General features: G+C 43.0%; 3 protein-coding genes and 3 long non-coding RNA genes across 7 annotated transcripts; 3 read left to right on the top strand and 3 right to left on the bottom strand.

Moving 5' to 3' along the window:
- Positions 1-29,820: 29,820 nt before the first annotated feature.
- Positions 29,821-30,195, bottom strand: LOC123484895 (histone H2B). The gene has a single exon (XM_045215619.1). The coding sequence runs from the start codon at positions 30,193-30,195 to the stop codon at positions 29,821-29,823; it is 375 nt and encodes a 124-aa protein (XP_045071554.1).
- Positions 30,196-30,848: 653 nt separating this feature from the next.
- Positions 30,849-31,160, bottom strand: LOC123484894 (histone H4-like). The gene has a single exon (XM_045215618.1). It carries the CDS (start codon positions 31,158-31,160, stop codon positions 30,849-30,851), a length of 312 nt encoding a protein of 103 aa, XP_045071553.1.
- Positions 31,161-33,760: 2,600 nt separating this feature from the next.
- Positions 33,761-35,596, top strand: LOC123484896. Its single transcript, XR_006658772.1, has 3 exons — positions 33,761-34,067; positions 34,514-34,615; positions 35,541-35,596. It is a non-coding gene; the product is annotated as an uncharacterized LOC123484896 (long non-coding RNA).
- Positions 35,597-38,221: 2,625 nt separating this feature from the next.
- Positions 38,222-38,655, bottom strand: LOC121563506 (histone H3-like). Its single transcript, XM_045215617.1, has one exon. It carries the CDS (start codon positions 38,653-38,655, stop codon positions 38,245-38,247), a length of 411 nt encoding a protein of 136 aa, XP_045071552.1. The 3' UTR covers positions 38,222-38,244.
- Positions 38,656-50,200: 11,545 nt separating this feature from the next.
- LOC121563507 lies at positions 50,201-50,689 on the top strand. Its single transcript, XR_005999894.1, has 3 exons — positions 50,201-50,234; positions 50,468-50,533; positions 50,650-50,689. It is a non-coding gene; the product is annotated as an uncharacterized LOC121563507 (long non-coding RNA).
- Positions 50,690-51,434: 745 nt separating this feature from the next.
- On the top strand, positions 51,435-54,371 carry LOC123484893. Of its 2 annotated transcripts, none has more exons than XR_006658771.1 (4): positions 51,435-52,372; positions 52,825-52,926; positions 53,852-54,045; positions 54,200-54,371. It is a non-coding gene; the product is annotated as an uncharacterized LOC123484893 (long non-coding RNA). The 2 variants fall into 2 exon arrangements; XR_006658770.1 differs by having other exon boundaries at positions 51,436-52,372; positions 53,855-54,045.
- Positions 54,372-72,089: the final 17,718 nt, after the last annotated feature.

Raw genomic sequence — 72,089 nt, 5'->3', positions numbered from 1 at the left:
TTTAATTACTTGTCCTAGGTGACCATTATGAATCTAATAGCAAACAAATGTTTCTAAACGTTTCAATGTAACATGCTACAGTCTGTCAATTACACTGTGGATATCACATTTCCATCTTTCTTATCCCCTGCCGCCATTGAAGACATGTCACAATCATTGACGAAAAGTCCATGTATTCCCAGATAATTACAACATAGATGTCCCAATTGGTCAATTTATACACGCACTCTGCTAATACCCACCATGTATATTGTTCACTCACGCCTAAAAAGCTACGCATTGTACCTTTAGTTGCTCGTAGTCTAGCTTCAATGTTTGTGTGTGTATATACAACCATCTGGCATCATCCACATCCTTTGACTATTGTAGCACAGTAAAATGCTTTACAAAGGAGGGGAAAGAAACGAGTGATAGTCAAACAATAGCAACAAGAATTGTGTTCAGATGAATAATTGACACTCATTACATGTGTGTAATAGCCTTGCATGCAGTCAAGAAAATATTTGCATGCCAACTGACTTTGAAAGTCCCATGTTGCAGTTCTGCTGTGAGACTCCATGCAGAGGCCAAAACTTACAGTGGAGCAGGAGGACATCTTGTGGTTCAACTCGTACTGCCCATATGTGCGCACATCATGGGGAGTCCTTTATATTAGTTTTAGTCCAGCGTTTCCAAACGCTGTCCTGGGGTCCCTGTTGGGTGTTGCTTGTTCTAGCAGACTCCACAGCTGATTCTAATACTCCTCAGCTTGATGATGAGAGTTGATTATTTGAAACAGCTGTGTAGTGCTAGGGCAAAACTCCCAAAACGTGGCCCGAGTTTGGGAACTTGCGTAGGGCTAATAGCCTATTAGGATGACTTGGTTCTATCTCTTTAATGCCAAACCGCTGAACTCTGGTTTTCACTAATTACTTGTCCTAGGTGACCATTATGAATCTAATAGCAAAACAAACAAGCCTTCTAAATTGCTCTTTGAATGTAACATGCTACAGTCTGTCAGACTGAGACTGTGGAAATCACATTTCCATCTTTTTACCTGTGTCATTGGCTGAAGACATGAACACAATCATTGACTGAAAAGTCCATGTATTCTCAGATAATTACAACATAGATGTCCTGTAATTGTTCCATGTACACGCACCCCACATTACCCACCATGTATGTTGTTCCACACACGTCAGTTTGGCCGTATTGTACCTTTTTAGTTGCCTGCATTCTAGCTTCAATGTTTGTGTGGTGTATATACAACCATCTGGCATCATCCACATCCTTTGGACTATAGTAGCACAGTAAAATGCTTACTAAATGAGGGAAAAGAATTGAGGATAACAGGCCGAATAGTGCAACAAGAATTGTGTTCAGATGAATAATTGACACTATTAGTTGTGTGTAATAGCCTTTGCATGGCAGTCAAGAAAACCTTGCATGCCAACTGACTTTGGAAAGTCCTTATGTTGCAGTGCTGTTGGAGAGACTCATGGCAGAGGCCAAATCTTTACAGGGAGCATTGAGACATCTTGTGGCTCAAATCAAAAAATGCCTATGTGTGCGCACATCATGGGGAGTCCCTTAGTATTAGTTTTAGTCCAGCTGCTTCTAAACGTCGGTCCTGGGGTCCCTACAGTGTGTTTTGTTTTGCTCTAGCACTCCAGCTGGGGATTCTAATACCCCAGCTTGATGATGAGTTGATTATTTGAAACAGCTGTAAAAAAGCTAGGGCAAAACCTCCTGAAACGTAAGGCCCGAGTTTGGGAAATCCCGCTTTAGGCTAATACTTAGCTTCATTAGGATGACTTGTCTCTATCGCTTTAATGCCAACCGCTGAACTCTGGTTTTCACTAATTACTTGTCCCAGGTGACCATTATGAATCTAATAGCAAAACAATACTTTGAATTGCTTTGAATGTAACATGCCACAGTCTGTCAATTACACTGTGGAAATCACATTTCATCTTCTTATCCCCTGTGTCACATTGAAGACATGTCAACAACCACTGACGAAAGTCCATAATTCCTTGATAATTACAACATAGAGGAACCTGGTAATTGGTCCAGTGATAACACTCTAAAATTACCCACCATGTATACCTACATTAACATGTCTAAAAGCTACGATTGCACTTTTAGTTGCCTGAAGTCTAGCTTCATTGTTTGTGTGTATATATACAACCATCTGGTATCATCCACACTTCCCTTGGACTATAGTAGCACAGTAAAATTATTTACAAAGGAGGGGGAAAGAAACACAATAGACAGAGTGTCAAGAGTAACAAGAATTGTGTTCAGACAGGTCAATTGACACTATTAGTTGTGTGTAAGCAGCCTGTGGCATGCAGTCAAGAAAAAACATTGCATGCCAACTGACTTGAGAAAGTCCCACAATAAAGGCTTGAGACTCCAGAGGCCAAAACTTTTACAGTGAAATACGGAGGACATCTTGTGGTTCAACTTCGGCACGCTCCATAAAAAGACACATCATATGAGTCCCTTAATTAGTTTTAGCCCAGTGCTTCAAACGCTAACTGGGGCCTCATGGTAATGTTGTTATTTGTATCACATTTGATTATTATACTTTATTGATGATGAGCGATTATTTGAATCAAATGTGGTGTATATGTGTATTAGGCAAAATCAAACGTGTTCTCGCAGTTTGAAACTCCTGCTTAAAGCCAATACTAGCCTATTAGGGATGACTTGGTTCTATCAGCTTAATGCCAAATCCACTCTGAACTCGGCTTCCACCAATTAATTTCTGTCCCCAGGTGACCATTATGGAATCATAGCAAAACAAATATTTCTAAATTGCTCTTTGAATGTAACATGCTACAAATATGTTAATTACCATAATTCGTGGAAATCATCACCTTCTTCCTTCCTTATCCCCCCTGTGTTGCCATTGAAGACATGTCACAATCATTGAATGAAAAAGTCCATGTATTCTCTAAGCATAGTCACAAACATATTTGTTCCCAATTGGTCCATGTATACACGCACTCTACATTACTCCACCATGTATGTTGTTCACTAAACATGTCTAAAAGCTACGTATTGCACCTTAGTTGCCTCCAGTTCTAGCTTCACTGTTTGTGTAAAATATACAACCATCTGGCATCCACATCCTTTTGACTATTGTAGCACAGTAAAAATGCTTTACAAAGGAGGAAAAAGAAACGAGTGATAATGTAGGCCAACAGTAACAAGAATTGGGTGTCTAGGATGAATAATTGACACTATTAGTTGTGTAATAGCCTTTGCATGCAGTCAAGAAAACATTGCATGCCAACTGACTTTGAAAGTCCTATGTTGCAGTTCTGCTGTGAAACCCATGCAGAGGCCAAAACTTACAGTGGAGCAGGAGGACATCTGCAGTGGTTCAACTCGTACTGTTCATGTGTGCGCACATCATGGGGGAGTCCCTTTAGTATTAGTTATTTAGTCCAGCTGCCAAACGCGGTCCTGGGGTCCCTAAGGGGTGCTGCTGGGCACCAGCACTCCACAGCTGATTCTAATACTCCCAGCTTGATGATGAGCTGATATTTTGAAACAGCTGTGTAGTGCTAGGCAAAAACTCTCAAACGTGGGCCCGAGTTTGGGAAACTCCTGCTTTAGGCTAATACTAGCCTATTAGGATGAATTTTATTCTATCTCTTTAATGCCAACCGCTTTCGAACTCTGGTTTTACCAATTACTTGTCCCAGGTGACCATTATGAATCTAATAGCAAAACAAAATGTTTGGAATTTGTTTGAATGTAACATGCTACAGTCTGTCAATTACACTGTATGCCCACATTTCCATCTTTCTTATCCCCTGTAGTTCACATTGAAGACATGTCACAATCATTGACTGTAAAAGTCCATGTATTCCTCAGATAATTACAACATAGATGTCCTGTACGTTCCATGTATACACTAATTTTACATTACCCACCATGTATGTTGTTCACTAACACGTCTAAAGCTACGTATTGCCTTCCTAGTTGCCTGCAGTCTCAGTTTCAATGTTTGTGTATGTATACACAATCATCTGGCATCATCTACATCCTTTTGACTATAGTAGCACAGAAAATGTTTACAAAGGAGGGGGAAAGAACGAGTGATAATGTAGGCCGAATAGCAACAAGAATTGTGTTCAGATGAATAATTGACATCAATTAGTTGCAGTGTAATAGTCTTGCATGCAGTCAAGAAAAAACCTTGCATGCCAACTGACTTTGAAAGTCCCATGCTGCAGTGCTGCTGAGAGACTCATGCAGAGGCCAAATCTTTACAGTGGAGCATTGAGGACATCTTGTGGTTCAACCCTGGGTACTGCCCATGTGTGCGCACACCATGGGGAGTCCCTTTTAGTATTAGCTTTTAGTCCAGCGCCGCTTCCAAACGCGGTCCTGGGGTCCCTATAAGCTGGGTGCTGTTTACCCTAGCACTCCACAGCTGATTCTAATACTCCCAGCTTGATGATGAGTTGATTATTTGAAACAGCTGTGTAGTGCTATGGCGGAAAAACTCCCAAAACGTGGCTCCGAGTTTGGGAAACCTGCTTTAGGCTAATACTAGCCTATTAGGATGACTTGGTTCTATCGTTTTAATGCCAAACCGCTGAACTCCTGGTTTTCACCAATTACTTGTCCCAGGTGAACATTACGTATCTAATAGCAAAAACAAATGTTTTTAAATGGCTATTTGAATGTAACATGCTACTGTTCTGTCAATTAACTGTGGATATCACATTTCATCTTTCTTTATCCCCTGTGTTTGCCATTGAAGAAATGTCACCACCATTGGACGGAAAAAGTCCATGTATTCTCTAGATACTCATAAATATAGATGTCCTGTTGTCCATGTATACACGCACCTCTACATTACCCACTATGTATGTTGTTCACTAACATGTCTAAAAGCTACGATGAACCTTTTTAGTTGCAATGAAGTCTAGCTTCAATGTTTGTGTGTGTATATACAACCATCTGGCATCATCCACTTTTGGACTATAGTAGCACAGTAAAATGCTTTACAAAGGAGGGGGAAAAAGAAACGAGTGATACTGCAGGACATAAGAGTAACAAGAATTGTGTTCAGATGAATAATTGACACTATTAGTCGTGTGTGTAATAGCCTTGCATGCAGTCAAGAAAAAACATTGTATGCCAACTGACTTTGAAAGTCCCATGTTGCATGGGCTTCTGAGAGACTCATGCAGAGGCCAAACTTACAGTGGAGCACGTGAGGACATCTTGTGTTCAACCCGGTACGCCCATGTGTAAGCGCCATCATGGGGGAGTCCTTTTAGTATTAGTTTAGGCCCAGCGCTTCCCAAACGCGTGTCCTGGGGTCCTAAGGGAACTGCTGTTGCCAGCACCAATGTATGATTATTATACTCCCAGCTTGATGATGAGTTGATTATTTGAATCAAATGTGTAGTATATGGGTAGTGCTAGGGCAAAACTCCAAAACGTAAGTTTGAGTTTGGGAAACTCCTGGCTTTAGGCTAATACTAGCCTATTAGGATGACTTGGTTCTATCGCTTTAATGCCAACCACTGAACTCGGGGTTTTCACTAATTACTTGTCCCAGGTGACCATTATGAATCTAATAGCAAAACAGTATTTCTAAATTGCTCTTTGAATGTAGCATGCTACAGTCTGTCACTTACACTGTGGAAATCACACTTCCATCTTTCTTTCTTATCCCCTGTGTCGCCATTGAAGATATGTCACAATTCATTGACGGAAAAAGTCCATGTATTCCCTCATATAATTACAACATAGATGTCCTGTAATTGGTCCATGTATACACGCACTCTACATTACCCACCATGTGAAGTGTTGTTCACTAACATGCCTAAAGAAAGCTACGTTTGCACCTTTTTAGTTGGCCTGAAGTCTAGCTTCAATGTTTGTGTGTGTATATACAACCATCTGGCATCATCCACATCCTTGTGGGACTATTGTGGCACAGTAAAAATGCTTTTACAAAGGAGGGGGAAAAAGAAACGAAAGTGATAATGTAGGCTCTAACAGTAACAAGAATTGTGTTCAGATGAATAATTGACACTATTATTGTGTGTAATAGCCTTGCAAGTGCAGTCAAGAAAAACATTGGGCATCCAACTGACTTTGAAAGTCCCATGTTGCAAAGTTCTGCTGTGAGACTCATGCAGAGGCCAAAACTTTTACAGTGGAGCAGGAGGACATCTTGTGGTTCAACTGGGTCACTGCCCATGTGCCACATCATGGGGGAGTCCCTTTTAGTATTAGCTTTAGTCCAGCGCTTTCCTAAACGCGGTCCTGGGGTCCCTAAGGGGTGCTTTTGTTCCTAGGCACTCCACAGCTGGATTCTAATACCCAGCTTGATGATGAGCTGATTATTTGAAAACAGCTAGAGAGAATAGTGTAGGCAAAAACCTCAAAACGTGGGCCTAGTTTGGGAAATCCTGCTTTAGGCTAATACCAGCCTAATAGGATGACTTGTTTATCTCTTAAATGCCAAACCGCTGAACTCTGGTTTTCACTAATTACACTTGTCCCAGGTGAGCATTATGAATCTAATAGCAAAACAAATGTTTCTAAATTGCTCTTTGAATGAACATGCTACAGTCTGTCAATTACACCGTGGAAACCACATTTCATCTTTCTTAGTCCTCTGTGTCGCTATTGAAGACATGTCACAACCACACTGAAAAAGTCCATGTATTCTCAGATAATTTACAACATATAGATGTCCTGTAATTGTTCCATGTATACACGCACCTCTACATTACCCACCATGTATGTTGTTCACTAACACGCCTAAAAGCTACGATTGATACCTTTTAGTTGCCTGCAGTCTAGCTTCAATGTTTGTGTGTGCATGCATACAACCATCTGGCATCATCCACATCCTTTTGGACTATAGTAAATTAGCAAAATGGTTTATACAAAGGAGGGGGAAAAGAAACGAGTGATAATGTAGGCCGAATAGTAACAAGAATTGTGTTCAGATGAATAATTGACACTATTAGTTGTGTAGTAATAGCCTTTGCATGCAGTCAAGAAAAACCTTGCATGCCAACTGACTTTGAAAGTCCCATGTTGCAGTGCATGCTTGAGGAGGCTCAAGTGCAGAGTAGCCAAATCTTTACAGTGGAGCATTGAGGACATCTTGTGGGTCAACTCGGCTACTGCCCATGTGTGCGCACATCATGGGGGAGTCCCTTTTAGTATTAGCTCTTAGTCCAAGCGCTTCCTAAACGCTGTCCTGGGGTCCCTAGGTGGGTGCGCGGCTTTGCTCTAGCACTCCACAGCTGATTCTAATACCCCAGCTTGATGATGAGTTGATTATTTGAAACAGCTGCAAAGACATGGGCAAAAACTCCCAAAAACGTGGCCCGAGTTTGGGAAACTCCCTCAAGGCTTTAGGCTAATACTAGCCTACTAGGATGATTGGTCATTTAATGCCGGAACGCTGAATTGTTTTACTAATTACTTGTCCCAGGTAGGGCGAACATTGAGCTCTAATACAAAAACAAATGTTTCTAAATGGCTATTTGAATGTAACATGCCACTGTCTGTCAATTACACTGTGGATATCACCATTTCCATCTTTCTTATCCCCTGGTCGATCATTGAAGACATGTCACAATCATTGACGGAAAAAGTCCATGTATTCCTCAGATAATTACAACACAGATGTCCTGGATTGGTCCATGTATACACGCACCCTCTACATTACCCACCATGTATGTTGTTCACTAACATGTCTAAAAGCTACGTATTGCACCTTTTAGTTGCCTGAAGTCTAGCTTCAATGTTTGTGTGTGTATATACAACCATCTGGCATCATCCACTTCCTTTGACTATAGTAGCACAGTAAAATGCTTTAAGGAGGGAAAAAGAAACGAGTATAATACAGGCCAAGAGTAACAAGAATTGTGTTCAGATGAATAATTGACACTATTAGTTGTGTTGTACAGCCTTGCATGCAGTCAAGAAAAACATTGCATGCCAACTGACTTGAAAGTCCCATGTTGCAGTGCTTCGAGAGAGACTCATGCAGAGGCCAAAAACTTTACAGTGGAGCACGGAGGACATCTTGTGGTTCAACTCGGGTACTGCCCATGTGTGCGCTCATCATGTGGGAGTCCCTAGTATTAGCTCTTTAGCCCAGCGTTTCCAACGCGGTCCTGGGGTCCCCAAGGAGGGTGCGCGTTTTGCCCTAGCACTCCACAGCTGATTCTAATACTCCCAGCTTTGATGATGAGTTGATTATTTGAATCAGCTGTGTCTAGGGCAAAACTCCCAAACGTGGCCCGAGTTTGGGAAACCCCTGCTTTAGGCTAATACTAGCCTATTAGGATGACTTGGTTCTACGCTTAATGCCAACCGCTGAACTCTGGTTTTCACTAATTACTTGTCCTAGGTGACCATTATGAATCTAAAGCAAAACAAATGTTTCTAAATTGCTCTTTAATGTAGCATGGTACAGTCTAGTCAATTACACACTGTGATATCACATTTCCATCTTTCTTATCCCTGTGTCGTCATTGAAGACATGTCACAATCATTGATGGAAAAAGTCCATGTAGTTCTCTATATAATTACAACATAGATGTCCTGTAATTGGTCCATGTATACACGCACCTTACATTACACCCACCATGTATGTTGTTCACTAACATGTCTAAAAGCTCGTATTGCACCTCTTTAGTTGCCTGAAGTCTAGCTTCAATGTTTGTGTGTATATACAACCATCTGGCATCATCCACTTTCTTTGGACTATAGTAGCACAGTAAAATGCTTTGCAAAGGAGGGGAAAAAGAAACGAGTGATAATACAGGCCGAAGAGTAACAAAATGTGTTCAGATGAATAATTACACTATTAGTTGTGTGTAATAGCCTTGCATGCAGTCAAGAAAAAACATTGCATGCCAACTGACTTTGAAAGTCCCATGTTGCAGTGCTTCTGAGAGACTCATGCAGAGGCCAAAAACTTTAGTGGAGCACGGAGGACATCTTGTGGTTCAACTCGGGTATTGCGCATGTGTGAGCTCATCATGGGGGAGTCCCTTTTAGTATTAGCTCTTTAGCCCAGCGTTTCCCAAACGCGGTCCTGGTGTCTCCAAGGGGTGCGCGTTTTGCCCTAGCACTCCACAGCTGATTATTATACTCCCAGCTTGATGATGAGTTGATTATTTGAATCAAATGTGTAGTATATGTGTAGTGCTAGGGCAAAAACTCCCAAAACGTGTTCCGAGTTTGGGAAACCCTGCTTTAGGCTAATACTAGCCTATTAGGATGACTTGGTTCTATCGCTTTAATGCCAACCACTGAACTCGGGTTTTCACTAATTACTTGTCCCAGGTGACCATTATGAATCTAATAGCAAAACAAATGTTTCTAAATTGCTCTTTGAATGTAACATGCTACAGTCTGTCAATTACACTGTGGATATCACATTTCCATCTTTCTTATCCCCTGTGTCGTCATTGAAGACATGTCACAATCATTGACGGAAAAAGTCCATGTATTCCTCAGATAATTACAACATAGATGTCCTGTAATTGGTCCATGTATACACGCACCTCTACATTACCCACCATGTATGTTGTTCACTAACATGTCTAAAAGCTACGTATTGCACCTTTTAGTTGCCTGAAGTCTAGCTTCAATGTTTGTGTGTGTATATACAACCATCTGGCATCATCCACTTCTTTGGACTATAGTAGCACAGTAAAATGCTTTACAAAAGGAGGGGAAAGAAACGAGTGATAATATAGGCCGAAGAGTAACAAGAATTGTGTTCAGATGAATAATTGACACTATTAGTTGTGTGTAATAGCCTTGCATGCAGTCAAGAAAAAACATTGCATGCCAACTGACTTTGAAAGTCCCATGTTGCAGTGCTTCTGAGAGACTCATGCAGAGGCCAAAACTTTACAGTGGAGCACGGAGGACATCTTGTGGTTCAACTCGGGTACTGCCCATGTTCGCGCACATCATGGGGAGTCCCTTTTAGTATTAGCTCTTTAGCCCAGCGTTTCCCAAACGCGGTCCTGGGGGTCCCCAAGGGGTGTTGGCGTTTTCCCTAAGCACTCCACAGCTGATTCTAATACTCCCAGCTTGATGATGAGTTGATTATTTGAATCAGCTGTGTAGTGCTAGGGCAAAAACTCCCAAAACGTGGCCCGAGTTTGGGAAACCTTGCTTTAGGCTAATACTAGCCTATTAGGATGACTTGGTTCTATCGCTTTAATGCCAACCGCTGAACTCTGGTTTTCACTAATTACTTGTCCCAGGTGACCATTATGAATCTAATAGCAAAACAAATGTTTCTAAATTGCTCTTTGAATGTAACATGCTACAGTCTGTCAATTACACTGTGGGATATCACATTTCCATCTTTCTTATCCCTGTGTCGTCATTGAAGACATGTCACAATCATTGATGGAAAAAGTCCATGTATTCCTCAGATAATTACAATATAGATGTCCTGTAATTGTTCCATGTATACACGTACCTCTACATTACACACCATGTATGTTGTTCACTAACACTTCTAAAAGCTACGTATTGCACCTTTTAGTTGCCTGAAGTCTAGCTTCAAAGTTTGTGTGTGTATATTCAACCAACTGGCATCATCCACTTCCTTTGGACTATAGTAGCACAGTAAAATGCTTTACAAAGGAGGGGAAAAAGAAACGAGTGATAATATAGGCCGAATAGTAACAAGAATTGTGTTTAGATGAATAATTGACACTATTAGTTGTGTAGTATAGCCTTGCATGCAGTCAAGAAAAAAACATTGCATGCCAACTGACTTTGAAAGTCCCATGTTGCAGTGCTGCTGAGAGACTCATGCAGAGGCCAAATCTTTACAGTGGAGCACGGAGGACATCTTGTGGTTAAACTCGGGTACTGCCCATGTGTGCGCACATCATGGGGAGTCCCTTTTAGTATTAGCTCTTTAGCCCAGCGTTTCCCAAACGCGGTCCTGGGGTCCCCAAGGGGTGCGCGTTTTTCCCTAGCACTCCACAGCTGATTCTGATACTCCCAGCTTGATGATGAGTTGATTATTTGAATCAGCTGTGTAGTGCTAGGGCAAAAACTCCCAAAACGTGGCCCGAGTTTGGGAAACCCTGCTTTAGGCTAATACTAGCCTATTAGGATGACTTGGTTCTATCGCTTTAATGCCAACCGCTGAACGCTGGTTTTCACTAATTACTTGTCCCAGGTGACCATTATGAATCTAACAGCAAAACAAATGTTTCTAAATTGCTCTTTGAATGTAACATGCTACAGTCTGTCAATTACACTGTGGATATCACATTTCCATCTTTCTTATCCCCTGTGTCGTTATTGAAGACATGTCACAATCATTGATGGAAAAAGTCCATGTATTCCTCAGATAATTACAAAATAGATGTCCTGTAATTGTTCCATGTATACACGGACCTCTACATTACCCACCATGTATGTTGTTCACTAACACGTCTAAAAGCTACGTATTGCACCTTTTAGTTGCCTGAAGTCTAGCTTCAATGTTTGTGTGTGTATATACAACAATCTGGCATCATCCACTTCCTTTGGACTATAGTAGCACAGTAAAATGCTTTACAAAGGAAGGGAAAAAGAAACTAGTGATAATTTAGGCCGAAAAGTAACAAGAATTGTGTTCAGATGAATAATTGACACTATTAGTTGTGTGTAATAGCCTTGCATGCAGTCAAGAAAAAACAATGCATGCACACTGACTTTGTAAGTCCCATGTTGCAGTGCTGCTGAGAGACTCATGCAGAGGCCAAAACTTTACAGTGGAGCCCGGAAGACATCTTATGGTTCAACTCGGGTACTGCCCATGTGTGTCACATCACTGGGGTGTCCCTTTTAGTATTAGCTCTTTAGCCCAGCGTTTCCCAAAACGCGGTCCTGGGGTCGCCAAGGGGGTGCGTTTCTTGCCCTAGCACTCCACAGCTGATTCTAATACTCCCAGCTTGATGATGAGTTGATTATTTGAATCAGTTGTGTAGTGCTAGGGCAAAACCTCCCAAAACGTGGCCTGAGTTTGGGAAACCCTGCTTTAGGCTAATACTAGCCTATTAGGATGACTTGGTTCTATCGCTTTAATGCCAACCGCTGAACTCTGGTTTTCACTAATTACTTGTCCCAGGTGACCATTATGAATCTAATAGCAAAACTAATGTTTCTAAATTGCTCTTTGAAAGTAACATGCTACAGTCTGTCAATTACACTGTGGAAATCAAATTTCCATCTTTCTTATCCCCTGTGTCGTCATTGAAGACATGTCACAATCATTGACGGAAAAAGTCCATGTATTCCACAGATAATTACAACATAGATGTCCTGTAATTGTTCCATGTATACACGCACATCTACATTACCCACCATGTATGTTGTTCACTAACACGTCTAAAAGCTACGTATTGCACCTTTTAGTTGCCTGAAGTCTAGCTTCAATGTTTGTGTGTGTATATACAACAATCTGGCATCATCCACTTCCTTTGGACTATAGTAGCACAGTAAAATGCTTTACAAAGGAGGGGGAAAAGAAACGAGTGATAATATAGGCCGAAGAGTAACAAGAATTGTGTTCAGATGAATAATTGACACTATTAGTTGTGTGTAATAGCCTTGCATGCAGTCAAGAAAAAACATTGCATGCCAACTGACTTTGAAAGTCCCATGTTGCAGTGCTGCTGAGAGACTCATGCAGAGGCCAAAACTTTACAATGGAGCACGGAGTACATCTTGTGGTTCAACTCGGGTACTGCCCATGTGTGCGCACATCATGGGGAGTCCCTTTTAGTATTAGCTCTTTAGCCCAGCGTTTCCCAAACGCGGTCCTGGGGTCCCCCAAGGGGTGCAACGCTTTGCCCTAGCACTCCACAGCTGATTCTAATACTCCCAGCTTGATGATGAGTTGATTATTTGAATCAGCTGTAGTGCTAGGGCAAAAACTCCCAAAACGTGGCCTGAGTTTGGGAAACCTGCTTTAGGCTAATACTAGCCTATTAGGATGACTTGGTTCTATCGCTTTAATGCCAACCGCTGAACTCTGGTTTTCACTAATTACTTGTCCCAGGTGACCATTATGAATCTAATAGCAAAACAAATGTTTCTAAATTGCTCTTTGAAAGTAACATGTTACAGTCTGTCAATTACACTGTGGAAATCACATTTCCATCTTTCTTATCCCCTTTGTCGTCATTGAAGACATGTCACAATCATTGACGGAAAAAGTCCATGTATTCCACAGATAATTACAACATAGATGTCCTGTAATTGGTCCATGTATACACGCACCTCTACATTACCCACCATGTATGTTGTTCACTAACATGTCTAAAAGCTACGTATTGCACCTTTTAGTTGCCTGAAGTCTAGCTTCAATGTTTGTGTGTGTATATACAACCATCTGGCATCATCCACTTCCTTTGGACTATAGTAGCACAGTAAAATGCTTTACAAAGGAGGGGAAAAAGAAACGAGTGATAATACAGGCCGAAGAGTAACAAGAATTGTGTTCAGATGAATAATTGACACTATTAGTTGTGTGTAATAGCCTTGCATGCAGTCAAGAAAAAACATTGCATGCCAACTGACTTTGAAAGTCCCATGTTGCAGTGCTTCTGAGAGACTCATGCAGAGGCCAAAACTTTACAGTGGAGCACGGAGGATATCTTGTGGTTCAACTCGGGTACTGCCCATGTGTGCGCACATCATGGGGAGTCCCTTTAGTATTAGCTCTTTAGCCCAGCGTTTCCCAAAACGCGGTCCTGGGGTCCCCAAGGGTGCGCGTTTTGCCCTAGCACTCCACAGCTGATTCTAATACTCCCAGCTTGATGATGAGTTGATTATTTGAATCAGCTGTGTAGTGCTAGGGCAAAAACTCCCAAAACGTGGCCCGAGTTTGGGAAACCCTGCTTTAGGCTAATACTAGCCTATTAGGATGACTTGGTTCTATCGCTATGCCAACCGCTGAACGCTGGTTTTCACTAATTACTTGTCCCAGGTGACCATTATGAATCTAACAGCAAAACAAATGTTTCTAAATTGCTCTTTGAATGTAACATGCTACAGTCTGTCAATTACACTGTGGATATCACATTTCCATCTTTCTTATCCCCTGTGTCGTTATTGAAGACATGTCACAATCATTGATGGAAAAAGTCCATGTATTCCTCAGATAATTACAAAATAGATGTCCTGTAATTGTTCCATGTATACACGGACCTCTACATTACCCACCATGTATGTTGTTCACTAACACGTCTAAAAGCTACGTATTGCACCTTTTAGTTGCCTGAAGTCTAGCTTCAATGTTTGTGTGTATATACAACAATCTGGCATCATCCACTTCCTTTGGACTATAGTAGCACAGTAAAATGCTTTACAAAGGAAGGGAAAAAGAAACTAGTGATAATTTAGGCCGAAAAGTAACAAGAATTGTGTTCAGATGAATAATTGACACTATTAGTTGTGTGTAATAGCCTTGCATGCAGTCAAGAAAAAACAATGCATGCACACTGACTTTGTAAGTCCCATGTTGCAGTGCTGCTGAGAGACTCATGCAGAGGCCAAAACTTTACAGTGGAGCCCGGAAGACATCTTATGGTTCAACTCGGGTACTGCCCATGTGTGCGCACATCATGGGGTGTCCCTTTTAGTATTAGCTCTTTAGCCCAGCGTTTCCCAAACGCGGTCCTGGGGTCGCCAAGGGGTGCGCGTTTTGCCCTAGCACTCCACAGCTGATTCTAATACTCCCAGCTTGATGATGAGTTGATTATTTGAATCAGTTGTGTAGTGCTAGGGCAAAACCTCCCAAAACGTGGCCTGAGTTTGGGAAACCCTGCTTTAGGCTAATACTAGCCTATTAGGATGACTTGGTTCTATCGCTTTAATGCCAACCGCTGAACTCTGGTTTTCACTAATTACTTGTCCCAGGTGACCATTATGAATCTAATAGCAAAACAAATGTTTCTAAATTGCTCTTTGAAAGTAACATGTTACAGTCTGTCAATTACACTGTGGAAATCACATTTCCATCTTTCTTATCCCCTTTGTCGTCATTGAAGACATGTCACAATCATTGACGGAAAAAGTCCATGTATTCCACAGATAATTACAACATAGATGTCCTGTAATGGTTCCATGTATACACGCACCTCTACATTACCCACAATGTACAGTGGGGAAAAAAAGTATTTAGTCAGCCACCAATTGTGCAAGTTCTCCCACTTAAAAAGATGAGAGAGCCCTGTAATTTTCATCATAGGTACAAGTCAACTAGGACAGACAAAATGAGGAAAAAAAATCCAGAAAATCACATTGTAGGATTTTTTATGAATTTATTTGCAAATTATGGTGGAAAATAAGTATTTGGTCAATAACAAAAGTTTCTCAATAGTTTGTTATATACCCTTTGTTGGCAATGACACAGGTCAAATGTTTTCTGTAAGTCTTCACAAGGTTGTCACACACTGTTGCTGGTATTTTGGCCCATTCCTCCATGCAGATCTCCTCTAGAGCAGTGCTGTTTTGGGGCTGTCGCTGGGCAACACAGACTTTCAACTCCCTCCAAAGATTTTCTATGGGGTTGAGATCTGGAGACTGGCTAGGCCACTCCAGGACCTTGAAATGCTTCGCACGAAGCCACTCCTTCGTTGCCCGGGCGGTGTGTTTGGGATCATTGACATGCTGAAAGAACCAGCCACGTTTCATCTTCAATGCCCTTGCTGACGGAAGGAGGTTTTCACTCAAAATCTCACGATACATGGCCCCATTCATTCTTTCCTTTACACGGATCAGTCGTCCTGGTCCCTTTGCAGAAAAAACAGCCCCAAAGCATGATGTTTCCACCCCCATGCTTCACAGTAGGTATGGTGTTCTTTGGATGCAACTCAGCATTCTTTGTCCTCCAAACACGACGAGTTGAGTTTTTACCAAAAAGTTCTATTTTGGTTTCATATGACATTCTCCCAATCCTCTTCTGGATCATCCAAATGCACTCTAGCAAACTTCAGACGGGCCTGGACATGTACTGGCTTAAGCAGGGGGACACGTCTTGCACTGCAGGATTTGAGGCCCTGGCGGCGTAGTGTGTTACTGATGGTAGGCTTTGTTACTTTGGTCCCAGCTCTCTGCAGGTCATTCACTAGGTCCCCCCGTGTGGTTCTGGGATTTTTGCTCACCGTTCTTGTGATCATTTTGACCCCACGGGGTGAGATCTTGCGTGGAGCCCCAGATCGAGGGGAGATTATCAGTGGTCTTGTATGTCTTCCATTTCCTAATAATTGCTCCCACAGTTGATTTCTTCAAACCAAGCTGCTTACCTATTGCAGATTCAGTCTTCCCAGCCTGGTGCAGGTCTACAATTTTGTTTCTGGTGTCCTTTGACAGCTCTTTGGTCTTCGCCATAGTGGAGTTTGGAGTGTGACTGTTTGAGATTGTGAACAGGTGTCTTTTATACTGATAACAAGTTCAAACAGGTGCCATTAATACAGGTAACAAGTGGAGGACAGAGGAGCCTCTTAAAGAAGAAGTTACAGGTCTGTGAGAGCCAGAAATCTTGCTTGTTTGTAGGTGACCAAATACTTATTTTCCACCATAATTTGCAAATAAATTCATTAAAAATCCTACAATGTGATTTTCTGGATTTTTTTTTCAATTTGTCTGTCATAGTTGACGTGTACCTATGATGAAAATTACAGGCCTCTCTCATCTTTTTAAGTGGGAGAACTTGCACAATTGGTGGCTGACTAAATACTTTTTTTCCCCACTGTATGTTGTTCAATAACACGTCTAAAAGCTACGTATTGCACCTTTTAGTTGCCTGGAGTCTAGCTTCAATGTTTGTGTGTGTATATACAACCATCTGGCGTCATCCACTTCCTTTGGACTATAGTAGCACAGTAAAATGCTTTACAAAGGAGGGGGAAAAGAAACGAGTGATAATATAGGCCGAATAGTAACAAGAATTGTGTTCAGATGAATAATTGACACTATTAGTTGTGTGTAATAGCCTTTTATGCAGTCAAGATAAAACATTGCATGCCAACTGACTTTGAAAGTCCCATGTTGCAGTGCTGCTGAGAGACTCATGCAGAGGCCAAAACTTTACAGTGGAGCACGGAGGACATCTTGTGGTTCAACTCGGGTACTGCCCATGTGTGCGCACATCATGGGGAGTCCCTTTTAGTATTAGCTCTTTAGCCCAGCGTTTCCCAAACGCGGTCCTTGGGTCCCCAAGGGGTGCGCATTTTGCCCTAGCACTCCACAGCTGATTCTAATACTCCCAGCTTGATGATGAGTTGATTATTTGCATCAGCTGTGTAGTGCTAGGGCAAAAACTCCCAAAACGTGGCCCGAGATTGGGAAACCCTGCTTTAGGCTAATACTAGCCTATTAGGATGACTTGGTTCTATCGCTTTAATGCCAACCGCTGAACTCTGGTTTTCACTAATTACTTGTCCCAGGTGACCATTATGAATCTAATAGCAAAACAAATGTTTCTAAATTGCTCTTTGAATGTAACATGCTACAGTCTGTCAATTACACTGTGGATATCACATTTCCATCTTTCTTATCCCCTGTGTCGTCATTGAAGACATGTCACAATCATTGATGGAAAAAGTCCATGTACTCCTCAGATAATTACAACATAGATGTCCTGTAATTGTTCCATGTATACACGCACCTCTACATTACCCACCATGTCTGTTGTTCACTAACACGTCTAAAAGCTACGTATTGCACCTTTTAGTTGCCTGAAGTCTAGCTTCAATGTTTGTGTGTGTATTTACAACCATCTGGCATCATCCACTTCCTTTGGACTATAGTAGCACAGTAAAATGCTTACAAAGGAGGGGAAAAGGAAACGAGTGATAATATAGGCCGAATAGTAACAAGAAATGTGTTCAGATGAATAATTGACACTATTAGTTGTGTGTAATAGCCTTGCATGCAGTCAAGAAAAAACATTGCATGCCAACTGACTTTGAAAGTCCCACGTTGCAGTGCTGCTGAGAGACTCATGCAGAGGCCAAAACTTTACAGTGGAGCACGGAGTACATCTTGTGGTTCAACTCGGGTACTGCCCATGTGTGCGCACATCATGGGGAGTCCCTTTTAGTATTAGCTCTTTAGCCCAGCGTTTCCCAAACGCGGTCCTGTGGGCCCCAAGGGTGCGCGTTTTGCCCTAGCACTCCACAGCTGATTCTAATACTCCCAGCTTGATGATGAGTTGATTATTTGAATCAGCTGTGTAGTATTAGGCTAGGGCAAAAACTCCCAAAACGTGGCCTGAGTTTGGGAAACCCTGCTTTAGGCTAATACTAGCCTATTAGGATGACTTGGTTCTATCGCTTTAATGCCAACCGCTGAACTCTGGTTTTCACTAATTACTTGTCCCAGGTGACCATTATGAATCTAATAGCAAAACAAATGTTTCTTAATTGCTCTTTGAATGTAACATGCTACAGTCTGTCAATTACACAGTGGTAATCACATTTCCATCTTTCTTATCCCCTTTGTCGTCATTGAAGACATGTCACAATCATTGACGGAAAAAGTCCATGTATTCCACAGATAATTACAACATAGATGTCCTGTAATTGTTCTAAAAGCTACGTATTGCACCTTTTAGTTGCCTGAAGTCTAGCTTCAATGTTTGTGTGTGTATATACAACAATATGGCATCATCCACTTCCTTTGGACTATAGTAGCACAGTAAAACGCTTTACAAAGGAGGGGAAAAAGAAACGAGTGATAATATAGGCCGAATATTAACAAGAAATGTGTTCAGATGAATAATTGACACTATTAGTTGTGTGTAATAGCCTTGCATGCAGTCAAGAAAAAACATTGCATGCCAACTGACTTTGAAAGTCCCATGTTGCAGTGCTGCTGAGAGACTCATGCAGAGGCCAAAACTTCACAGTGGAACACATCTTGAGGTTCAACTCGGGTACTGCCCATGTGTGCGCACATCATGGGGAGTCCCTTTTAGTATTAGCTCTTTAGCCCAGCGTTTCCCAAACGCGGTCCTGGGGTCCCCAAGAATGCGCGTTTTGCCCTAGCACTCCACAGCCTATTCTAATACTCCCAGCTTGATGATGAGTTGATTATTTGAATCAGCTGTGTAGTGCTAGGGTAAAAACTCCCAAAACATGGCCTGAGTTTGGGAAACCCTGCTTTAGTCTAATACTAGCCTATTAGGATGACTTGGTTCTATCGCTTTAATGCCAACCGCTGAACTCTGGTTTTCACTAATTACTTGTCCCAGGTGACCATTATGAATCTAATAGCAAAACAAATGTTTCTAAATTAGTCTTTGAATGTAACATGCTACAGTCTGTCAATTACACTGTGGAAATCAACTTTCCATCTTTCTTATCCCCTGTGTCGTCATTGAAGACATGTCACAATCATTGACGGAAAAAGTCCATGTATTCCTCAGATAATTACAACATAGATGTCCTGTAATGGTTCCATGTATACACGCACCTCTACATTACCCACAATGTCTGTTGTTCACTAACACGTCTAAAAGCTACGTATTGCACCTTTTAGTTGCCTGGAGTCTAGCTTCAATGTTTGTGTGTGTATATACAACCATCTGGCGTCATCCACTTCCTTTGGACTATAGTAGCACAGTAAAATGCTTTACAAAGGAGGGGGAAAAGAAACGAGTGATAATATAGGCCGAATAGTAACAAGAATTGTGTTCAGATGAATAATTGACACTATTAGTTGTGTGTAATAGCCTTTTATGCAGTCAAGATAAAACATTGCATGCCAACTGACTTTGAAAGTCCCACGTTGCAGTGCTGCTGAGAGACTCATGCAGAGGCCAAAACTTTACAGTGGAGCACGGAGGACATCTTGTGGTTCAACTCGGGTACTGCCCATGTGTGCGCACATCATGGGGAGTCCCTTTAAGTATTAGCTCTTTAGCCCAGCGTTTCCCAAACGCGGTCCTTGGGTCCCCAAGGGGTGCGCATTTTGCCCTAGCACTCCACAGCTGATTCTAATACTCCCAGCTTGATGATGAGTTGATTATTTGCATCAGCTGTGTAGTGCTAGGGCAAAAACTCCCAAAACGTGGCCCGAGTTTGGGAAACCCTGCTTTAGGCTAATACTAGCCTATTAGGATGACTTGGTTCTATCGCTTTAATGCCAACCGCTGAACTCTGGTTTTCACTAATTACTTGTCCCAGGTGACCATTATGAATCTAATAGCAAAACAAATGTTTCTAAATTGCTCTTTGAATGTAACATGCTACAGTCTGTCAATTACACTGTGGATATCACATTTCCATCTTTCTTATCCCCTGTGTCGTCATTGAAGACATGTCACAATCATTGACGGAAAAAGTCCATGTATTCCTCAGATAATTACAACATAGATGTCCTGTAATGGTTCCATGTATACACGCACCTCTACATTACCCACAATGTATGTTGTTCAATAACACGTCTAAAAGCTACGTATTGCACCTTTTAGTTGCCTGGAGTCTAGCTTCAATGTTTGTGTGTGTATATACAACCATCTGGCGTCATCCACTTCCTTTGGACTATAGTAGCACAGTAAAATGCTTTACAAAGGAGGGGGAAAAGAAACGAGTGATAATATAGGCCGAATAGTAACAAGAATTGTGTTCAGATGAATAATTGACACTATTAGTTGTGTGTAATAGCCTTGCATGCAGTCAAGAAAAAACATTGCATGCCAACTGACTTTGAAAGTCCCACGTTGCAGTGCTGCTGAGAGACTCATGCAGAGGCCAAAACTTTACAGTGGAGCACGGAGGACATCTTGTGGTTCAACTCGGGTACTGCCCATGTGTGCGCACATCATGGGGAGTCCCTTTTAGTATTAGCTCTTTAGCCCAGCGTTTCCCAAACGCGGTCCTGGGGTCCCCAAGGGGTGCGCGTTTTGCCCTAGCACTCCACAGCTGATTCTAATACTCCCAGCTTGATGATGAGTTGATTATTTGCATCAGCTGTGTAGTGCTAGGGCAAAAACTCCCAAAACGTGGCCTGAGTTTGGGAAACCCTGCTTTAGGCTAATACTAGCCTATTAGGATGACTTGGTTCTATCGCTTTAATGCCAACCGCTGAACTCTGGTTTTCACTAATTACTTGTCCCAGGTGACCATTATGAATCTAATAGCAAAACAAATGTTTCTTATTGCTCTTTGAATGTAACATGCTACAGTCTGTCAATTACACTGTGGAAATCACATTTCCATCTTTCTTATCCCCTGTGTCGTCATTGAAGACATGTCACAATCATTGACGGAAAAAGTCCATGTATTCCTCAGATAATTACAACATAGATGTCCTGTAATGGTTCCATGTATACACGCACCTCTACATTACCCACAATGTATGTTGTTCAATAACACGTCTAAAAGCTACGTATTGCACCTTTTAGTTGCCTGGAGTCTAGCTTCAATGTTTGTGTGTGTATATACAACCATCTGGCGTCATCCACTTCCTTTGGACTATAGTAGCACAGTAAAATGCTTTACAAAGGAGGGGGAAAAGAAACGAGTGATAATATAGGCCGAATAGTAACAAGAATTGTGTTCAGATGAATAATTGACACTATTAGTTGTGTGTAATAGCCTTGCATGCAGTCAAGAAAAAACATTGCATGCCAACTGACTTTGAAAGTCCCACGTTGCAGTGCTGCTGAGAGACTCATGCAGAGGCCAAAACTTTACAGTGGAGCACGGAGGACATCTTGTGGTTCAACTCGGGTACTGCCCATGTGTGCGCACATCATGGGGAGTCCCTTTTAGTATTAGCTCTTTAGCCCAGCGTTTCCCAAACGCGGTCCTGTGGGCCCCAAGGGGTGCGCGTTTTGCCCTAGCACTCCACAGCTGATTCTAATACTCCCAGCTTGATGATGAGTTGATTATTTGAATCAGCTGTGTAGTGCTAGGGCAAAAACTCCCAAAACGTGGCCCGAGTTTGGGAAACCCTGCTTTAGGCTAATACTAGCCTATTAGGATGACTTGGTTCTATCGCTTTAATGCCAACCGCTGAACTCTGGTTTTCACTAATTACTTGTCCCAGGTGACCATTATGAATCTAATAGCAAAACAAATGTTTCTAAATTGCTATTTGAATGTAACATGCTACAGTCTGTCAATTACACTATGGAAATCACATTTCCATCTTTCTTATCCCCTGTGTCGTCATTGAAGACATGTCACAATCATTGATGGAAAAAGTCCATGTACTCCTCAGATAATTACAACATAGATGTCCTGTAATGGTTCCATGTATACACGCACCTCTACATTACCCACCATGTCTGTTGTTCACTAACACGTCTAAAAGCTACGTATTGCACCTTTTAGTTGCCTGGAGTCTAGCTTCAATGTTTGTGTGTGTATATACAACCATCTGGCATCATCCACTTCCTTTGGACTATAGTAGCACAGTAAAATGCTTTACAAAGGAGGGGGAAAAGAAACGAGTGATAATATAGGCCGAATAGTAACAAGAATTGTGTTCAGATGAATAATTGACACTATTAGTTGTGTGTAATAGCCTTGCATGCAGTCAAGAAAAAACATTGCATGCCAACTGACTTTGAAAGTCCCACGTTGCAGTGCTGCTGAGAGACTCATGCAGAGGCCAAAACTTTACAGTGGAGCACGGAGGACATCTTGTGGTTCAACTCGGGTACTGCCCATGTGTGCGCACATCATGGGGAGTCCCTTTTAGTATTAGCTCTTTAGCCCAGCGTTTCCCAAACGCGGTCCTGTGGGCCCCAAGGGGTGCGCGTTTTGCCCTAGCACTCCACAGCTGATTCTAATACTCCCAGCTTGATGATGAGTTGATTATTTGAATCAGCTGTGTAGTGCTAGGGCAAAAACTCCCAAAACGTGGCCTGAGTTTGGGAAACCCTGCTTTAGGCTAATACTAGCCTATTAGGATGACTTGGTTCTATCGCTTTAATGCCAACCGCTGAACTCTGGTTTTCACTAATTACTTGTCCCAGGTGACCATTATGAATCTAATAGCAAAACAAATGTTTCTAAATTGCTCTTTGAATGTAACATGCTACAGTCTGTCAATTACACTGTGGAAATCACACTTTCCATCTTTCTTATCCCCTGTGTCGTCATTGAAGACATGTCACAATCATTGACGGAAAAAGTCCATGTATTCCTCAGATAATTACAACATAGATGTCCTGTAATTGTTCCATGTATACACGCACCTCTACATTACCCACCATGTATGTTGTTCACTAACACGTCTAAAAGCTACGTATTGCACCTTTTAGTTGCCTGAAGTCTAGCTTCAATGTTTGTGAGTGTATTTACAACCATCTGGCATCATCCACTTCCTTTGGACTATAGTAGCACAGTAAAATGCTTACAAAGGAGGGGAAAAAGAAACAAGTGATAATATAAGCCGAATAGTAACAAGAAATGTGTTCAGATGAATAATTGACACTATTAGTTGTGTGTAATAGCCTTGCATGCAGTCAAGAAAAAACATTGCATGCCAACTGACTTTGAAAGTCCCACGTTGCAGTGCTGCTGAGAGACTCATGCAGAGGCCAAAACTTTACAGTGGAGCACGGAGGACATCTTGTGGTTCAACTCGGGTACTGCCCATGTGTGCGCACATCATGGGGAGTCCCTTTTAGTATTAGCTCTTTAGCCCAGCGTTTCCCAAACGCGGTCCTGGGGTCCCCAAGGGGTGCGCGTTTTGCCCTAGCACTCCACAGCTGATTCCAATACTCCCAGCTTGATGATTAGTTGATTATTTGAATCAGCTGTGTAGTGCTAGGGCAAAAACTCCCAAAACGTGGCCCGAGTTTGGGAAACCCTGCCCTAGGCTAATACTAGCCTATTAGGATGACTTGGTTCTATCGGTTTAATGCCAACCGCTGAACTCTGGTTTTCACTAATTACTTGTCCCAGGTGACCATTATGAATCTAATAGCAAAACTAATGTTTCTAAATTAGTATTTGAATGTAACATGCTACAGTCTGTCAATTACACTGTGGTAATCAACTTTCCATCTTTCTTATCCCCTGTGTCGTCATTGAAGACATGTCACAATCATTGACGGAAAAAGTCCATGTATTCCTCAGATAATTACAACATAGATGTCCTGTAATTGTTCCATGTATACACGCACCTCTACATTACCCACCATGTATGTTGTTCACTAACACGTCTAAAAGCTACGTATTGCACCTTTTAGTTGCCTGAAGTCTAGCTTCAATGTTTGTGTGTGTATTTACAACCATCTGGCATCATCCACTTCCTTTGGACTATAGTAGCACAGTAAAATGCTTACAAAGGAGGGGAAAAAGAAACAAGTGATAATATAAGCCGAATAGTAACAAGAAATGTGTTCAGATGAATAATTGACACTATTAGTTGTGTGTAATAGCCTTGCATGCAGTCAAGAAAAAACATTGCATGCCAACTGACTTTGAAAGTCCCACGTTGCAGTGCTGCTGAGAGACTCATGCAGAGGCCAAAACTTTACAGTGGAGCACGGAGGACATCTTGTGGTTCAACTCGGGTACTGCCCATGTGTGCGCACATCATGGGGAGTCCCTTTTAGTATTAGCTCTTTAGCCCAGCGTTTCCCAAACGCGGTCCTTGGGTCCCCAAGGGGTGCGCATTTTGCCCTAGCACTCCACAGCTGATTCCAATACTCCCAGCTTGATGATTAGTTGATTATTTGAATCAGCTGTGTAGTGCTAGGGCAAAAACTCCCAAAACGTGGCCCGAGTTTGGGAAACCCTGCTTTAGGCTAATACTAGCCTATTAGGATGACTTGGTTCTATCGCTTTAATGCCAACCGCTGAACTCTGGTTTTCACTAATTACTTGTCCCAGGTGACCATTATGAATCTAATAGCAAAACAAATGTTAACTAATTTGCTCTTTGAATGTAACATGCTAGAGTCTGTCAATTACACTGTGGAATCCCATTTCCATCTTTCTTATCCCCTGTGTCGTCATTGAAGACATGTCACAATCATTGACGGAAAAGGTCCATGTACTCCTCAGATAATTACAACATAGATGTCCTGTAATTGTTCCATGTATACACGCACCTCTACATTACCCACCATGTCTGTTGTTCACTAACACGTCTAAAAGCTACGTATTGCACCTTTTAGTTGCCTGGAGTCTAGCTTCAATGTTTGTGTGTGTATATACAACCATCTGGCATCATCCACTTCCTTTGGACTATAGTAGCACAGTAAAATGCTTACAAAGGAGGGGAAAAAGAAACAAGTGATAATATAAGCCGAATAGTAACAAGAAATGTGTTCAGATGAATAATTGACACTATTAGTTGTGTGTAATAGCCTTGCATGCAGTCAAGAAAAAACATTGCATGCCAACTGACTTTGAAAGTCCCACGTTGCAGTGCTGCTGAGAGACTCATGCAGAGGCCAAAACTTTACAGTGGAGCACGGAGGACATCTTGTGGTTCAACTTGGGTACTGCCCATGTGTGTGCACATCATAGGGAGTCCCTTTTAGTATTAGCTCTTTAGCCCAGCGTTTCCCAAACGCGGTCCTTGGGTCCCCAAGGGGTGCGCATTTTGCCCTAGCACTCCACAGCTGATTCCAATACTCCCAGCTTGATGATGAGTTGATTATTTGCATCAGCTGTGTAGTGCTAGGGCAAAAACTCCCAAAACGTGGCCCGAGTTTGGGAAACCCTGCTTTAGGCTAATACTAGCCTATTAGGATGACTTGGTTCTATCGCTTTAATGCCAACCGCTGAACTCTGGTTTTCACTAATTACTTGTCCCAGGTGACCATTATGAATCTAATAGCAAAACAAATGTTAACTAATTTGCTCTTTGAATGTAACATGCTACAGTCTGTCAATTACACTGTGGAATCCCATTTCCATCTTTCTTATCCCCTGTGTCGTCATTGAAGACATGTCACAATCATTGACGGAAAAAGTCCATGTATTCCTCAGATAATTACAACATAGATGTCCTGTAATTGTTCCATGTATACACACACCTCTACATTACCCACCATGTATGTTGTTCACTAACACGTCTAAAAGCTACGTATTGCACCTTTTAGTTGCCTGAAGTCTAGCTTCAATGTTTGTGTGTGTATATACAACCATCTGGCATCATCCACTTCCTTTGGACTATAGTAGCACAGTAAAATGCTTACAAAGGAGGGGAAAAAGAAACAAGTGATAATATAAGCCGAATAGTAACAAGAAATGTGTTCAGATGAATAATTGACACTATTAGTTGTGTGTAATAGCCTTGCATGCAGTCAAGAAAAAACATTGCATGCCAACTGACTTTGAAAGTCCCATATTGCAGTGCTGCTGAGAGACTCATGCAGAGGCCAAAACTTTACAGTGGAGCACGGAGGACATCTTGTGGTTCAACTCGGGTACTGCCCATGTGTGCGCACATCATAGGGAGTCCCTTTTAGTATTAGCTCTTTAGCCCAGCGTTTCCCAAACGCGGTCCTGGGGTCCCCAAGGGGTGCGCGTTTTGCCCTAGCACTCCACAGCTGATTCTAATACTCCCAGCTTGATGATGAGTTGATTATTTGAATCAGCTGTGTAGTGCTAGGGCAAACACTCCCAAAACGTGGCCCGAGTTTGGTAAATCCTGCTTTAGGCTAATACTAGCCTATTAGGATGACTTGGTTCTATCGCTTTAATGCCAACCGCTGAACTCTGGTTTTCACTAATTACTTGTCCCAGGTGACCATTATAAATCTAATAGCAAAACAAATGTTTCTAAATTGCTCTTTGAATGTAACATGCTACAGTCTGTCAATTACACTGTGGAATTCACATTTCCATCTTTCTTATCCCCTGTGTCGTCATTGAAGACATGTCACAATCATTGACGGAAAAGGTCCATGTACTCCTCAGATAATTACAACATAGATGTCCTGTAATTGTTCCATGTATACACGCACCTCTACATTACCCACCATGTCTGTTGTTCACTAACACGTCTAAAAGCTACGTATTGCACCTTTTAGTTGCCTGAAGTCTAGCTTCAATGTTTGTGAGTGTATTTACAACCATCTGGCATCATCCACTTCCTTTGGACTATAGTAGCACAGTAAAATGCTTTACAAAGGAGGGGAAAAAGAAACGAGTGATAATATAGGCTGAATAGTAACAAGAATGTGTTCAGATGAATAATTGACATTATTAGTTGTGTGTAATAGCCTTGCATGCAGTCAAGAAAAAACATAGCATGCCAACTGACTTTGAAAGTCCCATATTGCAGTGCTGCTGAGAGGCTCATGCAGAGGCCAAAACTTTACAGTGGAGCACGGAGGACATCTTGTGGTTCAACTCGGGTACTGCCCATGTGTGCGCACATCATTGGGAGTCCCTTTTAGTATTAGCTCTTTAGCCCAGCGTTTCCCAAACGCGGTCCTGGGGTCCCCAAGGGGTGCGCGTTTTGCCCTAGCACTCGACAGCTGATTCTAATACTCCCAGCTTGATGATGAGTTGATTATTTGCATCAGCTGTGTAGTGCTAGGGCAAAACACTCCCAAAACGTGGCCGAGTTTGGGAAACCCTGCTTTAGGCTAATACTAGCCTATTAGGATGACTTGGTTCTATCGCTTTAATGCCAACCGCTGAACTCTGGTTTTCACTAATTACTTGTCCCAGGTGACCATTATGAATCTAATAGCAAAACAAATGTTTCTAAATTGCTCTTTGAATGTAACATGCTACAGTCTGTCAATTACACTGTGGAAATCACATTTCCATCTTTTCTTATCCCCTGTGTCGTCATTGAAGACATGTCACAATCATTGACGGAAAAAGTCCATGTATTCCTCAGATAATTACAACATAGATGTCCTGTAATGGTTCCATGTATACACGCACCTCTACATTACCCACCATGTATGTTGTTCACTAACACGTCTAAAAGCTACGTATTGCACCTTTTAGTTGCCTGAAGTCTAGCTTCAATGTTTGTGTGTGTATATACAACCATCTGGCGTCATCCACTTCCTTTGGACTATAGTAGCACAGTAAAATGCTTTACAAAGGAGGGGAAAAAGAAACGAGTGATAATATAGGCTGAATAGTAACAAGAATTGTGTTCAGATGAATAATTGACATTATTAGTTGTGTGTAATAGCCTTGCATGCAGTCAAGAAAAAACATTGCATGCCAACTGACTTTGAAAGTCCCATGTTGCAGTGCTGCTGAGAGACTCATGCAGAGGCCAAAACTTTACAGTGGAGCACGGAGGACATCTTGTTGTTCAACTCGGGTACTGCCCATGTGTGCGCACATCATGGGGAGTCCCTTTTAGTATTAGCTCTTTAGCCCAGCGTTTCCCAAACGTGGTCCTGGGGTCCCCAAGGGGTGCGCGTTTTGCCCTGGCACTCCACAGCTGATTCTAATACTCCCAGCTTGATGATGAGTTGATTATTTGAATCAGCTGTGTAGTGCTAGGGCAAACACTCCCAAAACGTGGCCCGAGTTTGGTAAATCCTGCTTTAGGCTAATACTAGCCTATTAGGATGACTTGGTTCTATCGCTTTAATGCCAACCGCTGAACTCTGGTTTTCACTAATTACTTGTCCCAGGTGACCATTATGAATCTATTAGCAAAACAAATGTTTCTAAATTGCTCTTTGAATGTAACATGCTACAGTCTTTCAATTACACTGTGGAAATCACATTTCCATCTTTCTTATCCCCTGTGTCGTCATTGAAGACATGTCACAATCATTGACAGAAAAAGTCCATTTATTCCTCAGATAATTACAACATAGATGTCCTGTAATTGTTCCATGTATACACGCACCTCTACATTACCCACCATGTATGTTGTTCACTAACACGTCTAAAAGCTACGTATTGCACCTTTTAGTTGCCTGAAGTCTAGCTTCAATGTTTGTGTGTGTATATACAACCATCTGGCATCATCCACTTCCTTTGGACTATAGTAGCACAGTAAAATGCTTTACAAAGGAGGGGAAAAAGAAACAAGTGATAATATAGGCCGAAGAGTAACAAGAATTGTGTTCAGATTAATAATTGACACTATTAGTTGTGTGTAATAATAGCCTTGCATGCAGTCCAGAAACATTTTCATACTGGCCCCCCGTGGGAAACGAACCCGCAACCCTGGCGTTGCAAGCGCTGTGCTCTACCAACTGAGCTACAGGGGACTATATGGATGATGCGACCTTGACCGGAAATGACCTGTAGGCCAAAAGGGCTACGTTCATATATATATATATATATATATATATACATTCATTCATATTATTCACCACCTTTTTATTCTTGCCATTATCATTCTCATCATTAGGGTATAGTCCAATGATGGAGCATCCATTCACTCCATCCGTGTCCTACCGATTCAGGAAGTCAACTCAAAATGACTATCCGCTCATTAGACGACAAAAGGCATTTCTTTCCAATCAAACCCAACAGACTGCCTTTTTGATTCATTTATTTACACCCTTTGTCAAATGGTGCCATTTTACATTGCCTTCACCTGGAATGGAGCCCGACAAACATGGGTTACTATTCAGCGCGCAAAGACACCAAAAAAGGCGCGCTAAACCCCTACGTTGGAACGGGCAGGGGAAATGATACAATGTAGCCGCTCTCCGAGCCGGCGCGCGCCGCCCATTAAACAATGATACAATGTAACCGCGGTCGTACAATGTAACGCAGCCTACCTACGCATTCATTCGGTGGCGATGGAATTGCTTTTTTTACTGACAGAGTGGGTGGCTCTTAAAAGAGCCTTTGGGTTAGTTTAGCAGTCCAAATGCGCTGTTTACTTGGAGCTGGTGTACTTGGTTACGGCCTTGGTGCCCTCGGACACGGCGTGTTTGGCAAGTTCACCGGGGAGCAGCAGGCGCACTGCGGTCTGGATCTCCCTGGAGGTGATGGTAGAACGCTTGTTGTAGTGGGCCAGGCGAGAGGACTCTCCGGCGATACGCTCGAAGATGTCGTTCACGAAGGAGTTCATGATTCCCATGGCCTTGGAGGAGATGCCGGTGTCGGGGTGGACCTGCTTCAGGACTTTGTACACGTAGATTGCGTAACTCTCCTTCCTGGACTTTCTGCGCTTCTTGCCGCCCTTCCCTGCGGTCTTGGTGACGGCTTTCTTGGAGCCCTTCTTGGGTGCTGACTTTGCTGGCTCGGGCATGATGATGTCTCGTTGCTTCTCAGAAACGAATGAGGGGGTGAAGGGCGCTTACCCGTCTTATGAAGAGGAAGCTAAGCAAAGTCAGCGGCCGTAGACACTCCCCTGCTTGCTCCCTCCCTCCCTCCCTCCCTCCTTCCCTCCTCTCTATAGCCTATGCTCTGTGACCGATGGGGAATTGTGTGTTTCAAAAGGGGGGCTTTAATAGGTGTCCAAATGGCACGATTGTTGTGCCAAATAATGCTGGTGATAGAATTGCCCACTTTGGCACCGTCAGACATAGGGCTCCCATTTTGGACTGTGTGTGTGTGTGCGCGCTGTCCCCCTCTTTTCGAGCCACGTCTACCGACTCGTGGTGGCTTTATGTTGTCCAAATTCCACTATTGCTTGACCCAAAATAATAACGTTCTTACACTTTGCCACTGTCAGATATAGGCCTCCCTCTGTGCGCTAAAACTGGACGGGACATTAGAATCCTCTAATTAATACTCCCTGTCCACTCGAAGTGGCTCATACTTTCTTACTAAATAGCATACTAAAAAAAATATTATATATATAACACTATATGGAATGGGCCCATTTGAAGCGGATGTGGGTGGCTCTTAAAAGAGCCTTTGGGTTCGAGTCGGGGTGTTGAGGTTCCGAAGAGAGTGGGTTTAACCGCCGAAACCGTACAGGGTGCGTCCCTGACGTTTCAGAGCGTAGACCACGTCCATGGCGGAAACGGTCTTCCTCTTGGCGTGCTCGGTGTAGGTGACTGCGTCACGGATCACGTTCTCCAGGAACACCTTCAGGACACCGCGGGTGTCCTCGTAGATCAGACCGGAAATACGCTTCACGCCGCCGCGGGCAGCCAGACGGCGGATAGCGGGTTTGGTGATTCCCTGGATGTTATCGCGGAGAACTTTGCGGTGACGCTTGGCGCCTCCTTTTCCGAGTCCCTTGCCGCCTTTGCCTCTTCCGTACATGGTGTGTTCGCTAGTTGAGTTCAAGTGAATGAATGACTTCAGCGCCGGTGCGCGGTGCGCTATTATCTGCGTTTGGTCGACCTGATTGAGGCCGGCGGCACAGAAAGCGCGCCTCTGTTATATGTTCGGAGGCATTGCAAAGGGGAGGGCGCTCGTTCTAGGGGACTAGGGAGTCGAAAGCAACTAACGTGCGCAGGAAACATAGTCAAATACTGATATAGGCTATGTGGAACACAAGGCCAAACTGTGACAGCTGGGAGATCAGCTATTACACTGTGTCCCTCTCCTCATATTGTTGTTGTTGTTGTTGTTGTTGTTGCACCTGATTCTATTATTTAGGTGACAGGTTGTTCAATCAGCTGTGGCTGTCCAGGCCTACAAGAAAAATGGGTCCTGTTGGGGGTAGGCTACTCTACCGCTGGAGTTGGGAAACACTGAACTAGTAGGATCAGTCTGTTTAGCTATGGAAGGACGTGTCGTATTGACTGTCATTAATAACATCGCTCTTCTTCTTTCTTCCCTAGACAGCACTCGGCCTGACAGTAAGGGGGCCAAGAGGACCTGGGGTGCGGATGGGAGGGGTGGTGATCCCTCTGCAAGCTGGAGCATTTAGAAAATAGTTGTCATCATCCTTATGCCTAATGTGTGTTGCAGCCAAACAGCACACACTGTTTGTGTGACTCCCTGACATTACGCTATGATGTAAGCACATTTGGGAATGTCTTCTATTTTGTTGCATAAAGACGACCGTATGCATAAACGGTGAGGCCGAGAGTGGCGTACCTTTACACACACACCCACCCACCCACACACACACACACACACACACACACACACACACACACACACACACACACACACACACACACACACACACACACTCACACAATGAAGGGATTGATTTCCTACCCAAACAGAGGTGATAGTGATGTGCCAATATTGTATGGTACCTTTCTTTGCAAACCAATAATAAAGCTTCTTATAATGGGGATTATTGTTATGATGTTGATCATTTGTATTCCCGCAGGATAGCCTCAGATGTGTCGTCAAAGGACGGCCACAGAAAGAAGGCCCATCTCAACTGTTCATTTCAAAAGGGACAAATTGGAGGGGGGCACTGATGCCATAAGGGCCCAAGAGCACAGACTGCCACTTTATCATTCAGGGCAGTTTAACATCTCAGATGTGACTAGCTTTCATAGGACAACTTATTGTTGCCATAATTGTCACTTACCTGTACTTACTGGCTGCCGGCCCTCGGTGGAGTATATCGAGGAACAGAGGGTGCCTTTTAGGATAAGGACTAACAAGGTTTTGACTAGGTGGGATACAGCTACGACCGGAAGTGACTTTTCCCTAGCGGGTTAGGCGAATTAGGCTAGAGTGCAGATACTTGACATGTACAGTACAACAACAAATCACAGAGGGCCTGTTACCGCACCCTATAGCCTTGAAAATAATAATATAATAACATATCGTAATAATAATAATATATAATACAGCTCATCAACAGCTCATCAAAAAGGTGAAAATAGTATTTCCACTGAAATGTCAAACTTGATAATTGCTAACCCGTTAGCTAACATTTTGACACCACCAAAAATCACCTAACATTGATGGCTTGATCACAAGATAACACTGTTGAAGGTAATGCATTATTTAAACGCTGTTGAATATGCCGAGAATACGGCGTCCCACGCTACGTTTCCTCGTCCTCTTTTTTGTGTCATACTACCTTTAGCTAGTAGGTAGCTAGCTAACATAAGGGCGCTTGTGCTAGCTAGGTTACTTTCTAAGCTAAGCTAACGTTAGCTAATTTAGGTTTGTCTGCCCATGTGTATTAGCGCGAACTAGTGTCGTAGTAAATATATAATGTTATAGCTTGGTCTGACTAAAATCTTGTGCATGACCCATCTTGTGTTGGGCCTTTGTATTTAATACAATGCACAAGAGACTTCTATCTTGTCAGCCTTATCAGCAGGTGGCTATGGACAACACCCACGCCATAGGTCTCTCAGTTCTTCCAACTCACGAGTTCTTGCTCTGAGGACACACACACACACACCCACACACACACACACACACACATCATCACTGATAAACACACACACACACACACACACACACACACCACTGATAAACACACACACACACACACACACCACTGTTAAACACACACAAACACACACACACACAAAAACCCCCTTCTCTTAGGCTGAACATCTGAAGACAGAGAACCCGACTCAGAGCCAATGCAACAGTGACACTAGCCTGAGGTGACCTCGCCCAACTCATCAGGACCAATCAGAAGATCAGAACCACTAGAATCAACCTACTTTATTTTATTGTATAAAATGTCAGCACACAAATGTTTAGGGCTCTCTCAGATATCTCCCTACGAGATTGACGGACGGGTCCGTGCACGCTATTTACAGATATCTTTACCTCTGAATAAACTGCCTTATATTATACAATTATCCACCTTGTCCGAAAGTCTCTACTTGGTCTCCGTTCTCCAGTAAACTTGTGATCATCAACACTAGCTAGTAGCGTATCAACCGTGTGTCAGCCCAAGACATTTGCACGCCAAAAGACAGGAAGTGATCAACCAGTGTCCCAGTGTTGAAGACATGAAAGACAGATAGCCTGCTCTGTTTAGAAGCCTCTCAGGTGAGTCGGCAGGCAAAAAAAGAAAATGCCAAATGATGTCTTCACTATGACAAACCTCTTTGTTATGAGCCTTGCTTGATGATATTTCAGTATTTGTCTTTCAGATCAATGAACAATTCCACAGGCTCACCGCAAAGCATCTTGAGGCAAGGTTTATGCAGGACACCCCTAAGTTGCTGTCCTTATTCCATTCCAAGGGAGGAGTACTTTCAGACAGATTGCGGGTCATGCTGGATGGTAAAGTATCCTCAGGAAAAATGCACTGTTTTGTATTTAGCTGGCTGATGTTCGGTGCTGCAATTTAAGCCACGGGCCCCGCTGTGCTATTGTACACCTTTTGCTAATATAGGATACTTGGGTTGGTGATTTCATAGATTTCACATGCACAGATTGAATCCAATGAGATCAGTGATTTTATTCTATATCAGGGTCATGATGTGAGTTCAGTGAGGAATTATTGTTCAGCTTTACTGGAGGTGGCCTCATTAAAGACTACCGTGTGGGGGCAATAAAGCATTTTCATCCATGAATATTCGATCACGTGTGTGTGTGTGTGTGTGAGAGAGGGAGAGAATGTTCACTGCAATCTGATAACAAATAAGGGCATGTCGTAATCCAGGTGGAATAAAATGTGTTCCCCACATTGACAGAATGTCTGTATTTGTGTGTTATTTATTTTACAGGAAGCTGAGGGGGGTCATTTCCTGCAAGACCTTGCGCAACATGTAAATCAAATCTATGCGATCAACAAGGAGGGTGCCGTGGCGAGTGATGGTCCAGAGGAGGTAGGCGTCATCCTTAAGTGATCACCGGTCTGAGTTTTGCAAAGGCTTCTGCCATTCTTCTTGGCATGACATACAGTGAGGGGAAAAAAGTATTTGATCCCCTGCTGATTCTGTACGTTTGCCCACTGACAAAGAAATGATCAGTCTATCATTTGAATGGTAGGTTTATTTGAACAGTGAAAGACAGAATAACAGCAAAAACTTCCAGAAATGTCCAAAATGTTATAAATTGATTAGCATTTTAATGAGGGAAATAAGTATTTGACCCCCTCTCAATCAGAAAGATGTCTGGCTCCCAGGTGTCTTTTATACGGTAACGAGCTGAGATTAGGAGCACACTCATAAAGGGAATGCTCCTAATCTCAGCGTGTTACCTGTATAAAAGACACCGGTCCACAGAAGCAATCAATCAATCAGATTCCATACTCTCCGCCGTGGCCAAGACCAAAGACCTCTCCAAGGATGTCAGGGACAAGATACTTATTTCCCTCATTAAAATGCAAATGAATTTATAACATTTTTGACATGCGTTTTTTCTGGATTGTTTTGTTGTTATTCTGTCTCTCACTGTTCAAATAAACCTACCATTACAATTATAGACTGATCATGTCTTTGTCAGTGGGCAAACGTACAAAATCAGCAGGGGATCAAATACTTTTTCCCCTCACTGTATGCTCTGAATCTCAGCCACCCCTAAAAGCCGGAGTACACGTTCAAGGCATTTCAGAAAGTGTTTGTGGAGCTGGACTGCTCAAAGCTCACAGTCAAGATGACAGGCCTCAAGAACAAATGACTGTCTTAAGCAGAATGCCAGGCCAGAGGACAATTGTCATAGACTGAATGTCAGGGTTACTTTGTAACAACTTTGTTAAACGCTGAGGTGCCTTTTGGAACTCTTCTCTCCCTTCATTTTTTCTGGTAGCAGGTCAGGAACGGTGTCCTCTACCACAGGCCCGCTTGTTGTTGGTGAAGCCGCCTGGGGCTGGGAATCTGTGCTGGGACCAACCTCTCCCTGGGATGTCACCGGGCGGGGCTCGAGCACATTCCTTGATCTGGACCCCGTCCCATGCCCGTGGCGGTCATCTAGCTAAAGTTGGTAAGACACGTTTATTCTGCAAGTGTGTTTTAAAGTCCTGCCACGGTATTTTCCTTGTGTTTTTGTATACAAGATACAAATAGTGTTTTTAATGAGATGTCATTGTAAAATCTCAATGTCCCTTTTGTTCCCATCAGTTGCGGTTTGAAATGTCCATTTTTAATCCGTTGTATACGTACCATTTTGAGGTTTCATCAAGGTACACACCTTTTACCACTGGTATTTTGACAATTCTACCATCAATCAATCAATCAATGAAGTGGATCTATAAAGCCCTTTTTACATCAACAGATGTCACAAAGTGCTATGCAGAAACCCAGCCTAAAACCCCAAACGGCAAGCGATGCAGATGAAGAAACGCGGTGGCTAGGAAGAACTCCCTAGAAAGGCACAAACCTAGAGAACAACCAGGCTCTGAGGGGTGCCCAGTGCCCTTCTGCCTGTGCTGGGTGGAGATTACAACAGTACGTGGCCATTAAGGGCACATTTCTCTCCAAGATGTTCAAACGTTCATAGAAGACCAGCAGGGTCAAATAATAAGCACAGTGGTTGTAGAGGTTGCAACAGGTCAGTCGGTACAGTCGGTACATCAGGAGTAAATGTCACTTGGCTTTTCATAGGTGGCCATTTAGAGGTTGAAATAGCAGCAGGTGCGGTACAGATTTCTATTGGGAACTGTTGAAAAAAGGCACACCTACAACATTAATGGGTTAAAGGAAAAATGACCAAAGTAATATAGGTGGCATCCATCAGCAGTGCTCGTGAACAGAGAAATGTTATAGGAACAAACGAGTAAAAGTGTTTAGATTATTGGGGTTGTTCAATGTTTTGGCATTGTAGTTTGAAAAATATCCCACAGTGCAAACACGAGCTATTTGAGCCTCCATTTCCGTAGGTATCCATGGTTACTATGAGAATATTCTGTTCCCGTGACGTCTATGGGGTTGAAGCTCCATTGTATCTCTCAGTAAGTAATGGTTCTGCCCACAGAGATCCTATACTAGTTAGTGTTGTAGTTCCTATTTCTACGGTTTTGCCTACCTGCAGCAATCAGGATTTACCTGCAGTGTTGATTGCAAATCCGTAATTTCTCATCTCATAATAACAGATGTTTTGCAAACCGTTGATGTTTAAATAAATGGATTCCCGGTGTCCGGATACCTTTTCTCTTAAGGGATCTGATTGAGTGAATCCAAAGTAAAAATGTGAACATTTTTCTGACTTGGTCTAAATACATAATAGGATGAATCATTCAGGTAAAATAACACAATGTCTATTTGAGTTGAATCAACGTAATATAATCCTTTTTTACCTCTATCATCTTTACTCTATGTATTGGACCACATCTAAACAACTTACTCAAGCTTATCTACTCATAAAAACAAGCAAAAAGATCTACTCAATAATATGACGTGTGCTTTTGTTGACTGTAATAGCTTGAGTACATTCCACAAAGTCATTTTTTACAGTTTTAAAGACACGTTTGTTGTGGTGATGCACTTTTTCTTTGACGTTGAACTTGCATTGAAAAGACAAATCCATTTCGTTACAACCCTTTTGTAGTATGACTTAGGAATATTTGTTGATGATCCTAATGTCTATGCTTGAATAGTGATTGGTTGTTGGTGAAATATTGCTGAGAACCCATCGTTTCCTGCCCTTTTTTCACTATTGAGCAATTTTGAAACATTTGTTTTGCTATTGGATTCCTAATGGTGACCTAGGACAAGTAATTAGTGAAAACCAGAGTTCAGCAGTTGCCATTAAAGCGATCGAACCAAGTCATCCTAATAGGCTAGTATTAGCCTAAAGCAGGGTTTCCCAAACTCGGGGCACGTTTTGGGAGTTTTTGCCCTAGCACTACACAGCTGCTTCAAATAATCAACTCATCATCATCAAGCTGGAGTATTAGAATCAGCTGTGGAGTGCTAGGGCAAAACGCAAAACGCGCACCCCTTGGGGACCCCAGGACCGCGTTTGGGAAACGCTGGCCTAAAGAGCAAATACTGAAAGTGAATCACCATGATGTGCAGTACCCACATTTAACCACAAGATGGCCTCCGTGCTCCACTGTAAAGTTTTGTTCTATGCTTGAGTCTCTCAGCAGCACTGCAACATGGGACTTTCAAAGTAAGTTGGCATGCAATGTTTTTTTTGGACTGCATGCAAGGCTATTATTACACACAACTAATAGTGTCAATTATTCATCTGAACACAATTCTTGTTACTATTTGGCCTATATTATCACTCGTTTCTTTTCCCCCTCCTTTGTAAAGCATTTTACTGTGCCACTATAGTTCAAAGGAAGTGGATGATGCCAGAGTATATACACACACACACACAAACATTGAAGCTAGACTTCAGGCAACTAAAAGGTGCAATACGTAGCTTTTAGACGTGTTAGTGAACAACATACATGGTGGCTAATGTAGAGGTGCCTGTATACATGGAACAATTGTGCCTTTTTGATGGAAATATGGAGGTGGCTCTTAAAAGAGCCTTTGGGGGATTTTCGAGTTCAGGTCATCCTCATTTATGCGCGCTCTCCGCGAATACGGCGGGCCAGCTGGATGTCCTTGGGCATGATGGTCACCCGCTTGGCGTGGATGGCGCACAGGTTGGTGTCCTCGAACAGGCCGACCAGGTAAGCCTCGCTAGCCTCCTGCAGGTCCATCACGGCGGAGCTCTGGAAGCGCAGGTCGGTCTTGAAGTCCTGGGCGATTTCTCTCACCAGGCACTGTAAGGGCAGCTTGCGGATGAACAGTTCAGTGGACTTCTGGTAATGACGGATCTCTCTCAGAACCACGGTGCCGGGCCTGTAACGGTGAGTCTTCTTCACACCGCCGGTGGCCGGGGCGCTCTTGCGAGCAGCCTTAGTGGCGAGCTGCTTCCTGGGGGCTTTGCCACCGGTGGAATTGCGAGCGGTTTGCTTGGTTCTGGCCATGGCGCGTCTCTGCATTTCGAGGCTATATTCCCGACTGTCAGTGTGCTTTTGCCAGCGCGCAGTGTGTAGTTGTGTACTATTGGCCTCGTTTGCGATAACAGGCTAGCATTAAAATATAACACAAGATTTCACTCTTGACTTTGACGACTATTATTGCGCTCAAAGGGCCAGCAGTGTGCTATTGTACGCACGCGCTTAGTGTACTATTGTTTTTGGCGCATATTGACATTTAACATGATTTAGTAGACGCTCTTATCCAGAGCGACTTACAGTTAGTGCATACATTATTCTTTTCTTTTTTCATACTGTCCCCCCGTGGGAATGAAACCCACAACCCTGGCGTTGCAAACGCCATGCTCTATCAACTGAGCTACATCCCTGCCGGCCATTCCCTCCCCTACCCTGGACGAGGCTGGGCCAATTGTGCGCCGCTCATGAGTCTCCAGGTCGCGGCCGGCTGCAACAGAGCCTGGATTCGAACCAGGATCTCTAGTGGCACAGTTAGACTTAGACCACTGCGCCACTCAGGAGCTACAGCGGTAGGGGAGGGAATGGCCGGCAGGGAGGTAGCTCAGTTGGTAGAGCATGGCGTTTGCAACGCCAGGGTTGTGGGTTCGATTCCCACGGGGGGCCAGTATGAAAAAAATAAGAATAATGTATGCACTAACTGTAAGTCGCTCTGGATAAGAGCGTCTGCTAAATAATGTAAAATGTAAATGTTGTTCTGTCACCGTGGAGACACACACATACACAGTTTATGGGCTGCCTCATTCTAGTTCTGCCTGGTAAAAAAAAGTATAAACGTTTGGAAATGTGTGTTACTTGTGCTTAGTTATTTATTATTTTATTTCATAAGTACTTGAATTTACCTGAATTATTTTAATTTAAGCTATTTTGTAATTCATTTTCATTTATTTAATTAATTGGATGAACTATAATTTGCCTAAAGATGATTATTTTGTATTTTTGTCTGTCTGATTGTTGTCTTGTGTTAAAAAATAAACTCAAGTAACTCAACAGTGAGTAGTTTTTTCACCAAGTACTTTTTTACTCTTACTCAAGTAATTATTTGGATGACTACTTTTTACTTTTACTTGAGTCATATTATTCTGAGGTAACAGTATTTTTACTTGAGTACAATTTTTGGCTACTCTACCCACCTCTGTATGTATATAAGCCAAGCTTACCTCCCGCCAGAGAGACACATCCTCAACCTCTGACTCTGAATGCATTCAACCGTGCTGAATACAGCAACGCATGCGCGGAGCCTTCCTGATTTGGCCATGCGACTTTGACTATTGTAGATAATCCATTTGGATTGATGCCTTTTATTTCAACGCCTCAGGCAAGTAAAACGTGCAATACGTAGCTTTTAGACAGGTTAGTTAACAACATACATGGTGAGAAATGTAGATGTGCGCGTATATAATAATAATATGCCATTTAGCAGACGCTTTTATCCAAAGCGACTTACAGTCATGTGCGCATACATGTTTACGTATGGGTGGTCCCAGGGATGGAACCCACTACCCTGGCGTTACAAGCGCCATGCTCTACCAATTGAGCTACAGAGGACCACGTATAAATAGATCAATTGTGCCTTTTTGATGGAAATATTGAGGTGGGATTTTGGAGATCAGGTCATTATCTGCAAATAAGGCGGGCCAGCTGGATGTCCTAGAGGCACGATATGCACCCTCTTTGCGTGGATGGCACACAGTTTGGTGTCCTCGAACAGACCGACCAGGTAAGCCTCGCTGGCCTCCTGCAGGGCCATCACGGCGGAGCTCTGGATGCGCAGGTCGGTCTTGAAGAACAGGGCGATTTTTCTCCCCAGGCGCTGGAAGGGCACATTGCGGAGGAGCAGCTCAGTGGAGCTTTGGTAACGACGGATCTCTCTGAGACACGGTGCCGGGCCTGTAACGGGGAGGCTCTCCTGCGCGCAGCCTTGGCGGCGAGCTGCATCCTGTAGGCTTTGCCACGGGTGGATTTGCGAGCGGTTTGCTTGGTTCTGGCCATGGCGCTAGCTTCCTTCTTAGACAGTCCGAGTATAGCCTCGAAATGCCCATGTGAAATGTATAAAGCCGGCAGTGGCATCTGCTGATTGGACACCATCTCCCCACCACCCCGATTGGCCCGTTGCGGAGGCCTCCTCTGTCGGCTATCGGAAGGGATGCTTTGCTTCTTATTTTTTTTGACCGCGCACCCAAAACAGTACACTGCGCGCCCAAAACAATACACTGCGCGCCCAAAAAACACACTGTACTCCAAAAAACAATACACTTTGCGTGCGCCCGCAATAATACACTGCGCGCCCAAAACAATAGAACACTGCCGGCCTTTACATGCAATAATAGTCGCCAAAGTCAAGAGTGAAATCTTGTGTTATAATTTAATGCTAGCCTGCTATGGCAAACGAGGCCAATGGTGCACTGTGCACAGGCAAAAGCACAATGTGCGCGCAACAGTACACTGCCGGCCCTTTATGCGCAATATAGTCGCTGAAGTCAAGAGTGAAATCTTGTGTTATAATTTAATGCTAGCCTGCTATGGCAAACGAGGCCAATAGTACACTGCGCGGATGCAACTGCACACTGCGCGCAGGCAAAAGCACAATGTGCGCGCAACAGTACACTGCCGGCCCTTTATGCGCAATAATAGTCGCTGAAGTCAAGAGTGAAATATTATGTTCTAATCTAATGCCAGCCTGCTATGGCGAACGATGCCAATAGTCCACTGCGCGCAGGCATTAGGACACTGCCGCGCGATAATATTCGCCAAAGTCAAGAGTGAAATATTTTGTTCTAATCACCACATGTTCAATAATGGCATTTCCCCCCTTTATTCAAATTACAACCTCTCACTTTCAGTTATTTGAAAGGAAATAATCTCTCAAATATCACTATATCTAAAACAAGCCATAGAAAGTTGGTTGCAATTTCAATTAAATCATCCAGAAACGACAGAACAAACTCAAATACACTAATAGGAGAAAATACATATTTATTGATATTGTATGTTGTATAGCCTTACTTGTTGGTATCTCAGACGACCAGAACCTTAATAATAATCACCATACTTACTTCACATAGCATGGACATATAGTAGACTACTGACACTCACTCCTATGGAATGGGTATGGGGACTGAACACGCCGGGACCCAGACCCTACTGTTGTCGATCACACATATTAATGTCGTGTTCAGGGTGCTATCAGAGTTATCGGAAATACTTAGTTCCGACTGGGAAGTTTCACTTGAATGACCCTACAAGTAGGAATTACAAGTGAGAAATAGTGAAAATGTTGTTGCCAATCTTATTGGTTTAAGAATTGTTCCGACTTCAAAACCACTTGAACACAATCATGTGGGAGTTACAACTTCCCATTTTCCATGAGAATGTGAAGTTGGCATAATACAGCATTCAAGTGCTAGTCGGTACTAGGAAACTGACATTTCTGACTTGCTAACTGGTTGAACGCGTTACAATAGCCTAAGTATATAATATGATTGACATAACCACAATAGAAAGGCCTTGGAAGTGCCATAAGTGAAAGCCGACATATTTCATTATTTTTACATTAACCTCTTTAACATGTATTAAATGAATAATGAAGAAAATTGTGTAATTTAGGCTCTACGAAATATGAAATGCATTATGAAGAAAATCGTGTACTGTTTCCTACACGAAAAAGGGGCCTTTCTGACCAAAAGTGCACCAGTATCCCAAAGTATTAATCGAAATCAAGCATAGAAAACAGCATTAGCATTAATAAAACCATTTTTCCCACGAATTAAGTTGCACGTAAATGTGTGTATTCTCTCACAAATGATGTTCAGAAAATCTCAAACAGTACATAGGCATACAACTACAATGTTTGAAACATTATTAAATAAAGACAACATTTCTGTATATTCATAACGTTTAATTAGCCATAATAAAGAAAATAAAGAAAAATAGGCTATCCGTTTATGGTTGTTGTGTGTTAAATTGGTGTCTTTTCGCACTAATTAAGTAGCACATACATTTGTGTCTTTTCACACAGAAACGCACGAAATCTGCTGAAATACATTATGCTACCTGTGGTTTTCTCGAGCACGGTTATATGTCAGACATTTAAACAGCGACGGATAGCGGAAAGCAAACCCCGTATTGAGTCAATACTGTCATCGATTGGTAAACATAATCCTTAACGTAAATATCCCAGGTTAGTACACAACGATTTTCCTTACATGTTGTGCTAGGTCCTGCAGGACATCACCCCCTTCATCTTGCTGGAAAAAAAATAACACACAAACACAGACATTTTTCAATGTTGGGAACAAATTTTACATCAAGATGGATTAAGAGATGCCCAGGCTGATGCGCAAAGGCAACTACGCCGAGCGTGTGGGTGCTGTCGCACCAGTCTCCCTGGCTGCCGTGCTCGAGTGCCTGACTGCTGAGATCCTGGAGTTGGCCGGAGACATTGCCCGTGCAAACAAGAAGCCTCACATCATTCCCCATTACCTACTCCCCAAGAAGACCGTCAAAGCCAAGTAAATTCGCTACTGCGGCTTCAACTTGACAACTCAACCTCCAAAGGCTATTTTAAGAGCCAACCAATTGAGTGGGTGTATACACAATTATGTCAACTATTTCTTACATACATGGCACTATATCATGTTCCCACATGAGGCCATGAATGAACAATAACACCTACTAGGCCTCGTTTGCCATAGCAGGCAAGCATTAGATTAGAGCACAAGATTTCACTCTGGACTTTGGAGACTATTATTCCGCATAAAGGGCCGTCAGTGTGCTGTTGCGCGCGCACAGTGTGCTTTTGCCAGCGCAGTGTGTAGTTGTGTGCAGGCAGTGTGTACCATTGGCCTCGTTTGCCATAACAGGCTAGCATTAAAATATAACACAAGATTTCACTCTTGACTTTGACGACTACTATTACGCGCAAAGGGCCAGCAGTGTGCTATTGTACGCACGCGCTTAGTGGACTATTGTTTTGGGCGCCCAGTGTATTGTGTTGGGCGCGCAGTGCTAAAAAAAAGAAGCAAAGCATCCCTTCCAGTAACCGACAGAGGAGTCCTCCGCAATGGGCCAATCGGGGTGGTGGGGAGATGGTGTCCAATCAGCAGATGCCACTGCCGGTTTTATACATTTCACAATTGCATTTCGAGGCTATACTCCGACTGCAAATCCACCCTTGGCAAAGCCTACAGGAAGCAGCTCAACGCCAAGTCTGCGCGCAGGAGCGCCTCCCAGTTACAGGCCCGGCACCGTGTCTCAGAGAGATCCGTCGTTACCAAAGGGCCACTGAGCTGCTCATCCGCATTGTGCCCTTCCAGCGCCTGTGGAGAAAAATCGCCGACCTGCGCTTCCAGAGCTCCGCCGTGATGGCCCTGCAGGAGGCTAGCGAGACTTACCTGGTCGGTCTGTTCGAGGACACCAAACTGTGTGCCATCCACGCAAAGAGGGTGACCATCGTGTCCTAGGACATACAGCTGGCCCGCCTTATTCGCAGAGAGCGCGCGTAAATTATGACTTGATCTCCAAAATCCCACCTCCATATTTCCATCAAAAAGGCACAATTGATATATTTATTCGTGGTCCTCTGTAGCTAAATTGGTAGAGCATGGCGCTTGTAACGCCAGGGTAGTGGGTTCGATCCCCGGGACGTAAAAATGTATGCGCACATGACTGTATGTCGCTTTGGATAAAAGCGTCTGTTAAATGGCTTATTATATACGCGCACCTCTACATTTCTCACCACGTATGTTGTTAACTAACCCGTCTAAAAGCTACGTATTGCACGTTTTACTTGCCTGAGGCGTTGAAATAAAAGGCACCTGCTGGACCAGAAGTCATGTGGCCAACACTCTGCTTAAAATCATGAAGAGCTATAAGGAGTCCATCAACTAACTGGTCAGTCAAGTCATACAGGGAGGGATTTCATGTCCACCTGCTGGAGCAGAAGTAATGTTTGCCAACACTGGCCTTAAAATCATTAGGAGCTATAAGGAATAAGTCAACTCATCATTCAAGTAATATAGGGAGGGATCTTAGCACCACCTGCTGGATCAGAAGTACTCTTCACCGTAGGCTCAGAGAGCCATCATCTCTCAACCGGTGCAATTTTCATAAGTATGTGTTTAAAAAAAAATACAACAGCTCATCATATAGGCAGTGGTTTCAAAACTCTAAGCACATGTTCAAGTAGAGCACACCAAATCATACAGGTACTTGTTCACCACACTGAATCAGTGTTTAATCTAGAAATACATGCTTTGCATTGCAATACATGTTCTTGTAAAGTCATTGCTTTCCACAATGCAATGCTCACATCACTTTCCGTGTGATATTGTTGTTCATTTGTTCAAATGTATTTGACTATGACCTAATCCGACTGCTCTGAATTCATAATCACTTCACGGTTTGGTGTTAACCTACCGATTTTCAACTACTTTGCCTACTGCAGATTAGGAACACTGTCATGAAAATGTATGGTTGGGAAGTCTAACATGAGGGTAACTCCCCTTAAGGTAAATGTCTGTGTTCTGAGTGGCCAAAAAAACAACAATGTTTTATAACATTTAGATATGTGCATACTGGCTTTCCTTAGGCAAACGCATTTAGAAGGGAAAGAAGTGGAACCAATTAATACTTTTCTTGCTCTTCAATCAAAACAAAACCTTCACAAAGTGGTGCGTTTTGCCCCAAAATGACCCCTGAGGATTAGTGTGTTCTCATTTGTCAGTAATTGACCCTGACATACTCCCTTTAAATTGTACTATTTTACTCAAATATATACTGTAATGTACTACTATTATGATGATGACTATTATGATTTTACTTCACGGTAAGTAAAGCAAAATGCTGATGTTGACAAGATCAGAGACTCGTTCGTTCCTTTTTCAAACTCCCCGACGGTAGATGGCGCTGATGAGCGCCACTGAACCATATGCGCTGCACCCCGAAGTTAGTGACAGAAGAAGAGATACTATTGCTGCGAAAGACAAAAACGGTCACTACCTCAAGAAGTCTGATAATAAACTGAGCTGAGACGAGACTAGGTATGTAAGAATGAAATGTCGTCCAATTGAGTACTCACTCTCTTAAACTTTAAATCTTGAAGTAAATTATTTGTTTGTGCGTGTGAACATGATTTAGTGTGGTGAATGCATTCCAAATAATTTAACATAAATACAGGAAATGATGCGCAAAAATCAGCCGCTTTTGCAAGTCAAATCTATGCTGGACAAATGCGCATTATTTTAATGACAGTTTTTTGATTACATGTTTTGTCTGCGCATTTGTTGGGTCGTATGTGACCGATGGTTAGCGAGCTCTCGTTTGGTCATGTGTTACTAGCTAACGTAGCCTAGACTAGCTAGCTAACTTGTAGCTAATTTCCCCCTAACCTCTGACACTCTCTAGCGGTTGGAGGACTAAATCACCTCTAGCTCAACATTTTAAAATTTACATTTGGAAAATGGAACTGGAAAATAATGGTACGTTTTGCTGCTAACGACACCCTTCTAGCTAGCTGACCACCGATTTTCAGTGCAATTTGTGTAAGTGAAGTTAGGTTTTGTTGGGGATTTATTATTCTCATAATTGATGGGATGACTAACTTAGAAAGAATGCATTCTAGACTGGGCTCATGTGGGTTGTTTTACCTGGCAAGCTGTGATTGATGTGAAGAGCTGTTTTAGGGGGTAAGATAAGATAATAATTCGTGTCTCCAAATACTAGACTATACTGGTCCTTTGTGATCTGTGAACCATCCTTGGACGTAGGAATGGTGTCTAGGGGAGCTGGCTCTTCTCACCATGACAGGTTGTTATGATAAGAACGTATGCCTGGTAACAGGGATGCGCCAAGGGGCTGGGACTAGCCCATGCGCCAACGGATTGGCTGAGTAAGTCTAAACCACGCTCAGTCTCTACTCTGATTGGCCAGCAGAGAGCGGGAACTGAGAACTGTCAAGAGCATTTGAAGAACAATCTGAAACAATGGATTAGTTCTCTGTCTGCCCTGCGAGGTAGTTCAGGGAGCCCGTATATACGAACCTCATATTTACCATTGAAGGTTTTGCATTAATTAAAATACTAGTATATCTTAGAAGTCGTGTTGACCTCTTTTGTTCCTAATACCAGATTTGAATTGACGCAACTTAACAGTTTTGAGGGTTTTGACCACACATCATTTAATATCCAACTTTTTACCTCTGAAATATAGCTAACGGATTTTCTAATGTTACTAGCTTAGTTGCTAAATGTTGATAGAACTGCTAAGACAGCAAAAAGGAAAGAAATTGTAAGCGTTAGATAATACATATCACGAAAACAGCAGAATGTTGTCAAGCTTTATCATATCAAAATTGGGAGTCCTCTGACGGAGGCCTTTTGCACAATCTGCAAAAATGTATTTGGAACTTTGAACCATTAACTTTTTGACACCTATCACTGTTGGTTATGTTTCATCTTACAACAGCTACATAGAGGTAGTATTTAGTCAAATTGTACAATGTATGCATCAATATTAAACTAATTGGGACACACATTTTCATTACAGATAACATCAAACAAAAAACGTGGGTACACTTTCAGTTATTGTGAAAACTTTCATCACCTTTCAATGCCTTAGCTCTGAAATGTAAATGTTTATACATATTCAGATATCTTTCTAAAATGTGTATAGTATGCCAAGTTAATTATCTACATGTTTTAACACCACAGCATGGAGAAAGTCAAGAGGAAGCAGTGGAGTGAGGTGGACATGTTCCATGCCATAGAGGACTGCGGGGCAGGGATGGCTATTCGCCAGGCTGCCAAGGTTAGGCATCTTTTGTTTTTAGGAGATTACCATGTGTATGTGAATTTTATATTCTAGTAACAGTTTTCTTTTCTTATCTACCAAGGTGCATGGTGTACCTCGGCAGACCCTGGCGGACAGGCTGAGCGGCCAGGTGACCCGTGGTTGTCGCAGTGGACCACCCACATTGCTTGCACCAGAGGATGAAAATTCTCTGGTGCAGTACTGTATCTACTGTGCCAGCCATGGGTTCCCCTTCACCAGACAGAGGCTGATGAAATACGCCGACAAAATATGCAGGTAGTTGGTGTTATCTGTATTTATGTATGTAGACTGGTGGACTGACTGTTCTCAATGTGTGTGATGTAAATGTAGATGTGTATGATGATGCCAAAACAAACATTTTCATCCTGGATGGACAATGATAGTGGGGAAAAAAAGTATTTAGTCAGCCACCAATTGTGCAAGTTCTCCCACTTAAAAAGATGAGAGAGGCCTGTAATTTTCATCATAGGTACACGTCAACTATGACAGACAAATTGAGGAGAAAAAAATCACATTGTAGGATTTTTAATGAATTTATTTGCAAATTATGGTGGAAAATAAGTATTTGGTCACCTACAAACAAGCAAGATTTCTGGTTCTCACAGACCTGTAACTTCTTCTTTAAGAGGCTCCTCTGTCCTCCACTCGTTACCTGTATTAATGGCACCTGTTTGAACTTGTTATCAGTATACAAGACCTGTCCACAACCTCAAACAGTCACACTCCAAACTCCACTATGGCCAAGACCAAAGAGCTGTCAAAGGACACCAGAAACAAAATTGTAGACCTGCACCAGGCTGGGAAGACTGAATCTGCAATAGGTAAGCAGCTTGTTTTGAAGAAATCAACTGTGGGAGCAATTATTAGGAAATGGAAGACATACAAGACCACTGATAATCTCCCTCGATCTGGGGCTCCACGCAAGATCTCACCCCGTGGGGTCAAAATGATCACAAGAACGGTGAGCAAAAATCCCAGAACCACACGGGGGGACCTAGTGAATGACCTGCAGAGAGCTGGGACCAAAGTAACAAAGCCTACCATCAGTAACACACTACGCCGCCAGGGACGCAGTGCCAGACGTTTGACCTGTGTCATTGCCAACAAAGGGTATATAACAAAGTATTGAGTAACTTTTGTAATTGACCAAATACTTGTTTTCCACCATAATTTGCAAATCAATTCATTAAAAACCCTACAATGTGATTTTCTGGAAAAAAAATCTCATTTTGTCTGTCATAGTTGACGTGTACCTATGATGAAAATTACAGGCCTCTCATCTTTTTAAGTGGGAGAACTTGCACAATTGGTGGCTGACTAAATACTTTTCCCCCCCACTGTATATATTCTATTCTATTCTATTGTAGGTTTCGGCACCCAGGGGAAACAATCCCGCCACTGGGGAAGCGGTGGTGGGAAATGTTCAGAAGGAGGCACATGATCCTGAGCATGAGGAGGCCGGACACCCAGGACAGGGGGAGTGCTGAGTGTGCCACACGTCCGAAGACGGACACCTTCTTCGCTTCTTATGAGAGGGGACCTGTTCAGGAAGTGGTTTCTGCACTTCTTTAAGCATGCAGTGAAGGAGCGCCTTCTCCTCTTCGATGGGCACAAGAGCCACATGGACCCGGAGGTGCTCGCGGCGGCACTAAGGGAAGGGGTTATACTTCTTTGTCTTCCACCACACTGCACCCGTGTCCTGCAGCCGCTGGACGTGGCATACTTTGGCCCTTTAAAGGCTGAGTTCTCCGAGGTAGCTGGAGACCTTAGCCATTTTGACCACTCCTACATGGTAAACAAATCAGAATTTGCCAGAGTATTCCGCTACTCGTACCAGCGATGCAAGGACATGCGCTATGTGGTGGAAGGGTTTAAGAAGTGTGCCCTCTTCCCTTCTTGACCCTTCAGCCATTGAAGGGTCCCGTTTAATGTTGTCTCGGTCCCTACTGAGTCCCACCACCGCCTCTCCTGGAACCAGCAGCACTGTGCCATCCGTCAGCGCCTCCTCCCCAGCGACCGCAGGAGGACCCTCAGCGCCTCCTCCCCAGCGACCGCAGGAGGACCCTCAGCGCCATCTCCAGTCCCAGTCCCTGCTCCAGTCCCAGGCCTAGCTCTAGAAGAGCACCCCCTAATAGAGGGTGGGCTGATAGCGAAGGACCTGGGGCACATCCTTACTGTCCTGAAGTATCGGCTGGACCGATACAGAAGAGTCGCTGTGGTCGCCACGTGCCTCACCGGGGAGGAATACACGCGCCGGTGGCAGGAGAGGGGTGAGAAGGAGAGGGGAAAGAGCGTTGGGCAGCCCTCAGAACACAGAGGGCACAGGAGAGGGCTGCCGTGGATGAGACCATTGGCGCCATCGCCTCTGCAGGACCCCCTGCTGGAACCACTCCTGACAGCTGTATCACCACTGCCAGTGCCTCCCGGTGTGCAACACCTGTAGGAGCCGCCGGAGTCCCCAGCTGCAGAAGGCCACGTGCCTACTCTCCCGGCCACACCGTCGTCGGCCCCTCAACCCCACCGTTACAAACACCGGCTCCTCCAAGCCATCGTCGGCGGTTTTGTCCACCGCCACCGCGATGCACACCACCCACCCTGTCTGTCACCACCAACACGGCTTCCTCTGGACCAACTGCCTCCTCAGACTCCCCTGGTCACACCACCGTAGCGGCCTCGTCTGGTGTCCCTGGCCCCCTGCAATTTGAATACCGCCACCTCCACAGGTAAACACGTGTTAAATTACGAACAAATGACTGTTTGTTATCTGTTTTATACAACAGCAATGTAAACAACAGAATCTCTCTTTACATATCTACAGTGCATAGCACCAGCCCTCAAGTCATCTCCACCTCCTCCAAAACCTCTGCGGCTTCCTCCAGAGGTGTTGGTGTAAAAAAGTGGAAAAGGGTTTTCATGAAACATGCTCTGTCTAACAGTACTTTTTCTCAAACTGCAGCACAGAAAAGGAAGAGAAAAGCTCCACTGGTCACGTCGGTCACGTCACCCATGGCACCGCTCTCAGGTACTTCATCTGTTTTTCTCTCTCTCTCTCTCAGTTGTATCAATTACTATTGTTGCTGAAGAACTTCTACATTTTGTAAAACCATATTAATCCATTTGTATTATTTGGTATAAAAGAAGACCACCTGCTGTGCTCGCTGCGGGGAGCGTGATCCGCCTGCAAGCTCCTCTCAGGAGTGTAGATCCGAGGTGCCATGGTTGTGCTGTGACTTCTGTCAGCACTGGTTCCACTGCAGGTGTGTGCAGTGGGATCAAGAGGTAGCGGTGTAGCTGGAATATTATTGTGATTTTTGTGACAATATAGGGATGGAGGTCGAGATTGAATTGTTTGTGTTCATATGAAATTATTTATTTGTACAAAAAAGAAAAGTCTAAAATGTAATATATATATATATATATATATATATATATATATATATTTATTTATTTATGGAACCACTCTTGTGTAGTTCTTCCTTTACTCTCCAAGTGCATCTCTGCAACAAACTCCAAGTGTTTTCATTGTTTATGTCAATGCACATAACTGAAAATAAAGGTTTATTTGATGTAAATTATTAATACTCATATTTTAGAATTCAACTGTTATCTACTTTCTCAAAACATAAGATGAATCTGTAAAACAAATGATGAGACATTATTTGGTTACAACACTGAATATGTAGGTGATGGACCATTTTTTAATCGTCCTCAAGAGGGCGCACCGGGCAACGCAATGAAAAGTGGACAGGAAAATCATTATTTTTTACCGGAAGCCTAGCCAACTAGTCAAACACTTCCGGTACGCGGGCGGTGTGTCTCTTGAACAAAACTGAACGGATATATCTTGTAATGGAACTGAATAGTAAGGTGGCCAACAACTGGGGCCCGAATGGCGATAATACGTGACGTTTTTTTTCTCAAAACCGCTCATCAAAAAGCTGAAAATAGTATTTCCACTGAAATGTCAAACTTGTTAATTGCTAACCCGTTAGCTAACATTTTGACACCACCAAAAATCACCTAACATTGATGGCTTGATCACAAGATAACACTGTTGAAGGTAATGCATTATTTAAACGCTGTTGAATATGCCGAGAATACGGCGTCCCACGCTACGTTTCCTCGTCCTCTTTTTTGTGTCATACTACCTTTAGCTAGTAGGTAGCTAGCTAACATAAGGGCGCTTGTGCTAGCTAGGTTACTTTCTAAGCTAAACTAACGTTAGCTAATTTAGGTTTGTCTGCCCATGTGTATTAGCGCGAACTAGCTAGTAGCGTATTAACCGTGTGTCAGCCCTTGATTGCTAACGTATGTTAGCTAAAAGCTAGCTGCTGTAATGGCTATCGAAATAATCAATTTTGTCACAATTTGTAGCCACTTGTTGTAGTTGCAGGGTCTTGATAAAATGGGTTAATGGTTATGTTTAGTCGTCTAGATTCTTCTTTTAACAGATGTGGCCGCTCAGAGAATAGAATTAGTAACATGCAAAGAAGGACCACACAAGGGTGATTTCAGAAAATATGACCAAGACATTTGCACGCCAAAAGACAGGAAGTGATCAACCAGTGTCCCAGTGTTGAAGACATGAAAGACAGATAGCCTGCTCTGTTTAGAAGCCTCTCAGGTGAGTCGGCAGGCAAAAAAAGAAAATGCCAAATGATGTCTTCACTATGACAAACCTCTTTGTTATGAGCCTTGCTTGATGATATTTCAGTATTTGTCTTTCAGATCAATGAACAATTCCACAGGCTCACCGCAAAGCATCTTGAGGCAAGGTTTATGCAGGACACCCCTAAGTTGCTGTCCTTATTCCATTCCAAGGGAGGAGTACTTTCAGACAGATTGCGGGTCAGGCTGGATGGTAAAGTATCCTCAGGAAAAATGCACTGTTTTGTATTTAGCTGGCTGATGTTCGGTGCTGCAATTTAAGCCACGGGCCCCGCTGTGCTATTGTACACCTTTTGCTAATATAGGATACTTGGGTCGGTGATTTCATAGATTTCACATGCACAGATTGAATCCAATGAGATCAGTGATTTTATTCTATATCAGGGTCATGATGTGAGTTCAGTGAGGAATTATTGTTCAGCTTTACTGGAGGTGGCCTCATTAAAGACTACCGTGTGGGGGCAATAAAGCATTTTCACCCATGAATATTCGATCACGTGTGTGTGTGTGTGTGTGTGTGTGAGAGAGGGAGAGAATGTTCACTGCAATCTGATAACAAATAAGGGCATGTCGTAATCCAGGTGGAATAAAATGTGTTCCCCACATTGACAGAAGGTCTGTATTTGTGTGTTATTTATTTTACAGGAAGCTGAGGGGGGTCATTTCCTGCAAGACCTTGCGCAACATGTAAAGCAAATCTATGCGATCAACAAGGAGGGTGCCGTGGCGAGTGATGGTCCAGAGGAGGTAGGCGTCATCCTTAAGTGATCACCGGTCTGAGTTTTGCAAAGGCTTCTGCCATTCTTCTTGGCATGACATACAGTGAGGGGAAAAAAGTATTTGATCCCCTGCTGATTCTTTACGTTTGCCCACTGACAAAGAAATGATCAGTCTATAATTTGAATGGTAGGTTTATTTGTTCAGTGAAAGACAGAATAACAGCAAAAACTTCCAGAAATGTCCAAAATGTTATAAATTGATTAGCATTTTAATGAGGGAAATAAGTATTTGACCCCCTCTCAATCAGAAAGATGTCTGGCTCCCAGGTGTCTTTTATACAGGTAACGAGCTGAGATTAGGAGCACACTCATAAAGGGAATGCTCCTAATCTCAGCGTGTTACCTGTATAAAAGACACCGGTCCACAGAAGCAATCAATCAATCAGATTCCATACTCTCCGCCGTGGCCAAGACCAAAGACCTCTCCAAGGATGTCAGGGACAAGATACTTATTTCCCTCATTAAAATGCAAATGAATTTATAACATTTTTGACATGCGTTTTTCTGGATTGTTTTGTTGTTATTCTGTCTCTCACTGTTCAAATAAACCTACCATTACAATTATAGACTGATCATGTCTTTGTCAGTGGGCAAACGTACAAAATCAGCAGGGGATCAAATACCTTTTCCCCTCACTGTATGCTCTGAATCTCAGCCACCCCTAAAAGCCGGAGTACACGTTCAAGGCATTCCAGAAAGTGTTTGTGGAGCTGGACTGCTCAAAGCTCACAGTCAAGATGACAGGCCTCAAGAACAAATGACTGTCTTAAGCAGAATGCCAGGCCAGAGGACAATTGTCATAGACTGAATGTCAGGGTTACTTTGTAACACGTTCGTAGTTAAACGCTGAGGTGCCTTTAGGAACTCTTCTCCTCCTTCATTTTTTCTGGTAGCAGGTCAGGAACGGTGTCCTCTACCACAGGCCCGCTTGTTGTTGGTGAAGCCGCCTGGGACACAGAATCTGTGCTGGGACCAACCTCTGCCTACCGGGGGATGGTCACCGAGAGGCGGGGCTCGAGCACATTGCGGTCTGGGACCCCGTCCCCGATGGGCCCGTGGCGGTCATCTAGGCTAAAGAGGTTAGAGGGTAAGGAAGACACGTTAATTCTGCAAGGTGTGTTTTAAAGGGTCACTGCCACAGTATTTTCCATTGTGTTTTTGTATACAAGAGATACCAAATAGGTGTTTTTAATGAAGGATGTCATTGTAAAATGTAATGTCCATTTTGTTCCCATATACAGTTGCGGTTTGAAATGTCCATTTTTGAATCCGTTGTACGTACCATTTTGAGGTTTCATCAAGGTACACACCTTTTACCACTGGTATTTTGACAATTCTACCATCAATCAATCAATCAATGAAGTGGATCTATAAAGCCCTTTTTACATCAACAGATGTCACAAAGTGCTATGCAGAAACCCAGCCTAAAACCCCAAACGGCAAGCGATGCAGATGTAGAAACGCGGTGGCTAGGAAAAACTCCCTAGAAAGGCACAAACCTAGAGAACAACCAGGCTCTGAGGGCTGCCCAGTGCCCTTCTGACTCTGCCGGGTGGAGATTACAACAGTACGTGGCCATTAAGGGCACATTTCTCTCCAAGATGTTCAAACGTTCATAGAAGACCAGCAGGGTCAAATAATAAGCACAGTGGTTGTAGAGGTTGCAACAGGTCAGTCGGCACAGTCGGTACATCAGGAGTAAATGTCACTTGGCTTTTCATAGGTGGCCATTTAGAGGTTGAAATAGCAGCAGGTGCGGTACAGATTTCTATTGGGAACTGTTGAAAAAAGGCGCACCTACAACATTAATGGGTTAAAGGAAAAATGACCAAAGTAATATAGGTGGCATCCATCAGCAGTGCTCGTGAACAGAGAAATGTTATAGGAACAAACGAGTAAAAGTGTTTAGATTATTGGGGTTGTTCAATGTTTTGGCATTGTAGTTTGAAAAATATCCCACAGTGCAAACACGAGCTATTTGAGCCTCCATTTCCGTAGGTATCCATGGTTACTATGAGAATATTTTGTTCCCTGTGACGTCTATGGGGTTGAAGCTCCATTGTATCTCTCGTAAGTAATGGTTCTGCCCACAGAGATCCTATACTAGTTAGTGTTGTAGTTCCTATTTCTACGGTTTTGCCTACCTGCAGCAATCAGGATTTACCTGCAGTGTTGATTGCAAATCCGTAATTTCTCATCTCATAATAACAGATGTTTTGCAAACCGTTGATGTTTAAATAAATGGATTCCGGTGTCCGGATACCTTTTCTCTTAAGGGATCTGATTGAGTGAATCCAAAGTAAAAATGTGAAAATTTTTCTGACTTGGTCTAATTACATAATAGGATGAATCATTCAGGTAAAATAACACAATGTCTATTTGAGTTGAATCAACGTAATATAATCCTTTTTTACCTCTATCATCTTTACTCTATGTATTGGACCACATCTAAACAACTTACTCAAGCTTATCTACTCATAAAAACAAGCAAAAAGATCTACTCAATAATATGACGTGTGCTTTTGTTGACTGTAATAGCTTGAGTACATTCCACAAAGTCATTTTTTACAGTGTATCTAAAGACACGTTTGTTGTGGTGATGCACTTTTTCTTTGACGTTGAACTTGCATTGAACAGACAAATCCATTTCGTTACAACCCTTTTGTAGTATGACTTAGGAATATTTGTTGATGATCCTAATGTATATGCTTGAATAGTGATTGGTTGTTGGTGAAATATTGCTGAGAACCCATCGTTTCCTGCCCTTTTTTCACTATTGAGCAATTTTGAAACATTTGTTTTGCTATTGGATTCATAATGGTGACCTGGGACAAGTAATTAGTTCAGCAGTTGCCATTAAAGCGATCGAACCAAGTCATCCTAATAGGCTAGTATTAGCCTAAAGCAGGGTTTCCCAAACTCGGGGCACGTTTTGGGAGTTTTTGCCCTAGCACTACACAGCTGCTTCAAATAATCAACTCATCATCATCAAGCTGAGTATTAGAATCAGCTGTGGAGTGCTAGGGCAAAACGCAAAACGCGCACCCCTTGGGGACCCCAGGACCGCGTTTGGGAAACGCTGGCCTAAAGAGCAAATACTGAAAGGGAATCACCATGAAGAGCAGTACCCACATTTAACCACAAGATGGCCTCCGTGCTCCACTGTAAAGTTTTGGCCTCTGCATGAGTCTCTCAGCAGCACTGCAACATGGGACTTTCAAAGTAAGTTGGCATGCAATGTTTTTTCTGGACTGCATGCAAGGCTATTTTTACACACAACTAATAGTGTCAATTATTCATCTGAACACAATTCTTGTTACTATTTGGCCTATATTATCACTCGTTTCTTTTCCCCCTCCTTTGTAAAGCATTTTACTGTGCTACTATAGTTCAAAGGAAGTGGATGATGCCAGAGTATATACACACACACACACAAACATTGAAGCTAGACTTCAGGCAACTAAAAGGTGCAATACGTAGCTTTTAGACGTGTTAGTGAACAACATACATAGTGGCTAATGTAGAGGTGCGTGTATACATGGAACAATTGTGCCTTTTTGATGGAAATATGGAGGTGGCTCTTAAAAGAGCCTTTGGGGGATTTTCGAGTTCAGGTCATCCTCATTTATGCGCGCTCTCCGCGAATACGGCGGGCCAGCTGGATGTCCTTGGGCATGATGGTCACCAATTTGGCGTGGATGGCGCACAGGTTGGTGTCCTCGAACAGGCCGACCAGGTAAGCCTCGCTAGCCTACTGCAGGGCCATCACGGCGGAGCTGTGGAAGCGCAGGTCGGTCTTGAAGTCCTGGGCGATTTTCTCTCACCAGGCGCTGTAAGGGCAGCTTGCGGATGAACAGTTCAGTGGACTTCTGGTAACGACGGATCTCTCTCAGAGCTACGGTGCCGGGCCTGTAACGGTGAGGCTTCTTCACACTGCCGGTGGCCGGGGCGCTCTTGCGAGCAGCCTTAGTGGCGAGCTGCTTCCTGGGGGCTTTGCCACCGGTGGATTTGCGAGCGGTTTGCTTGGTTCTGGCCATGGCGCGTCTCTGCATTTCGAGGCTATACTCCCGACTGTCAGTGTGCTTTTGCCAGCGCGCAGTGTGTAGTTGTGTGCAGGCAGTGTACTATTGGCCTCGTTTGCGATAACAGGCTATCATTAAAATATAACACAAGATTTCACTCTTGACTTTGACTACTATTATTGCGCGCAAAGGGCCAGCAGTGTGCTATTGTACGCACGCGCTTAGTGTACTATTGTTTTTGGCGCGCAGTGTATTGTGATGGGCGCGCGGTCCTAAAAAAAAAAGAAGCAAAGCATCCTTTCCAGTAACCGACAGAGGAGTCCTCCGCAACGGGCCAATCGGGGTAGTGGGGAGATGGTGTCCAATCAGCAGATGCCACTGCCGGCTTTATACTTTTCACATGGGCATTTCGAGGCTATACTCCGACTGTCTAAGAAGGAAGCTAGCGCCATGGCCAGAACCAAGCAAACCGCTCGCAAATCCACCCGTGGCAAAGCCTACAGGAAGCAGCTAGCCGCCAAGTCTGCGCGCAGGAGCGCCTCCCCGTTACGAGCCCTGCCAGCGCCTGGGGAGAAAAATCGCCCAGTTCTTCAAGATCGACCTGCGCTTCTAGAGCTCCGCCGTGATAGCCCTGCAGGAGGCTAGCGAGGCTTACCTGGTCGGTCTGTTCGAGGACACCAAACTGTGTGCCATCCACGCAAAGAGGGTGTCCATCGTGCCCTAGGACATCCTGATGGCCCACTGTATTCGCGGAGAGCGCGCGTAAATGATGACCTGATCTCCAAAATCCCACCTCCATATTTCCATCAAAAAGGCACAATTGCTCCATTTATACGCGCACCTCTACATTTCTCACCATGTATGTTGTTAACTAACCCGTCTTAAAGCTACGTATTGCACGTTTTACTTGCCTGAGGCGTTGAAATAAAACGCATAAATCCAAAGGGATTATCTACAATAGTCAAAGACGCGCGGCAGGCCGAAATACTCCAGCCAAATCAGGAAGGACAAAGGAAGACTTGGTGCATGCGTTGCTTTATTCAGCACAGTTGAATGGACAGCACTTCTGCTTCATCTCCACTCACGAGACGGGTAATAGAGGAGCTCCGTGGTGCTGAAATGTACAAAGTTGTCCACTATTGGTATATCTATTTATTATGGCCATCGAAATGTTAGCTATTCAAATCAGATCCAACAATTTATATCAAGGGATTAGAAATCCAAGGTTTAAAAACAAACGTGTCATTGTACTCAGAGGATCTAGATACATTTTCTAACCTCTCTGGAATACAACCACATTATGATAAATGTACTATATAAGGTATTGACCCTCCTGTAGCTCAGTTGGTAGAGCATGGCGCTTGCAATGCAAGGGTTGTGGGTTCGATTCCCACGGGGGCCAGAATGAAAAATGTCTGCACTCTGGATAAGAGCGTCTGCTAAATGACTAAACTGTAAATTGGATCACTGACAATACAACTTGTAGTTTACCAATCTGATGGTGATGTGGATACATATCCCTAAATAAATAAAATGATCTCACTCTATTAAATGTTAATAGAAAGTTAGCAAAAAATTATAAGATCTTGCTACCAAGGACAGGTAAAAATACCTGTCGATTTGTGGAAAAAAACTAATAGAAAAAAATATATATTTATTGATATTGTATAGCCTTACTTGTTGATATCTCAGACGACCAGAACCTTAATAATAATCACCATACTTACTTCACATAGCACGGACATATAGTAGACTACTGACACTCACTCCTATGGAATGGGTATGGCGACTGGACACGCCAGGACCCAGACCCTACTGTTGTCGATCACACATATTAATGTCGCGTTCAGGGTGCTATCAGAGTTATCGGAAATACCTAGTTCCGACTGGGAAGTTTCACTTGAATGATCCTCCAAGTTCGAATTACAAGTGAGAAATTGTGAAAATGTTGTTGCCAATCTTATTGGTTTAAGAATTGTTCCGACTTCAAAACCACTTTAACACAATCATGTCGGAGTTACAACTTCCCATTTTCCACGAGAATGTGAAGTTGGCATAATACAGCATTCAAGTGCTAGTCGGTACTTGGAAACGGACATTTCTGACTTGCTAACTGGTTGAACGTGTTACAACAAGTATATAATATGATTGACATAACCATAATAGAAAGGCCTTGGAAGTGCCATAAGTGAAGCTCGACATTTCATTATTTTACATTAACCTCTTTAACATGTATTAAATGAATTATGAAGAAAATTGTGTAATTTAGGCTCTACGAAATATGAAATGCATTATGAAGAAAATCGTGTACTGTTGCCTACACGGAAAAGGGGCCTTTCTGACCAAAAGTGCACCAGTATCCCAAAGTATTCATCGAAATCAAGCATAGAAAACAGCGTTAGCATTAATAAAACAATTTTTCCCACGAATTAAGTTGCACGTAAATGTGTGTATTTTCTCACAAATGATGTTCAGAAAATCTCAAACAGTACATAGGCATACAACTACAATCTTTGAAACATTATTAAATAAAGACAACATTTCTGTATATTCATAACGTTTAATTAGCCATAATAAAGAAAATAAAGAAAAATGGGCTATCCATTTATAGTTGTTGTGTGTAGCCTACTGGTTAAATTGGTGTCTTTTCGCACGAGTTAAGTAGCACATAAATTTGTGTCTTTTCACACAGAAACGCACGAAATCTGCTGAAATACATTATGCTACCTGTGGTTTTCTCAAGTACGGTTATATGTCAGACATTTAAACGGCAACGGATAGCGGAAAGCAAACCCCGTATTGAGTCAATACTGTCATCAATTGGTAAACATAATCCTTAACGGAAATATCCCAGGTTAGTACACAACGATTTTCCTTACATGTTGACTTACAGTTAGTGAATACATATATTTTTTATTTTTTTTATACTGGCCCCCCGTGGGAATCAAACCCACAACCCTGGCGTTGCAAATGCCATGCTCTATCAACTGAGCTACATCCCTGCCGGCCATTCCCTCCCCTACCCTGGGCCAATTGTGCGCTGCTCATGAGTCTCCAGGTCGCGGCCGGCTGCAACAGAGCCTGGATTCGAACCAGGATCTCTAGTGGCACAGTTAGCACTGCAAAGCAGTGCCTTAGACCACTGCGCCACTCAGGAGCTACAGCGGTAGGGGAGGGAATGGCCGGCAGGGAGGTAGCTCAGTTGGTAGAGCATGGCGTTTGCAACGCCAGGGTTGTGGGTTCAATTCCCACGGGGGGCCAGTATGAAAAAAAATAGAATAATGTATGCACTAACTGTAAGTCGCTCTGGATAAGAGCGTCTGCTAAATAATGTAAAATGTAAATGTTGTTCTGTCACCGTGGAGACACACACATACACAGTTTATGGGCTGCCTCATTCTAGTTCTGCCTGGTAAAAAAAAAGTATAAACGTTTGGAAATGTGTGTTACTTGTGCTTAGTTATTTATTATTATTATTTTATTTGATAAGTACTTCAATTTACCTGAATTATTTTAATTTAAGCTATTTTGTAATTCATTTTCATTTATTTAATTAATTGGATGAACTATAATTTGCCTAAAGATGATTATTTTGTATTTTTTTCTGTCTGATTGTTGTCTTGTGTTAAAAAATAAACTCAGTTACTCAGTACTTGAGTAGTTTTTTCACCAAGTACTTTTTTACTCTTACTCAAGTAATTATTTGGATGACTACTTTTTACTTTTACTTGAGTCATATTATTCTGAAGTAACAGTATTTTTACTTGAGTACAATTTTTGGTTACTCTACCCACCTCTGTATGTATATAAGCCAAGCTTACCTCCCACCAGAGAGACACATCCTCAACCTCTGACTCTGAATGCATTCAACCGTGCTGAATACAGCAACGCATGCGCGGAGCCTTCCTGATTTGGCCATGCGACTTTGACTATTGTAGATAATCCATTTGGATTGATGCCTTTTATTTCAACGCCTCAGGCAAGTAAAATGTGCAATACGTAGCTTTTAGACAGGTTAGTTAACAACATACATGGTGAGAAATGTAGACATGCGCGTATATAATAATAATATGCCATTTAGCAGACGCTTTTATCCAAAGCGACTTACAGTCATGTGCGCATACATGTTTACGTATGGGTGGTCCCAGGGATGGAACCCACTACCCTGGCGTTACAAGCGCCATGCTCTACCAATTGAGCTACAGAGGACCACGTATAAATAGATCAATTTTGCCTTTTTGATGGAAATATTGAGGTGGGATTTTGGAGATCAGGTCATAATTTACGCGCGCTCTCTGCAAATAAGGCGGGCCAGCTGGATGTCCTAGGGCACGATATGCACCCTCTTTGCGTGGATGGCACACAGTTTGTTGTCCTCGAACAGACCGACCAGGTAAGCCTTGCTGGCCTCCTGCAGGGCCATCACTGCGGAGCTCTGGAAGCGCAGGTCGGTCTTGAAGAACAGGGCGATTTTTCTCCCCAGGCGCTGGAAGGGCACATTGCGGATGAGCAGCTCAGTGGAGCTTTGGTAACGACGGATCTCTCTGAGACACGGTGCCGGGCCTGTAACGGGGAGGCTCTCCTGCGCGCAGCCTTGGCGGCGAGCTGCATCCTGTAGGCTTTGCCACGGGTGGATTTGCGAGCGGTTTGCTTGGTTCTGGCCATGGCGCTAGCTTCCTTCTTAGACAGTCGGAGTATAGCCTCGAAATGCCCATGTGAAATGTATAAAGTCGGCAGTGGCATCTGCTGATTGGACACAATCTCCCCACCACCCCGATTGGCCCATTGCGGAGGCCTCCTCTGTCGGCTATCGGAAGGGATGCTTTGCTTCTTTTTTTTTTTGACCGCGCACCCAAAACAGTACACTGCGCGCCCAAAACAATACACTGAGCGCCCAAAAAACACACTGTACGCCAAAAAACAATACACTTTGCGTGCGCCCGCAATTATACACTGCGCGCCCAAAACAATAGAACACTGCCGGCCTTTACACGCAATAATAGTCGCCAAAGTCAAGAGTGAAATCTTGTGTTATAATTTAATGCTAGCCTGCTATGGCAAACGAGGCCAATAGTACACTGCGCGGATGCAACTGCACACTGCTCACAGGCAAAAGCACAATGTGCGCGCAACAGTACACTGCCGGCCCTTTATGCGCAATATAGTCGCTGAAGTCGAGTGAAATCTTGTGTTATAATTTAATGCTAGCCTGCTATGGCAAACGAGGCCAATAGTACACTGCGCGGATGCAACTGCACACTGCGCGCAGGCAAAAGCACAATATGCGCGCAACAGTACACTGCCGGCCCTTTATGCGCAATAATAGTCGCTGAAGTCAAGAGTGAAATCTTATGTTCTAATCTAATGCCAGTCTGCTATGGCAAACGATGCCAATAGTCCACTGCGCGCAGGCATTAGGACACTGCCGTGCGATAATGTTCGCCAAAGTCAAGAGTGAAATCTTTTGTTCTAATCACCACATGTTCAATAATGGCATTTCCCCCCTTTATTCAAATTACAACCTCTCACTTTCAGTTATTTGAAAGGAAATAATCTCTCAAATATCACTATATCTAAAACAAGCCATAGAAAGTTGGTTGCAATTTCAATTAAATCATCCAGAAACGACAGAACAAACTCAAATACACTAATAGGAGAAAATACATATTTATTGATATTGTATGTTGTATAGCCTTACTTGTTGGTATCTCAGACGACCAGAACCTTAATAATAATCACCATACTTACTTCACATAGCACGGACATATAGTAGACTACTGACACTCACTCCTATGGAATGGGTATGGGGACTGGACACGCCGGGACCCAGACCCTACTGTTGTCGATCACACATATTAATGTCGCGTTCAGGGTGCTATCAGAGTTATCGGAAATACCTAGTTCCGACTGGGAAGTTTCACTTGAATGACCCTACAAGTAGGAATTACAAGTGAGAAATAGTGAAAATGTTGTTGCCAATCTTATTGGTTTAAGAATTGTTCCAACTTCAAAACCACTTGAACACAATTACAACTTCCCATTTTCCACGAGAATGTGAATAATACAGCATTCAAGTGCTAGTCGGTACTAGGAAACTGACATTTCTGACTTGCTAACTGGTTGAACGCGTTACAATAGCCTAAGTATATAATATGATTGACATAACCACAATAGAAAGGCCTTGGAAGTGCCATAAGTGAAAGCCGACATATTTCATTATTTTTACATTAACCTCTTTAACATGTATTAAATGAATAATGAAGAAAATTGTGTAATTTAGGCTCTACGAAATATGAAATGCATTATGAAGAAAATCGTGTACTGTTGCCTACGCGGAAAAGGGGCCTTTCTGACCAAAAGTGCACCAGTATCCCAAAGTATTAATCGAAATCAAGCATAGAAAACAGCGTTAGCATTAATAAAACAATTTTTACCACGAATTAAGTTGCACGTAAATGTGTGTATTTTCTCACAAATGATGTTCAGAAAATCTCAAACAGTACATAGGCATACAACTACAGTGTTTGAAACATTATTAAATAAAGACAACATTTCTGTATATTCATAACATTTAATTAGCCATAATAAAGAAAATAAAGAAAAATAGGCTATCCGTTTATGGTTGTTGTGTGTAGCCTACTGGTTAAAAGTGTATTTTCGCACGAATTAAGTAGCACATAAATTCGTGTCTTTTCACACAGAAACGCACGAAATCTGCTGAAATACATTACGCTACCTGTGGCTTTCTCGAGCACGGTTATATGTCAGACATTTGAGCGGCTACGGATAGCGGAAAGCAAACCCCGTATTGAGTCAATACTGTCATCTATTGGTAAACATAATCCTTAACGTAAATATCCCAGGTTAGTACACAACGATTTTCCTTGCATGTTTTGCTAGGTCCTGCAGGACATCACCCCCTTCATCTTCCTGGAATAAAAAAATCACACACAAACACAGACATTCTTTCAATGTTGGGAACACATTTTACATGAACATTTAAATCAAGATGGATTACGAGATGCCCAGGCTGATGCGCAAAGGCAACTATTGCTTATATATTTGGAGTTCATGTTAAATGTAATTTTAAATTATAATTCAATTAAATGTACTGATTAAGCCAACTCAAACATTTTCAGTTAATGCTACTCAGAATATTTATTCATCTTTCTCATTGCAATATCTCAAGAGAACTTAATAATTTCAAGCATGAAAATGAAACATAAATATCCTGAGTTAACTTAACATTTATTTGTTTTTTCAATCTATCTTCTGATTACCCATAACCAGTGGCGGCTCCTGAAAAAATTCTCAGGAGGGGCAATTTTTCTGATGATTTAGGTGACCTACACACGTGCACGAGTCCGTGCACGCGATTCCAGATATCTTTACCTCTGAATAAACTGCCTTTATTATACCATATCCACCCTGTCCAAAGTCTCTACTTGGTCTCAGTTCTCCAGTAAACTTGTGATTATCAACAGTACACAACGGTAACAAACAATTGGGGGAACTCACGGGGCAGATAGTAACCACTTAAAAGGAAGCGATTCCCAAACCTTCCATAACAAAGCCATGACCTACAGAGAGATGAACTTGGAGAAGAGTCCCCTAAGTAAGCTTGTCCTGGGCCTCTGTTCACAAACACAAACAGACCCCACACAGCCCCAGGACAACAACAACAACAACAACAACACACAATTAGACCCAACCAAATCATGAGAAAACAAAAGAGAATTACTTGACACATTGGAAAGAACAAACAAAAAAACAGAGCAAACTAGAATGCTATTTGGCCCTAAACAGAGAGTACACAGTGGCAGAATACCTGACCACTGTGACTGACCCAAACTTAATGAAAGCTTTGACTATGTACAGACTCAGTGACCATAGCCTTGCTATTGAGAAAGGCCGCCGTAGGCAGACCTGGCTCTCAAGAGAAGACAGGCTATGTGCACCTGCCCACAAAATGAGGTGGAAACTGAGCTGCACTTCCTAACCTCCTGCCAAATGTATGACCATATTAGAGACACATATTTCCCTCAGATTACAGCGATCCACAAAGAATTCGAAAACAAACCCAATTTTGATAAACTCCCTTATCTACTGGGTGAAAAACCACAGTGTGCCATCACAGCTGCAAGATTTGTGACCTGTTGCCACAAGAAAAGGGCAACCAGTGAAGAACAAACACCATTGTAAATACAACCCATATTTATGTTTATTTATTTTCCCATTTGTACTTTAACTATTTGCACATTGTAACAACACTGTATATATACATAATATGACATTTGAAATGTCTTTATTCTTTTGAAACTTCTGAGTGTAATGTTTACTGTTAATATTTATTGTTTATTTCACTTTTGTTTACTATCTACTTCCCTTGCTTTGGCAATGTTAACACACGTTTCCCATGCCAATAAAGCCCTTAAATTGAATTGAATTGATAGTAAGGTCGCAATGACACAGAAAGCAGTTCAATGTCGGGGTACAGAGTCGCTCTCTTACCAGGATCGCGGTCCGCTCTGACCAGGGTGAAGGTGGCCGGCTCCACTTCTCTGTCCGGGACTCATCCAGCCAAGTCTCCCAGCTGTATTGGGATTCAGCTGCCAGCAGCGTTTTCATTATTTAGTCCGTTCGTAGCGGGTATGTACACGATCAACAAGATCAGTCCAAAACCAACCGCTGGAAATCCATGGTTGGCAGAATGTTTGTAAACTAAGTCTACAAATTAAAAACATAAAATAACGCCGCACTGCAGGTCACAACAGAGACGCTTCTAGCCGCCATTGTCTTAGTTACGTTCAACGTTACGTCACGTATGACGAAAGCGCGTAAGTGCATGCCCACAGACACCCATAGAGAATGTATTGAAAGCTTTGAAATGTGAAAAAAATAGATTTTACATGACAGGCTATGAGAGACTTCTGGGCGATTTTCAACTTGACTGAAATCGCCCCAAAAACGGGCGGGGCCATTTGAAGCACGACTTTAGCCTGATTTGACATTTAGTGGCTGGCAGATCAGACGTGAACACTGATAACTGCTGTTGCCGTGATATAATTGATTAGAAAAAAATCCCTTCTTTTTCCCGTTTGGCAGTGCGTTGCCCATATCGCCCTATTGAACAAGCCGTCCCTGCCCATAACTCAAAAACATAGACTTGTTACAACTCAAAATCATTTACCACCAAACTTAAAATATTTGTGGCAACTGATTGCCTTAAAAATAATAAGTACTCTTGACTTAAAGGTCAAATAAAAAAACATCATCTATTCAGAAGTTTAGTATAAACTTTTCTTGCCCAGTCTTTTAGCAAAAAAATATGAAATAAAAAAACATAAATAAAAAATAACAATTAACAAGTCTACTTCTGGGCATTTTGTTTATACTTTAAGATGAACTATGTAATAGTAGATCATATTCAAACTCAGAAAAGCTAAAATTACATTAAGAAAATAACAGTTTATAAGCTATTTGTGATTGTCAAGTTCTGCGTGATTTCTGGCTGACCACAGCTCTGCCCAAACTTGAAAACGGCTTTATCCTTGATGAACGCAAAGGACAACTCAAAACTGTTCACTTTATGATTTTTTATTGTCATAAAGATGGAACAGAATAGGTTGATAACCTTCAAAACACACAAACAAAACCCATGGATTAGTTACAAATAACTCTCAATTCCACTTTCTCAAAAATAAGCATAAACTAATGTTACTGAATCCTCAACCTAACCAAACAATCATTTCATCATTTAGATTAACCTAGGATCATTGCAAGTTAATAATTAAATATCAATATCATAATTAAACATTTAACAATACACATGATTATAGTAACGTTACTGTCAAGTTCTACGTTCACATAATGAAGTCTTCACTATTTAATTTAATTAATAATTGTATTGTGTTACAACCAAACAAAAGGGCATATAGAAGCATGAATTCACAACACATTCTGTCCTACCAGTTGCGTCTTTGGATGATCAGGAGCCGTGGTCATTGGTATCTCTTCTCAGGAATGAGTGAGAGCCAAGTAAGCTTTTACCAAACATTTCGATGCCATGCACATGCACTGCTTGTGGGTGCGCACGTTAATATGGTCCCCAGAGCACTTCCTGGTGGTTGGTTTCAACAGCTCCGGTTGCATGGTTGCCCCTGCAGGTTGGGAGTGCTTTGAGCACCCTGGGTGGATTTAGGCTTGTAGCTTGTAGTCAGGAATTGACACAACACCTCCCACTTGACCTCCTGGTTCTTCAACCCAAGGAGGTCACACAGAACTGTGATGTGTTGGATTCAGTTACTCTATTTTTGATCCTGTTGCTGCTGCTCTTCAACTGGAAGCAAGACAACTATCCGTCTGACATCCCTGTGAAGAACTGTTGCTGGTATCTTGATTGAATGTTTTTCCATCTTTTTAGTGGGCTTCACAGTTGTGACTGGGTAGCTGGGGAAGGATCGGAGATATACATCCCTCACAATTCCCTTCTTCTCAGTGTTAACGTCAATAACTCTGGCAAGCCTGTACTGCAGTTTTTTCTTCATTAAAGATTTGGAACCTTCCTCCACAGAGCAAGAGTCCAGTGTTTTCCTCTTTGACCACAGCAAGCCTGCTGAGTGTGGTATCTGGCCAGGTTACATCCTTTTGGGCTGCAAGGAAGAGATCCCTGAGTGCATCTTCACACTCCATGATGGTAAGTGTAGCTTTCTTGATTCTGGACTTGATCTCAAGAGCTGAAGGAATTTCCTTTTTCTTTGGCTTGCTTGTGGTGGTCTTGGCTAGCATTTCTTTCCACCTTGTGGCAGCTCTCCACACCCAGGCAATTACTCTTGTCAACCTGGTTAAACTGCTGAACTTGCTGATGTTAAGGATATTCCCCACTGAATAACCAGAAGGTGGTCTTTGGACTTGGATTTGGTGCCCTCTTCCATTAGGGCTGCTTTGCAGGTCTTTACCCTTTGTCAGAGGTTGGAGATATTGGTATACGTGGAGCATGTTGGATCTTTTTCCCCACCTGCGCTCGGGTCAGTGCTGCTGTAAAACATTTCCTTTGGAGCTTGTTTATGCCTTCTTTGGCATCTGCAGCGACTTCTTTGGCTGACTTTGTCGGCCAATCCTCTACAGGTCGTTTCAGAAACTCTGGGCCGTTCTGCCACACAGAGTTCTCTTTGAGGTCCTCTGGGGTTGCTCCTCTTGTCATGAGGTCAGCAATGTTTTGCTCACCTGGAATCCATCTCCAGTCATCAACTGATGTGGACTTCTGGATCTCTCCCACTCTGTTTGCAAAAAAGGTCTGGTACCCATAACTGTCCCTTTGGATTGCACCCAGCACAGTTTGACTATCTAACAGATGGATCCAACGTCCTACTTGCATCCGACTGTGCTTTTCAATGTATTTCCTGAGTCTTGCAGCGAACACAGCACCACAGACTTCAGCCTTCACTGGTTCTCCCTTTTGGTCAAGTGGTGTAAGCTTGGCTTTGGACTCAACAAGTCGGACCAGGATACCTTGCTCGGTCTCCCACCTGAAGTATGCCACTGCTCCATAACTCTGGTCGCTCCCATCTGAGAATGTTATTCCCCAGGGTTCTCCAATCCTTTTGACTGGAGTCAGGCTTCTATGGAAGGTAATTTGGTTGAGGTGTCTGTATTCCTCAAACAGGCGGATTGCTTCTCCTCTAAGTTTCTCAGACAGAGGTGTGTCCCATGTGTCTCTTGTTAGAGCTTTGCCTCCAGTTTCTTGGAATGCTTTTCTGACTACAATGGCTCCTTTCTGTTTGGCAGGTGTTGCAAGGCCTATTGGGTCATACAAACTAGCTACTTGGCTAAGCAGTTGCCTTCTGGTCAGTGGGTTTGGAGTTTTCATTCTCACTTCCTCTCCAACGAGATCTTGACTGATCCTCATCTTCTTTTGTCTCTTTGAGAAGTTTATCGAGGTCATGAGGTACAGTTTGTCTGATTCGACTAAATAACCAACTCCAAGGGCTCTGTTGTCTCCTTCTCTCACTTGGTTGGGGAGGATGAAGACTTCATCTGATGATGTTGGATGTTCTGATGTAGATGTTTGCCTCCCACTTTGGCCTGATCGGACCCACGGCTTGAGGAAGAATCCACCTGCCTTTAGGATTTCTTCGACTTTTTTGGTGGTTCCGTCTAGCTTTTCCAGGTCATTATGGGATGTCAGGATGTCATCTACGTAGGAATCCTCTTCAAGGACCCTCCGTTCCTCTTTCAGATGTGTGAACATGGGCAACTTCGCTGTTTCTCTCATGGCTAGTTGTGCGATACACCCTGCTGGTCGATCGCCCATGTTGACCCTGGTGATGGCATATTCCTCAATGTCCCCATCATCACCGTCTCTCCAGAGGAATCTATGGAGGTGCATCTCCAGGTCTTTCGAGCCACACAGAATTGTACATCTTTTTGATGTCGCCGAGAGCAGCATGGATTCCTCTCCTGAACCTTAGCAGTACCGCTCGAATAGGATTAAGTACATCAGGCCCTTTCAGAAGAAGGTCATTCATGCTGCTTCCTCTAAACCTCTGGCTGCTGTTCCATACCAGTCGGACAGGTGTAGTTATAGAGTGTGGGTTTGGTGCTATCAAGTGACTGACGTACCATACTGGACCTTTCCAGTCGGCAATGGTCTTTCTAGTGAGTCTCTTTGCTGCCTTCCTTTCCACCATCTCATGAACTTGAGTTGTGTATGCTGCACGCCAATCTGGTTCTCTCTTGAGTTGTTTCTCCGTCCTCAGAAACGTGGCTTCCACTGCGCTTCTGTTGTTGGGCAGGGAACTTGGATCTTCAATCCAAGAGTATTTTGTGTCCCAGTGAGGCTCCTGACTATGCACATCTGATTCCACGTAACTGAGACCTTGCCTGATTATCTCAAGCTCTCTTTCTTCACTAAGAGTCATGTCTTTGCCTCCTGGTTGACAGTTACCACAACGACATCCTCCACACATGGGTTCACAGGCCGCACCAATGCTGTCCCACTTCCACCAGTCCAAGAACTCTTTGCCAATAACAGTGGTTTTAGTTTCAGCTCTAGATTCTTGCATCTCAGCAATTTCTTGATACTTTGCTGCTGTGATTCTCATAGATCGTGCAAAATGAGTTTCAGAATTGTGCAGGGCCATGTCCACTACTTCACAGAGGTCTGGATGTGCTCCTCCAACGGTCTTTCCTAAAGGGCTCTCCCACAGGACAAGATCTCCTACTACCTTTACTCTCTGTGGAGCAAGTCTTCCTTCCCGGTGGCTTATGAGAAGCTCAACATGTTCTGGTCTGTGAAGGTCTTCCAGGTTGGTATCGGGGAAGAACTTCTTGAGGTGTTGTGCTTTGATTGCTCTGTGAACTTTTGCAATCTCATCCAACCCATAACAGATCAGCTCATGAGCTTTCTCCGTGCCTCTTGGTGTCTTGACTCTCACCTTGAGTAAGTATCTTTTGGTCTTCACCTTCATGGCCATGCCTCCAACTCCATGGACGACTAGTGTGATCCTTTCACTTGAGCTTCAGTCTCCTGGCGGCTGTGTGAGTGATGTAGTTGGTGTCTGATGCTAAGTCAATGAGAGTTCCAATTTTCTGCCCTACGTTAGTAGTTACTTCGAGAAGCATAAGAATAACTGGTAATTCACGTGTGCTTGAGTCCATTACCCCAGGAAGGCTTCCTCCAGTGCAGTGTGATTTTGCCATGTTGGTGAAAGCATTCCTGAATTTTTCTGCCACGTCCGGGGTGAGCTCACGTATTAATCTCTCTTGCTCCTCTGTGAATGTTTGCCTCCTGGTGCTGGGTTTTTCCACTTTCACGTATTCTTTCCTCTTAGCCCCTCCTTTAAGGCAGAGAAAGAAATGGTGATCCGAGGAGCTTCCTCTTTTGCAGTCTCTGTTTCTGCAAAGGTAAGTGTCCGTACATTCCTCATCCTCTCCATGACATCTGAGGCATCTTCTGCATGCTCCCAGTCTTTCGACAGCATTCAGCTTCTCACTAGGCTTTAGTTCTTTGAACTGCTTACAAAAGAAAATCTTCTCACGGTGCTTTTCATCTCCACACACAACGCATCCTCCCTTTCTCGTGGACCTTGTGGAAGCATACCGCTTCTCCGGGTACGTAGCTTTCTTTTCAGGGTTTTCACTTACACCCAACTGGTCTAGTTTCTCCAGTATGTCCTCTTGTGTCTTTAAAAATCTTAGAAGGCTGTCGAAGTGATTGTCAGGTGTGACTCCATTCCTTGGGTTGACCATGAATGTCAGCCAGTCCCTCTTCATGTTATCCGGCAGCTTGCTCTCTATGGATCTGATGACAAGGGGATTCTTTATGGGTCCACTGCTTTCGAGCTCCGTGAGGTCATCCAGGGCCTTTTCCACAGCTTGAATCAGGTCAATAACCTTCCTTGGTTGGTGTGACTTTAAAGGAGGGATCCTCTCCAGGTCCTCAATTATCTCCAAAGCAATTGTTGGCTTGTTTCCATACCGGTTTTGGAGTACTCTAAACATGTCTTCAGCACTGTTATATGATGACAGGCGCAGGTCTCTACATATTCTCTCGTCCACACTGTCAAGAAGTTGAAACTTCTTCACCTCCACTGAACCAGTCGGCTCTCCCTGCTTTTGCAGGCTCTCCCAGTCTTTCCTCCATCTGTGGAAATTCCTCCTAAGCCCAGTGAATTTAGGTAGACTGGTTGGTTTTATTCTCACCACTGGTTGTGGGACTGCTCTTGGTTGAAGCTCTGTAGGTCTTCTGTCCTCTTCTGCAATTCTCTGTGCGATGAGGAATTCTGTTCTTTTGGCCTCGAGGTTACTGCCGAATATTCTCAGATCTTTTACTCTGCCTTTCAGATCTGCAGTCTCATCGTGTGGGACCCATTTTTCCCAGTCTTTCAGGCTTTCACTTGCATCATGGATTAGCTTCCTCGCTCTTTCCAGCTGTAGTTCATAGCCGTCCCTGTTAATAGCAGTGACGGGGGTTTCTTTGGCTCTGTCACAGGCTTTCTCCGCTTCTTGGATTGCAAAGTCTACCTCCTCTTTACCGTATCTTGGCCAGAGGTTGAATTGGACTGCCTCTCGGATTTCCTCCAATTTCATGTCGCACTCTTCAATCGTC

Source organism: Coregonus clupeaformis, unplaced genomic scaffold, assembly GCF_020615455.1.
Source record: "Coregonus clupeaformis isolate EN_2021a unplaced genomic scaffold, ASM2061545v1 scaf0484, whole genome shotgun sequence".
NCBI lineage: Eukaryota > Metazoa > Chordata > Actinopteri > Salmoniformes > Salmonidae > Coregonus > Coregonus clupeaformis.
Note: the sequence above shows the minus strand (reverse complement) of the source record. Positions and strands in the feature narration are given on the sequence as shown.

What these genes read in the sequence shown, in the direction of transcription:
- LOC123484895 (XM_045215619.1), bottom strand. Translation starts at nt 30,195, where the DNA reads ATGCCCGAGCCAGCAAAGTCAGCACCCAAGAAGGGCTCCAAGAAAGCC.
- LOC121563506 (XM_045215617.1), bottom strand. Translation starts at nt 38,655, where the DNA reads ATGGCCAGAACCAAGCAAACCGCTCGCAATTCCACCGGTGGCAAAGCC.
- LOC123484894 (XM_045215618.1), bottom strand. Translation starts at nt 31,160, where the DNA reads ATGTACGGAAGAGGCAAAGGCGGCAAGGGACTCGGAAAAGGAGGCGCC.